The sequence below is a fragment of the Peromyscus eremicus genome, chromosome 8a (assembly GCF_949786415.1).
Source record: "Peromyscus eremicus chromosome 8a, PerEre_H2_v1, whole genome shotgun sequence".
Classification (NCBI taxonomy): Eukaryota; Metazoa; Chordata; class Mammalia; order Rodentia; family Cricetidae; genus Peromyscus; species Peromyscus eremicus.
The window spans coordinates 6,329,217-6,401,305 of NC_081423.1; the positions used below are offsets into that span (position 1 = coordinate 6,329,217).

Here is a 72,089-nt window from a genome sequence, read left to right on the forward strand (position 1 = left end):
AGCTGTTGATTAACATGTGTGTGCAGATCCTTTTTCATAGTATGGAATACAACCAGGTCTTTATAATGGAGAACTGAAAGGGGGGAAAAAAAAAAAGCCAGACAGTGGTGGCACTCACCTTTAATTCCAAGACTCAAGAAGCTGAGGCAGACAGATCTCTGTGAGTTTGAGGCCAGGCTGGTCTACAGAGTGAGTTTCAGGACAACCAGAGCTATTACACAGAGAAACTCTGTCTCGAAATCCAAAAAAATAAAGAGGAGAGAGAGAGAATATGAAAGTGTCCCTATCATAACCACAGCTATATCTGCATCAGGGCCCAGGGATAAGTTTCTCATCCCTACCCTGCCCAGTATACAAGGGCAAGAGTGCACTAGATGGAGGGAGATGGATAGACAGATCTTACCTGAATCTGGAGGAAGTCAGAGGAGCACTCATGTTTGCAGGCTGCCTGATCTACATGCCACTAATTAAGCACTATCTCCCACAGATCCTGCCCAGCCAGATGCCAGCACCTCCTTCATTTGCCAGTCCCAGCCAGTCCTTCTCATGAAGAGTACTGTGTGAGCTATGGAGGGTGAAGTAAGGAAAAGAGAGGAATGGTTCGTATCCCACCCCACCCCATCCCCCAAAAGGTAAATGGACAGGAAATACAAGTGTCCAGGGAAGAAAGGAATGCTTGGTTTGGACTTGACAGAGAAGGCAGGAAAGATGCGGGACCTGAGTGAGCATCAGGGAGCAGCCTGGATGGACCACCCACTGAAGGAAGATGAGGACTCTGCATGGACAGGTAGGGTGGAGAAGGGCAAGGGGACCCCTCTAAACTGAGGTGGCAGCTGGTGCAAAGACACCATGGTAAAAAATAAAATTGGGGGCGTACACTGCCCTCGTCTTTGGGTAACTGACACAGGGTTGAGCATGGGGAGTGCCCCACTCAGAGTCTGATTGCGTTTGTTACTTTTCAATGTTGTGATTGAATACCTGACAACACAAGGGAGGAAAAGGGGAGAGGATTTGTTCTGGCTCACAGTTTGAGTCCATCTCAGTGGGGAGGTCACAGCAGCAGGAGTGGGAGGCGGCTGGTCACATGCATCCAGTCAGGAAGCAGAGAGATGAGCACTGGATGGAGCTCCCTCCCTCCATTTTATCCACTCTGGGACTCTAACTCGTGGACTGGAACCACTCACCTTTAGGGTGGTTCTCCACCTCATTTAACCTAACCTAGATAATCCCTCATCTGCATACTCAGAAATCTGTTTCCAAGGTGATTCTAAATCCCATCAAGTTGACAGTCAGGATAAACCATCACAGTGAAACTGGCTTAGGATATTCAAGGCATTACTTTAGCTTGTATTTAAGTAACTTTGCTTACGACTTTTTTTTTTTTTCCAGGAAGTCTCAAGGAGCCCAGGCTTGCCTCAGATTCCATACATTCCCAAAATTGTCTTGAATTCCAGATCCTCTTGCCTCCACTTCTCAAGGTCAGCTCCAAACTTCATTTCAGTTCCCTGTCGGGCTGTACCCCGTCTTAGACCCAGGCCTCCTGCAAGGGTTGTTCCACCAGCTGTCTTCATTAACCCATAAACTTCACCTAGGTAGCAGCCACACCATCACCTCCATCCTGTGTCCCCAGGCACAGTGCCTAGACCACATAAGAGGTCAATTAGCACTTGACACTCCGTCTCTGAACCTGGAATTCAATCCGAGCAGACCTGGCTCAGTGAATACAGAATAAGCCTGACTCAAGTTAGCTCCTGAGATGTGTACATTTCCAGGGAAGCCTGTGCCATGACCATCACCATCAGATAGTGTTGGCTCACTGGCCTAGATCTGTGTGTGACTAACAAAGTTGGGTGACTCAAAATCACACAGGGAACATACTACTACTGGGACATTCAGAACCCTTTCTACCCAGCAAGTTCTGATTAGGGGGCTAAGGATGGCACCAGGCATCCTGTAAAATCATCTCCTACCTAACAGTTGCTTCAAAGAACCACATATTAAGAAAAACTGTTCCCAGCCGAGGAATGGTAGTGCACGCCTTTAATCCCAGCACTAGGGAGGCAGAGGCAGGTGAATCTCTGTGTGTTGGAAGCTAGCCTGATCTACAGAATGAGTTCTAGGTCAGGCTCCAAAGCTACAGAGAAATCTTGGGGGGGTGGGGGTAGAAAGAAAAAACACAAAACACTGTTCTCAAAGGCTTCCCTGACCCCCTAAAATCTTCATGGACACCGCACCCCAAAGGGTCTGTCTAGTGCTGACCTTCTCAGAGGCTTCTAGAAAACAAGCAACCCTACAAGAGGTCAGGTGTGTAATGCCAGGGGCCCCCTGGAGCCCAAGACCAATGATCAGGTGAGGACAGCAAGGTCGGATGCCCTGTGGTCCAGAAGCCTCTAGATGGCAGTGACCAGCCAGAAACAATCTGCAGTAGCACAGGGAACCCGGAAGAGGGAAGGACGCCGGAGAAGGGCTGCCAGAAGTCCAGGGCCGTTCAGAGATAAAAAGATGCCACCAGGGAACCAGCACCAGCCAGCGTCCACTAATGAGTCCAATGAAGGGAGAAGGAGGGTTTGAATTATCAACAAGATACTACAGAGCACTTAGTGAAGCCCTGCTCAGTCACTGCCAGACAGTAAACCCGCAGTTGACTTCTATCCTATTTTGAACACTTCCCCACATTGTGAGATTTCCCTTGGTGTTTAGGCTCTTGCCTTCCCTCTCCTACACCAAGTGATGTACACTTGATACTACTGCATAAGAATCATCTTCCAGGGGCTGGAGAGATGGCCCAGCAGCTAGAGAGAGCACTGGCTGTTCTTCCAGAGGACCTGGGTTCAATTCCCAGCACCCACAGGGCAACTCACAACTATAATTCTAGTTCCAGGGGATTTGATACCTTCACACCAATGCGTATAAAACAAAGTTTAAACAAATATTCTAAAAATATCAGCTTCCAGCATTATTTCTTTGGAATATAGGAGCAGAAACTATATGATAGCATCAAAGGCTAAGGCCCTTTTATATTCCTTTGGGTTTTTTAAGACAGGATATCACTAGCAAAAATGGCTTCAAACTGACAATGATTCTCCTGCCTCAGTCTTGCTAGTACTGACATGAACCACAACACCAGGCATGTTTGTTGGCTGGTTCACTGAAAGCAAAGTCTTGCTATGTAGGAAGTCAGTCTGGCCTCAGTTTCACAGCAACCTTCCCACCTCTACTTTCCAAAAGCTCTGTTTTTAAATTTCTACTTATCAACAAGATATCGCAGAAACTGTCTCATCTATGTATTGTCTATTTGAATTTCGAGCTCTAAAAGCCCATTTACATCCTTGTTTTTACTGTGTGGTATATCACTTTCTCACTGGTATACAAGAACTAGTGTCTGCTCGTGTGTCTGTGGACCAGGGGAGTAAATTTCTTTTTCATTTTGTGTGTGAGGGAGATGCATGTGTATGCTTGTTTTGCACAGAAGGCTAATAATATGCCCACTGGGCTTTCACATGGGTTCTGAGGATATGGCAAGTGCTATACTCACGAGGCCATTTCCTCAGCCCCAAAACTGGTCCCTATCATAACTCCATTCCCCTGAGTTTATAGTATGAACAAAACTTTACATTTATGCTGTGTTTTAGGGAAGTATTATTTATTTCCTGTATGCTTATAAATATTTACATACTGGTTCTGGAGAGATGGCTCAGCAGTTGGGAGCATTAGACGCTCTTTCAGAGGACGCAGAGGAGTCCAGTGATCTGATGCACTCTCCTCCACAAGCAGCACACACATGGTACACAGACGTATGCACAACATTTATACACATAAAACAATAATTTAAAAGGTTTTATACATATTTCCCTCATTGTCATTATTTTATTTGAGACATGGCCTCAAGTAGTCCAGGCTGGCCTCAAATTCACTGTTTCAGACACTGACCTTGAACTTCTGTATTTCCTAGGTGGGGATTACAACCATGTGACCCCATACCAGGCTCTATGCAGTGTTTCATATTACTACCAACTGAGCTACATTCCCAGCCCCATGAGTACTATTATGAATACTGAAGTTGTTAAATTCATGTAAGCCTCAAAACAATTTGAAATTTAAAACCATTATTACATTTTACAGACAAGGAAGCTGAGGTAAGCTAACTAGGTTTGTTCAAGGTCACGCAATCCATTAAATGCTGAAGTCAGATTCAAATCCTGCAGTTTACCTCCAGAGACTGAATCCTAGCATTTAGTCATACCCATTATTATTTTCCTGATATCCGTGCTTCTTAATAATGTGTGTGAAAGTACCCATCCACATGTATGCGAGGCTCAGAGAACAAACAGCCCTGAATGCCATGTCTTACCTTCCAAGGTATTTGAAACGGGAACTGGTTTTGTTTGTTCCTATTGCATACATACCAGGCTATCTCAAGCTTCCAGGTCCCTCTGGGATTCCGCCTGTAGTGGTTTGGATGACAATTGCCCTGATATGTAGGCTCATATTTGAATGTTCAGTCTCCAATTAGTTGGACTGTTTGGGAAAGTCTAGGAAATGTGGCCTTGTTGGAGATGTGTCACTGGGGCAGGGCTTTGAGGTTTCAAAAGCACATACCAGGCCCAGAATGTGTCTTGGTCTTTCTGCCTGTATGCCTGCAGATGTAAGCTTTCAGCCCCATGCCATGATGATCATGAACTAACCCTCTCAAAGTGTAAGCAACACTCCCAATTAAATGTTTTTTTGTTTCCTTGGTCATGGTGTCTCCTCACAGCAACCAAACAGTAACTAAGATAACTCCCTTTTCCCCGTAGGAACGCAGGGGTTACAGAAGCATATGCATATGTACCTGGGGTCTGGGGATTAGAACTCAGGTTCTCACATCTACCTAGCAAAGCTTTATCCACTGAGCCCTTATCCTTAGCCCTACATCAGCCATTCTAATATATGTGTACATATATCTAGATGATTGTGTGTACACACACACACACACACACACACACACACACACAAGCACACTAAGCTTAATTTAGAAAATCAATCTCCCACCATCTGCTCTGACTTAAGAGGGCATGACACACAATGCCAAGGACATCAAATAACCTCAGATGTTACTCTCCCATGGGATCTTAAGCACTGAAGCAGGAATAGAGATATCACACAAAGGGTCCAAGTTTGAGAAAGACCATTTTCAAGCAAGTTCCTCAGCCTTTGTGAGCTAAACACGTGCACAAACTTGCCTCCATATTACCAGATGGTACACATATTCAAAGCACCCAGGAGGGTTAGAGTAACCAGTCAGCAGGATGACGTGTCAACTGGGAACCCGCGTACCCCAGGGCTGCTGACATTCCTGCAAGACTAGCCTGCTTCCTGTTTGTTTCAGCCCCACCCTCAGAGCCCAGAAAAGCTGGAGCCTGCTTTGCTTGACCATTGAGTTTGTGTCCCGCCAATGGTTAACAGGTTTGTAACCTGAGCTAGATCCTCTGGAGGGACTTTGGAGGCAGAGCCCTGGAGAATGGCCTGAGGATCCCATCAGCTCCTTCAATCGAGAATGAGGACAAAAAGAGACCTGAGAATAAATACTTAAGAGAATAGCTCCTGACAACTAGCCCAAATTGGGGGGGGGGGGGGGGGGTGGTGAGCAGCTTCTGTAAAGTTCCAGCCTCATTCCACTCTCCAGGTGTCCTAAGCCGAGGGGTGTGTGTGTTTGTGTGTGTGTGTACATATGCATGCAGGTGTGTGTGCTTCACTCTGGTCAAATCACAGACACAGGAACAGGACAACTCCAATTCCTTCCAACCTTGTCTCAAAACAAGATTCACCTGACTGTCCTAAACAGAAGCCCACTCGGAAATCTACTATCCCCAAGGAGCCACCGACTTGTGCCACTTACCTGCTCGACCTCGCATACCCACCCCTCTTTAAGACTGCATGGATTTCGGGTCAGAGTATTGTGACCCAGTTTGAGACAAACTGCAATGCAGGCCAAGGTGAGGAGACCAGTGATGACCATTGGGAACGAATCCCTTGGTCCCTGGGGGCTGGAGAACAGTGTAGCTTCAGAGAATCAAGTCTTAGTGAGGGAACAGGAAGAGGTCCCTTGGGTTCAAATCATGCCTCGTTCCAGATTTCATTATTAGCCCCCGACACAGCGTGCCAGGAGGAACTACAGCTTTAAGAGTCTGGTGGGCCGGCCTTACCGTTTCCCTGGAAGCAACTTAAGAGACTTTTTTTCCTCTGCATGCCTCCACCCAAACAGGAAGTGAGTCACCAAAGAATGTAGGGTTCCTGGCTGTAGGGTCTTCAGGCTGACCTTGAATGTCCCCCATTGGGAAGCGGGCTTTGTAGGGCCCTGACTCCAGGATGAGAAAGACTTCAGCATCACTTGCCTCCCTGGATAGTATGCAGCTTTTGGAAGGTCTCAGTCATCCAGGTGCACCACACCCAAGCTGTACAGGGTCATGTACATTTTTTGTTCAGGTCCTGGCCAAGTTTTTTTTCTTTCTCACTTTACAGATGAAACACTGAGGCTCACCCACACACACACACACACTACCCACTCCTGTCCCAAATTTAGGCTGAACAGGAACCATCCACAAGTACTTTCTCGACAGACCAGACAGAGATTGGATAAATCTGGGTTCTGATGATTCAGCCATTCCCTTAACCCTTCAGTACCTCATATTTCTCATATGCAAAATGAGAATCCCATTAATAAATATTTACTCCATGAGTCAAGGCCAACCAGGCTTATGCAGACACATTAAAACAGTGAACTAGTAAGTAAAAACATCACAAGACATGATGAGAAAGCCAGGAATTTTGCACTACAACTTGCAACTGGGGTAAAGGAAGGCTCCAGTGGATCAGACCCAAAGATCTCTCTTAACCCACTGCAAACTCCAGCTCTGTTTCTTCTGTACCTAAGAAGGGCCAGTCAGGTTCCTGGGACCTAAAAAATAACCCACATCTCCCTTTTTAAGGGTCCTCCCCCAGAGACTGGTCCCCTCAGTACTCTGTGCAAGCATGTTAATCGAGTCCCCAGAGACATGGAGTTTCTCTGGCTTCCAAAGGTGCTGGAAACCCAATCCAAGGTGGAGGATGCAAGGGGTAGGTTTAAAAATATTAATGAGATGCGCTGGCTGTAGTACGTGTACCACTACATACGACACTTCTGCTAGCACTGTATTGAAGGTGAAGCAGGGCTAGTAACAGTCCACATGAGGACAGAGGCCTAGGCAACCTGTTCATGGTGATAGCACAAACACCTCTCAACAAGCCAGTCTTCTCATCTGGGGACAAGCTCCTCCTCAATTCTCTCAGAGAAAAAATGCCAGGGTCATTTTGAGGGTGGTACTCCACTAATTCAGCCCTCAGACAAGCCTCAGGCAGTAGCACATTCCATCCTCACCCCCAACATCCTTCTACACAGAAGGGCGAACTTCAGATGTCTGTAACTGTTTCTGTATCAGGATGCCTGGTGATGTTTAATGCGATGGCTGGTCTTCTCTGTTGCACCCATCAGGCTTGACCTTGGTCCAGCTTCCCTCATAGCTGCTGTGGCTCCAGGTGCACCTGCACTAGATGAATTGCTGGGCAAGAACTCACCTGCACCTGTTCATACACACCACCAACATAGTATCATTTAAAAACATTGACATAAATGGACAGGACTCAAAACTTCCTTTTACTTAATTCAGCTTTGGGAGGGTGGGGGCAGAAATAGCTCGTCCTTTGATCTATGCATGCTTACAGTCACAGGCAGTGAGTCCAGGAATCTGTTTTAAATCCCAGGGTGACAGAGAATTGCCAGGTCAGGTCAGGTGACTCATCACACCCTCTTATGCCAGTGCCAACTTCCTCCTGCTCAGCCCAGTGATGAAGCCTGCCCCAGAGGAACGCAATGGTCACACTGGCTTCCTCAAAGCCTAGGGCCTGAGTTGCCTAGTGTCACTGGTCACCTGCATAACCAACCTGGCAAGGGGCCAACCCAACGCTCCCTCTGCAGAATGTATCAGAAGTTCCTGATTAAGTATCTCGGTGGCTAAAGCCCCACCCTATCTAGTTTTTCTGGGGTACAGCTTGAGAAAAGCTGATTCTAATATATGCATTTAAAACCATTACATTGGAGGCAATAGAGTTCTTGAAGAGTTGGAGGCTGGGAACTGGCACAGAATCCCAGAGAGCCCCCTAGAATCCAAGGAAACTTCGAGAACCAAGAAGAGGACATGCACATCTATCAGATAGTGTCCAAGTATCTGTAGATATCTTCACAACAGGCTCCAGACAGGCTGAAGGGTAAAGCAGCTAGGGGCAAAACTGGATTCTCATCCACACCCCAACCCCAATCCATGCTTTTAACTACCCTTGTTCTTGTTTCTTGAAAATATAAAGGCCCAAGAAGAGGGAAAACAGTGGGGGGCAGGGGGGCAGGGGGAGTTTAAAAGGCCACACTTTTTAATCTACTTACTCACCCAAAAAATATCCATACCCTCCGCTGGGTGTTGTTGCTCATCCAGGACCCAGGTTCTCACGATGGTGGTGATGTTGCTAATGGTATCACACAGCATGTTCAGTAGAGTACCCAAAACTACAGAATCCATCATCCAGAAAGGTGAATGCTGATGTCTGAGGCTTGTTTATCAGAAGACATGTGTATAATGTGTATGTATTCTCAACTGTCTCGGCAGAGGAGCTATTTTTCATTGGAGATCATGATCCAAAATGTGAGAAACCAAGATGAGCCGGAGGCAAGCCTTATTACAGTGTAATGTGTAACACACACAATTCTGTGCAACCTTAAAACACTTGGCAGTTACAGAATTCTACTGCACCTTAAAATCCAATGTCCACTGTGACCCCAAGGCTCATCACAGCAAGAAGAGCAATCCTAGTGAAGAGCAATCCACTTACCTCTGCAATCTGAGACTTTGACAAGGAACCCCCCACCGCCACCCCCAGATTTCAGCCCTAGCACCTCCACCCCAAGAACAGGGCAATGGTCTGAGAATTCTCTCAAAGATGAACCACAGCAGCCCATTCCTGGGTGGATTTAGGGACATCTGTGTTCTAACTACACAAGTAAATACTGAGGCCACTGGGTCCCCAGAGGCTGAGACAGCCTAAGTATCTTTAAGACCTTCCTGGGCAGGGTACAGACCACCACTCTGGGCCTGCACAATCTCTTGATGCCTATGTTGGAACTCTCCAAGGCAGTTCCAGATGATCGGAGCCTGGGACGCCCTGCGCCCATGCACCAGACCTGGAACACAGGAACACCACAACACCCAACAGCTCCATCTGCGGTGCTGTGAACTGCCCGAATTCCCTGCAGTTTGAGGCAGACAGCACTCAGAAGACCCTACACCTAAGGCCAGAGGCACACCACACCTTCTACCTGAGGATGAGTACTAAAGTGAGGTAGCCTACACCTGTGCTCACCGTTGGCACCTTCCTACAATGGCACCCAGCCTTGAAAAATGCTTCACTTAACATATGGACAAGCCCTCGTTCTGAAAACTAACACTCCACAGCACACAGCATCTGTTGTTTGCTGCCCGGCCCTCCCCTTTCCGACTGCCCCTGGGACAAGTTGAAATCAACAATCAGCCAACTAGAATACTTTCTTCATAGCTACATCCAGGAATGACTTATAAATAAACCAGGAGTGGTAGCTCAAGCCTGTAAACCCATCACTCAAAGGGCTGAGGCATGAAGATCACCTTGGGTTCAAGGCCAGCCTACAGTGCAAGACTGTCTCAAAACTATAAAGATTTATAAATATACAGAGAATTGTTTGAAAAGTTACTCTTCAAAACTACTCATTTTACCTCTGGGAGGGTGAGAGAAAAGATAAGTCAAAAGGCCTTTATGCTGTCTGGAATTTAAATTTTCTTCACACAAAAAAAAACTACGTGTTTATTTTTCAATGATCAACAACACACTAGAAAAAAAATTAAAAACTATCAGTCACATTCCAGAATGTTCAAGAGCTCACCCAACCAATGGGAAGATAAACATGGACATAAATGTTTCCAACTTTCAAGGAACTTAAGAAAAATCACATTTTTCACCCAGACTTGTTTCAGAGATGATGAAACTGGACAAGGAAAAGAAAAAAGCTGTAGGTAAGCCAGGCGTTGAAGTCACACATCATTAAGTATATCAGCTTCCTTCACAGGAGAAGCCAAATTAAAATTCCAAGGTCTGCTGCAATGGAGCCTAGATTCCCAATGCTGGCCGAGAATCTTGCAACAGACACTGATCGTGTCGAGACAGGGTTAACCTGTGCCTCTGCAGAAAGCACACTGCCAGAACTCATCAGTATTTTAAACATGATTTCATTTGAATTAGTAACTTCCTTTTGGGGTTGTTTTTATTCTACAGGGCCACAGTCTCACTTTATAAACAGACTAAAACTCACTACCATAGACTAGGCTGGCCTCAAATGCATGGTGATCCCCAATGCTGGGGGAGCTAGCCTATCCCTGGGCTGAATGATTAACTTCACCTGTATAAAGTTCTTATAAAACTCAGACCAGAGGGGCTGGAGCAAAGGCTCAGGGGTTAAGAGCACTGGTGGTTCTTCCAGAGGTCCTGAGTTCAATTCCCAGCAACCACATGGTGGCTCACAACCATCTGTAACGAGATCTGGTGCCCTCTTCTGGCCTGCAGTCATACATGCTGTATACATAATAAATAAATCTTTTAAAAAAAAAAAAACCTTAGACCAGAATAGTAGATACTGTATTATGACTAATTATGAAAAGCTGGAACCTGCATAAAAAATATTCCAATTTCCACCACATTCTGATGGGAAACAATCTGCATAACAAACATGGGACAAGCTACACAGTCCATTTCTGTAGCTTCTCATCTCTACTGAAGCAAACAACGTGAGCAAAGCTACCAGGAAAACTGAAGAGCACCCACGAAGCTCAACACCCGTGCTGGAACCTCCACGCCCACCGAGCACATGCTGCTGTCTACGCACTGCACAGAGAGCAAGCAGATCCCATTATACAAAGTCAAGTTTCAACCTCGACACAAGCACGCCAACCACATGGCGTGTGACATACACATCAGTCTCAAACCTGTTCCTCTCAAATCATGTTCCCACATAAACTTCACACACCAACTAGACTGCAATCCAGAAGCTCCCTTTTCCAGGTAAGGATACCTGGACCAAAGTTGTAACAGCTTTTAGACAGGTCACAGGCACTATACACGTGTGACATGGATTTCCTTTGTTTCCAGACCCTCCTTTAACCAACAAGGAGGTGAACATTTCTTTTTAAACAGGATTCCTGTGACCTAAATCCAAGTAGTGTGCCTCATAGTGGCACAGGCCTGTCACCCCAGAACTCAGGAAGCAAAGTCAGGAAGATCAGGTTCAAGATCAGCACCAGGTCTCCCCCCCCCCCAAAAAAAAAAAAAAAAACCACCAGGCGGGGCACACCTTTAATCCCAGCACTCGGGAGGCAGAGTCAGACGGATCTCTGGGAGGAGTTCGAGGCCAGCCTGGTCTACAGAGTGAGTTCCAGGACAGGCTACACAGGGAAATTCTGTCTGGAAAAAAACAAAAAAATTAATAATAATAATAAAAGAGTATCACTAATAAATATCTCTCTGTGGACAGTCATCATACCTAGAACTCTGTCCATAGTACTTCCCTAGGACTACCTACATCTCCAAGTAGAGGGTTTTGAAACCTTGAGATCTTGCACCTTTGGTCCCTTTTCACATTCTAACTTTATGTGACTACAAAGTTACTGGAACATGATGACCAAGACAAACTGCAGACAAGCCCCTGTTGTCTTCCTGGTATTTTCAATGTTTTATTCATTTTATGATTTAAGGTGTATGTCACTACCTCAGTCAAGTAAACTACATTGATAGCCTTTAGATTAGTTTTGCTCTATAAAGCACTGACCACCCCCCCTCAACGATATCTGAAACGCTGCAGTGGAGGGATGAACCTGGCCTGTCCCTGCCAGATCTAAAGAATCAGATTCAGGCTCATGACAAAGACCGAGGTCCCCCACACTCATGTGCTTAGCCCCAAGAGCAGCCCCTTCTGTTCTTGATCAGCTGAAAAGGCCAGGCAAGCACCATGCCAGTAAACCACAGCACTCAGGCAACCAAAATAGGAGGATGGCATGCCTGAGGTCAGCCTGAACTACACAGGAAGACCTGTCCAAAAAATAGACAAAGAAAGTGAAAGCTGAAAAAGGCTGTCATTTTTAAAAAGTACTACACAAGTATGTGGTCGTCTTTGATATTTTGCATCTAACTGGTAAAAGGAAACTTCCAAAAGATTCTGAACTATGTCAGACTAACTTTTGCTAGGAAAACACTTGGCTTTGTGGGTCTCAGGGTTACTCTACTCTGGTAGAACCTGGAAACAAAGGGACAAAGGAGGGGGGATGTGCTAATGAGGGGAGGAAGATACTAGATACTGAATGCAATGGAAAAAAGTAACAAATGCTAAAGTTTTTAAAAAGTTTAATGGAGCCAATAATCGGCATATAAATTGTGTTCTGGCAGACATTAGACCTGCTTTCTCTTACCAAAGAAAATGGCACGTTTTATCAAAATTTGACAACTGAGAATAAAGGGCACTGAGATTCAGCTTCAGAGCACCAACTTAAACCAAACAACCAAGAACATCGTTATTCAACTTGGACAGAGGAAACAGAACCAAGGCAGGAAGAGATGAAACGTGTTCCTCGGTCTCAAGTCCCTTAGGAATAGGAGCTCTGGCTTCTTGTCAGCAGCCATCACACCATCAAACCCCAATTTCAGAATCTATATTCACAACCACAGGAAAGCAAAAGTGAACTCCGTGTTTTGGTTTATCCCAAGGGAAGCCTGGAAGTACGTGTGATGACAGGCTTGTCCGTTTAAGGTAAAACGCCAGATTGCTGTAATTCTTCCTGCTTTTTAAACAAACAAAAGAAAGCTCCATTTTTGCAAAAATTGAGAAATACCTTACTTTCATTCCTAGTTTGAATATGGATTTCAGTTTTAAATAAGGGCTATATCTATAATGAATACAGAACTTCAATTCACACAACATTCCTAACATTCCACTCACATCCCACTCAGTCAGTAATGGTTAACTTAGCAAGGTCTCTTCACAAAAAGGTATTACTAAATGGCTGACAAAATTGCAAACTTTCAACCAAGTGCTGTAATTATCAGAAAACCCCTTACACGATTTGCAATGGTTATTAAGGATAAAAACAGAAGTAACTGAACTGGACTACAAGTTTGCACGGAAACATTTTCACTGTCCTACTTGATATATAATATAACAGGATAGAATGGATCACAGTGCCTGGCAGGCTGACATCAGTCTTCTAAATAGACTACCATTCAGTTCAGGTAGTAAAAATGCAGATGAAGCATGCTCTAAAATGTTGTAGCTACAAGAGGTCTTATATTTACCCAAAGAGGACTCCAAGAGCTTTTCTTTGGGTCTACCTAACATCTAGAGAATCTCCATGCGATCTCATCTTTTCCAGAATGAAATTCCAAACTGCACTTCTGAGAGGAATGGAGGGACAGGAAAAGTTGGGCTTTGCTATTTAAATTATGTTCACATTAGTAGCAGATAAAACATATTTATCATCTTCCACCCACTATGACAACTACACACAGTAGGGCATCCATAAAAATGCAAAAGAAAAGAAAAAAAAAAAACCACTAAAGAATAAATACCTACTCCCACCATCCATTTCCTCTCACTACTACCAAACCAAAAAGGAAGCCCACTCTCCAAGATCATGACCTGTTTTTCAGGTCACTTTGAATGCAGTTTGTGTTTAACCATAAGTAAAGTACCCGGCGTAGGAAGTAGTACTTGTTTTAAAACTGAGTATCTGAAGCCCACAGGGTTATTCTGGGGACAGGTTAATAATATTGCTATTTTCAGAGCACTAACACACACAAAGTGAATCCAATAAAGTTCTGTGTATTGATTCAGTATTAAGTATTACTTGCATGACCATCATAGCACCTCTTTACATCTCACAATCACCAGAGTTAGAACTGTTTCGAAAACTGAAAACTGGGCATAATCTGATCATCAGAAATTGCACGCTATCACTAAGGAAACCAGGTGTGTGGTTCAATGTGGCTGCAAAAATGGAAGCCTGCAGATCTAGCTTACAAGCCAGATCAAGGTTTTAGACAATTGTAGGAACCTGGCAATACTGTTTAAGCAAAAATACTCAACACAGCAGGAAATGGACCAAAAAATAAAAATAAGAAAGCATTCTATAACCAAATAAACATCTGATATTTCCTTTCCCTTTGAGAATAAATACAGTTAAGGTCACTTTTAGCCTTGGAACGGATATATGTTTGCCTATGATGATCTTGCTAATGACTACACAATTATCTCATGTCCTCTGCTAGGATTATAGTTTGAGAAAGCCATAGTTACAGGAGGCATCTACTGTAAATACCTAAAACTTCCTTTTATGGCAACCAATAGAGAATTCACTTGTCTTAAACAGTGAACAAGGGAAGATGGCCTCATGTTTCCTTTGCAATAATAGTATATGTTGAGGATCGAGTGGCTTTCAAGCAGCATGGTGGGTGTGAAAATGTCTGCAGTTTAGAGCATTCTGTTGCGTTTATGAGTTGGTGAGTCTGTAATGACATCGCCACACTGGGCTGAGGTACGCTTTCTAGTTCCACCATTGTCCAAGTGGAGTGCCATTTCTTCTGTTATGAAAGTGTTCAAATCGACATCATGGAGTCCATTTCTCCTTCGACTAGCATTCGGTCCACTGCTTACATGTGTAGGAGAGCCTGGGGTACTCGAACGCACGCTTATACTAGCCATTGCACCACTAAGACCTAGGAAGAAGAAAAGAGGTTTTAGAGTTGCTCAATTAGTCGACCCTTTTGAAAGCAACCCACTCTACTTTCCATGTTGTCACAGTGTCAAAGGGTGCCGCCTGCTGGTTTTCTTTGTACGGGGTCAGCAGTGAATAATAGTTTATTCTGTAAGGAATCATCTGGCTTTGACCTACATTTTCTTGCCAATACAACCATTATTCATAATAATGGCAACTAGCAATGATGGAAAGCTAGATGTATCAAGCACAGCTAGGAATGAAAAAAAGATTTGAGATTCTCCCATCTATTCTATTAGGCAAGTACTATATACAATTTACAGACCAGGACAGGAGGTACTTGCTTGAAGCAGGACATTTTGTTTGGTCCAATGTTACCATTCTTACAATATCTCTGATGTGTATCTGTGTGTAATGTATGTAGAGAGAGCAAGAAAACATTTCCAGGTCTGAGTAGGCTTAGTCCAACAATCCTTTTAGATGAGGTGACTGTGTAATGTATCATCCATCCCAAACACTCTTATTAAGCCTAAAAAATCACTGTTAAAAATTATACTGGACAAACAAAACAGGGCTCTATCATCATCCAACGTCTGGACTGCATCTGAGAGACACCCTTAAGATAGCACAAGAGTCCAAGTCAATACCATCCCTAATTCTTCAGGGATGAAAGAGTAAGGAAGGGTGAGGTAAAGAATCCTGCTTCACATTCAGGTTCTTAAATCCAGACTATGTCCCAGCACTGACTCTGAACCTTCATTGCTTAGAACGGGAGCAGCTCAAGAATGAAACATACATTCTACTCTGAATGTTCAGGATAAGCCTGTAAAAAGGCACATGGCTGACCAGAACACATGAACTGTAACATTTAAGTTTAAATTCTAGTACGGATAGTCCATTTCCCATCTCATGAATTTCTCCCTCACTTATATTTTGGCACTGCCTGAATAAAGAGAATGATCTAGTATCACTGATGTTTCCAAGAGTAAGAATTCCACCTGATCCTTTAAAACAAACTTCTAAGTTTGATCTAGTAGGGCCATACTCCTTATTTTGAATTCTGTTTAAAAAAAAAAAAAAAGTTTGACGATTAAATAGAAAAGGAAGGACTGTGCACCTACCAAATCAAATCTACTAAATCCCAAAGTTGTTCTTATTGTTCAAAGACTTCCTGTAGACAACATTCTCCATCCACAACCACTTCCTAGTCTGCCAGCAGTCACCCCATCAGGATGCACTCTTTTTTACAATGGTGATCAGGGAAAATCAAAAGTATCCCTCTTTACCTCTCTACTTTTCAAAGGTCAGCATTTTTTTTTTGTTTTGTTTTGGTTTTCTTTGGGGTGGAGGGCACTGATCCTGGCATGGTTCCCAGATCAGGCATTGTCAGTCCTCAAATAAACCCACAGATGTACAGCTCTGACTCCATTCTGCAAGCCAAGACTACAGTACAAAAGTATCCCCACCCCACCCAAGGTAACAGGCAGTAAGCAACAGCTAAATCTCAAGCCAAATAGGGCCAGGGGAGTCTATACACTAACGAACTGTTACACTGCCTCCCCTTAATATAATAATAGTAAGAGGCTCAAACAGAAGAACAGCTCTATCTCAAAAATCTCTGTCACACATACACACACAATTTAAGTAGTTTTAGGGCTCAGAGTTAGCCTGCCTTTTAGGCTTGCCTTGACAGCTGCTCACCCCGCCCTTTTTATCCTACCATAGATTTATTGTATATCACCAGTATCAATGATTAGTGGTTCTTTTTAAAGTCAGGACTGTTTTTGTTTTGTTTTCTTTTCCAGACTTTGCTCAGCCAGAGTCCATAAGGCTCACAACTCTCCTGAGGTTACTAACTCTCCTTCTCCCTTCTGGCCTCATGATGTTGCTTTCCCTCCCACTAGCTGCTTCCTCAGCAGCCTGTGTGGGCTTTCCTTCTGCCCCAGGTGTGTCACATATTGGGAGCTTTCTCTCCTTAGACTGCACTCCCTATCTCGCTCTCAAAGGCCCACTCTTATTTCTAACTGCTTCCTGAACAGCTCAGACTTAATAGCTCCAATGAGGAACAACACTTCTTTGTCCTCAACACATAGGCTTAAACAAACAAATGCAAGAAAACCAAAATCTGGGGCTTATACAGCACAGTCAACCATCTCGTCCTATGGGCAGGCTTTCTATTATCTATCTGAAGGACTTAACACACTGCCTGGTTACATAATGTTCACAGAACTCTGATAAAGAACACTGCTTCAGAGTCCTGCCCCACATTTCAAAACTCATTGAAATTCAGGGCTTTATTTCAGGAAATAAACCCAGGTTGCTGCTGACTGGTCACTTAAATCAATGCCATCATTTTAAACTCAACTATCCCAAAGCTGCTGGGTTTTTTTATTATCCCTACACATAGACCATTAACAACTTGCTGAGAAAGCTGTGCTTTTCTTCCTAACCCTACAGTCAGTAACATCCTACTAGATGGTACCCAACAGTTAACATAGCTGTCTGTACCTGCCCTACCCTTTCTGTAAGTAAATCAGGCTGGCCTCACACACTACCTGCATCTTCCTCCTGAAAGCTGGAACTGAAGACATGCAAGGACCACTACACCCAGCCTTTTCTCCGGTGTGTGTTTCTTTTTTAAAACAGGGTCCTACTGTCTGTAGCTCAGTAAAACCTCAACCTCACAACAATCCTGCCTCAGCCTCCCAAATGCTGAATTAGAGTCAAGAGCCACAATGGCCAGTTAACATCATTTATACTTGCCCTAGGATGCAGAGGTTCTATAATAATTACACTGTAAAATCTAAGAGCTAGGTAATTAAACTGGGATACTTTAATAATTCAGGATCCCTTTTGCAAATGAAACTACAGGGGATTTCAATGAACCAACTATCTTTCATGAATGTTCATGGTGGTAATGAACTTAAGGCTCAAAGCACCCACCCCATCAAGGAGTGGACTAATCATTTCCAGTGAATATTTATTGATTCAACTCCATGAAAAAGAAAATACATCATGCAGCAATTTGGCCAATCTGAAAATCCTCATAACACCTGGAAATTCATCTTTCTCTACAGAGAACTGGTTTTAGCTCCAAGGTCAGGTCACCTATCCTCAGCTATGACAATCTTCTCAAAGTCTGAGTTACTAATCTTCCCCAAAGATTTTTCACAAGTGTCAAAAACAAAAATTAAGATTACAACCACGGGGAAAAAAGCATTTTAAACAGCCCAAATTTTATTTTGAAAACCAGTGACAGCTACTGAAGCTGCTTCAGAAAACCTTGCTAAGCCACATGAACACAATCAGCCCATACAAGCACAGAAAATCTAAACATGCTTCAGAACTAAAAAACTAAGTTGTACATCCTTAGGACATACAACTTAATTTCTACCAAAAACATTTTCAAAAGGACTATGGAAATACCATTTGAGAAAAACATAACAGGTAGCATTAGACAGAAAAAAGTCTCAATTGCTTAACATACACTCACGTTTTCATGTTTCTGCATCCATCTGAAATGAGTAATTTTTTTTTTTAAAGCTCAGGATGATTTAATCATTCATTGAAAACTACCAGTGGAGTGGAAACAAGTTTGCAGTCCAGATTATAGGAATCCAAGTTACATGAAAAATCATTAAAAATTGCTATTATTAATTATAAATTATTAATAATCACTATTATTTTCAAGCCATGTTCATCATTTCATGCTTACTTTAATACGGAAATGCTGTTTGCATAATGGATTACATAAAACTCCAGTTTCCCAGCATTAAGTCCTAGAGAGAAGAGGAACCAATTCCCACCCAGGAAACCTCACAGCCCAACTGAGGAGGAGGCTGCCATCTATGCTCTACTGGCTTTCAGCACCTCAGATCCCTTTGAAGAAAGTCAGCCCTAGGAGTGCACAAGGTGATCGTAAATCACAGATTCATTCAGGCCCCTCTGCAGACTGCTCAGCCAGCATTATCAGGGGTGGGGGTGGAGGTGGGTCTAAAATCCCTCAAACTTGAAGTGGTATCCACCTGCCTGGGAGCCCTAAAAAGTATTTTTCTTCCTTGGAAATGAATTGTACACTCAAGTGTGAGTGCTCCCTGTACAATGTGCTAAGTGAGGTACAAGCACTTGCAATGTCAATGTCATGTAGTGTTTTGGAGTTCAGTCATTTAAAAAAAATAGTAATAACTCTACCGGGAAGGTTCTGGTCATTTAAAGTAGATACCACTCCCCACCCCAATCTGTAAATTGTAATACTGAATTTTTATTGAAATAAAGCACACTAAATCAAGCCAATTACAAAGGTACATGTGTCACACCAAGAAAACATTTTCAGTTATACCGCCAGCCCAAAATGTTTTCCATGTATCAAAGACAGCCATTTTTCAAAGACAGTTTTTAATGCCACAGGAAAAAAGGTTCACGACGTTAAGTGAGAAAAGCAAGATACAGTACCATATATGCAGTATGATCAACTGTGAAATAATATTTATACATTGAAAAAAATGACTAGAAGAAAAATGCATCATTTGGCTCTATGTTTCTTTAGAGTGAAATCACAAGATACTGAACCTTTTAGCTTGGGGAAATTTTCCAAAATGAAACTCAGATAATTCAACTGTTTAAATAGCTACCAACAGATTACTGAATTAAGTACTAGAGTAAGTAAACTGGCTTTTGAGACCTACATAGCCTTTTAATTCTTCCACGACAATATCCAACAAAATGTTATTACAAGTTCAAGAAAATTCTGTCTTACTAATATTGGAAGTCTAATCTTTCTCCAAAACCTTCAGTTATTTAATATCTATCCTTAATGTACAGAAAATATCAACTTTTCATCTGAAATTAATGTGATTATAAGTGCCCTGCTGTAATTTTCTTGGTCTTGAAGGCTGGTTTGAAGGAAAAAACTATAATTCCTTCAGAGAGCTGGGCAGTGGTGGCACACGCCTTTAATCCCAGCACTCTGGAGGCAGAGACAGGTGGAGCTCTCTGTGTTTGAGGCCAACCTGAGCTACAGAGTGAGTTCAGGACAGCCAGGATTGTTACAGAGAAACCAGGTCTCAGAAGAAGAAAAAAAAAAAAAAATCACATGTAAATGATTAGGAGATTACTTTGGGGCTGAAATCTCTTACATCAAGTTCCAAGTATGTGTTTTAGACCTTTGAAAAGCTATCAACAGTTCAAGTACTCCAACAAGATGCACCTAGCTACAACATTCAATAAGCACTATAACATTACACACACCAGGAGTGTGTTTCCTCAGGAGAGAAAAAAAAACGGGGGGTGTGTGGGTGTGTGGGTGTGTGTGTGTGTGTGTGTGTGTGTGTGTGTGTGTGTGTGTACCTGCAGGCTGTGAAAGATGAAGAGACATCCGGGCGGTGGTGGCGCACGCCTTTAATCCCAGCACTCGGGAGGCAGAGCCGGCGGATCTCTGTGAGTTCGAGGCCAGCCTGGGCTACCAAGTGAGTTCCAGGAAAGGCGCAAAGCTACACAGAGAAACCCTGTCTTGAAAAACAACAACAACAACAAAAAAAAAAAAAAAAAAAAAAAAAAAAAAAAAAAAAAAAAAAAAAAAAAAAGAAGAGACATCAACAAACCCTCAAGTTGGTTCTAGCCAGTCCCGACAATTAAAAAAAAAAAAAAAAAAAAAAAAAAAAAAAAAAAAAAAAAAAAAATGCAGTTTCTTCTATACTATCTCAGCACTTTAAGAACTTTTAAGCATCTGTGTTAGCTCTCAAAATATAGCTCTTTGCTGGGTGGTGGTGGTGCACGCCTTCAATCCCAGCACTCTGGAGGCAAAGGCAGGCAGATATCTGTGAGTTCGAGGCCAGCCTGGTCTACAGAGTAAGATCCAGGACAGGCACCAAAACTACACAGAGAAACCTTGTCTCAAAAAAAAAAAAAAAAAAAAAAAAAGAGCAAAAAGATACAGTTCTCATGGTTTTGCTAAAGCATCAGAAGGCATGATAGAATGAAAGCAAGAAAGGAAAAAAACAAACAAAATATTAAAGTTCTTCCAGGTACTGTTCAAGGTTCATTGGTCTCCTAAATGGAGTTATTTCTCTCTTTAAAAATCACTGTGCCACATATAAGCCAAAGAATGTTTCAAAAGAATCACTGGAAATCTGTGCTGAGAAGAAAATCTAATTGGCTCATGCTGCCTAAAGTCACACCTTTCCTTCTGGGGTTCTTAAAGAAGGTAGCTGTTTAATGCTGTGTGTGAGGAATTAGGAAATCTAGCTAAGAATTCTTGTCATATTTTATACCACTAAATCAAAATTCCAAAGACTGCTTTTTCTTACATGCTTCACCAGATTCTCTAGACCCAAGGAGCTGCCAAGTAACTTAACTGACTTAGGCTAAGGATGTGGCTAGGGATGGAGCTCAGTGCCAGAGTGCTTGTCTAGCACATGCAAGGAAAATAAAGTAAATATCACAAGACTCAGACTTTTACCCCCCACCAAGCAAATGAAAACACACACACACACACACACACACACACACACACACACACACACACACACACACGACACTGCCTCAGACTGAGTCCTAAGGCTTACATGCTTCAGGATGATGTTAATTTTACCAGGCCAGACATTTCTTAAGATTAATCATTTTTATAGTTACCTGTTCCTGTGTCTGCAAAATAGCACCTGGTAAACTTACTCGAAGTAAATGTTATCTATAGAAGTGCTAAACTACAGAAAGGCAACATAACATTTGTCTTTATACATATATGCATTTTAAACTGCAGAAATCAAAACCCATAACAAATCCACAAACAAAACAAAGGATTTTCAAACCGAAAGGACTTCAACCTTCAAAGCTGAAAAGACTTTGTTATGATTTATTATGTGGGGATTCCTGAGTGTATCCCGCGCATGCAGGGAAACATGCTAGTATGCTGGGCAAATGCAGTGGTGGGCTGGTGGGTGACCCAATCCATGTAGGCATGGCAGCGGGGTGGTGGGGGGACATTCACAACCCAGAAGCTACATCCGCACAGAAATGGTTTATTATAAAAGAGAGAAGATAGGAGAGAAGAGAAAAACGGAGAGGAGTTGAGGGGTACACACCTCGTAGGAGTGGAGGGAGAGAAAAAGGGGCGGAATTTTTCCTTAAGAAAAGGCTTCTACGTCAGGACGCAGCATGGCCCTAAGGGGCAGGATCAGAATATTAACAAACTTGTCCTAACTTACCAAGTAATCCTTTTTAAAGATACCTTTCCAAAGACTGGGGTATCTATTACTCAAGAGTAGAGCTCAAAACCCCTGAGTTTGATCATCAGCATGCATATACACACGCAAAAATATTATGTGCCTGTAGTCTCAGCAATTGGGAAGGCTAAGGCAGGAGACTCCCTGAAGTCCGAAGTTCAAGACCATTCTTGTCTACACAACAAATTCCAGGCCAGCCAAGTATGTACAGTGAGACCCTGTCTCCCGAAAAGAAACAAAAACAGTAATAATTACAACAAAAGATATTGTTTCTCTCTTTTAATTTTACAATGTATCATAAAGGCTCCCCTGTCTGAGTTTGCCCAAGTCCTTCTCCCAAAGCTGCCTTTTTCGACATAAAAGTAACTTAAAATCAAGACCATGGTATCTTAAACCTAAATACCAAGTAAGAGCAGTAATTCCCACCAGTGCCAAAGGGATGTCCCAGCATGTATAGGCCTGAATCAGAAATAGTATACTTCTAAGAACAACCTACAACCTAAGCCCAATGGGTTTAATTGTTTTACAAAAGTAAAGAATGTCATGAAAGTTGTTTTTGGAATGAAAATAGTTATCTTTGATTTTTAAGAGTCAGTGTGGACCAGAGTTAGTAACCTACAAAGACCACCTGTGTCACAAGATGACAAAGAGTGAAGCCTTAATAACTATCAGATGAGTAAAGTTTGTTATGGTAACATGCCTTGCCTCTATAATCTATGTATATGCCTTCCTATTCTGCACCTTTGCACCTATCTCCATGGTAACAACTCTAGAAGAGAGTTTAGCCTAAGGTTCCCCAAACAGCACTAGCTTGAACAGGGCAACTCGGAACCAATTTCTCTAGCTTGTCCATAGAAATCAAGCTCAAAATTTAGCAATAAGCAGGCAAAAAACAAAACAAGAACAGTAAGACAGGGGCTGGAGAGATAGCTCAGCGATTAAGAGCACTGGCTGCTCTTCCAAAAAGACCCAAGTCTGACTACTAGCACCGGCATGGTAGCTAACAACCATCTGTAAATCCAGTTCCATGGGATCCAATGTCGTCTTCTGGCCTCCACAGGCAATGCACACGAATAGAACACAGATATACATGCAGACAAAATACCCGTGTGTGTGTGTGTGTGTGTGTGTGTGTGTGTGTGTGTGTGTGTGTTTTATTTACAAAAAAATAAAAAAAATAAAGCTTCAAAATAACTCTGTGGAATGAAATTCCACTACAGGCAAGGCAAGACGTGGCTGTCAGAAACAAGAACATTTACACAGAATCAAGGAGGGATAGAAAGGTAAGCAATCTGGTTTGGTTCTCATAGAGAGATCATTTTAAAAGATGAGATTAGAGATTTTAAGCACATTGTCCAAGGTTGCATAGGACGTGTGGTCTACACATAAAAACTATGTACTTACTACTCATCCTACCACAGTAAGCCAAGGATACCTAAAGCTGGCCACCAAGCATCCATCTTCAAAAACACTTATCCAGATTCATTCAAAGGAGAAACCCAGACAAATAAAATTTTAATTTTTTCTGAAATTTTTCTGAAATTACCAAGATCTTTCCCACCCACTTAAGCCCAGGGGAAAGGGGAGGGGTGGGTATTAGAAAAAGACACCCTAAAGCTGTAAGAGAGGTAAGTGAGCAGGAGAACAAATTTTAGAGCCAGATGGATCCCAAATAACCTATTCTATCATTAACCTACTCTACCCTAACAAAATTAGCCTTTCTCCATCAATGAACAGAGTAGGTGAATATTAAATGAGGAACCTTTGGGCTTGATGTTGATACACAGTATACTAAAAAGCCCAGGTCTGCAATCCCAGCCCTTGGGAGGCAGAAGCAAGAGGACTACTAGCTAAAAATTCAAAGCTAGCCTACCTACACAGCAAGCTCCAGACCAACCCAGGCTCCAGTGAAACCAAGCCTCAAAAGATAAGCATCTTTTAATAATTATAGACAAAATAAAAAATCTTTTTTTAAAGTATACACCAAAGGCTAATAAGCAGAGTCAGTAAGTCAGTAAGACCTGCACACCACCACCACCAGATGATACTCCAAGGTAGAGGAGGGAAATCTCACAAGGACAAACACTAAATGAGAGCTCCAAGTGGTCAACTGCTGCCAAGAGAACCAAGTCTTCAATCTCAAGCCATCAGTCTTAAACACACAGAATGTGTTATAAACAGGTTACAGTTATGTATACATGTACATAAAACAGTAACTAAAGAAGTCAAATTTGAGAGGGAGGACATGGAGGAGTTGGAGGGAGGAGAATGGAGTGGAAATGATGTAAAAAATACAGTACTCATGTATGAAACTGTCAAAAACAATTAATGTTTTGTTTTTTAAAAAAAGGACTACCTCTCATGGTTTCATTCTCAGGTCTAGCAAGTTCCAGTTGTTCTAATGTGAGATTCCTTCTCAGGAATTAATTAAACAGGTAACACGGATTACTCCCTCTTTCCAAAGATTCTCGGTCCCCAAGTGGAGTTTGCAGTCACTTCTCAGACCTCTGTATTTATCCTTACGGCAAATTCAGAAGCACAATTACACCATGTTTTGTGCTAGGTTCTATGAAAGCCAAAAGGAATGACACAATATGGTCTCAATCATCAGAAAAGTACAGCATCTGAACACAGTGAGACCCTGTTCAAGGGAAGCTTTAAGAACAGAAAGCCAGGTGTAATGAGACACATTTCCAATCTCAGTACTACAGAGGTAGAAAGAAGACCACCCAGCTCAAGGCCCTTTCCGCATATTGAGTTGCAGACCAACCAATATATTGTAGCATATTACTACAATAATTACATTTAAAAACAAATGTGAAAGGTTGGGTTCTATGTCAGCCTGGACAACAGGAGACCCTGTCTTACAGTTTAAAAGAAATAGGAATGAGTCAGGAAGGTCATAAATTCAAATCTAACCTGTGTTAAAAATGATGATGAAAATGGAGAGAAATGGAGAAAAGCTGTGTCACAAGTCACATGATCAGCCTTACAGTGTAAACAGGTGGATAAGGAGATTTGTGAGAGAACAAGAGATTCAAGACCTTAACAGTAGGGCTGGACTACTGATCCCAAATCAAAACCAGACTACAGTGGGTTTCTACTTGCCCTTGCAGAGCCACAGGAAAATCTTAGGCAGGGCAATGACAAGGCTGGGAGGGTGGGGAGGGGGAGGAGAAAGATCATTCCAATGGTTTTATAAAAGACAGCCTGGCAAAATCATGTCAGAAATAACAGCAATCAATAGTAGATCACTCCAAGCCCAAACACACCTTCTCCAGAGACCCTTCCACAAGCCTGCCCATAGCCAAGCTAAACTATGAGATAGCCCTTTCTGCCCCCTAAAAATTTTACACCACATCCAAGATATTAATATAAATCATCCAACTGTTTGTCTCAACAGGAAATGGAAGAACTCTTCACATATCTATTTCTAGGGACTACACAAACTGCTGAATAACTACATAGAGGAGATGGTATAAATATATTTGCTGAGTGTGAAATGTCATCTGATGTACAGCTCAGTGGTACAACACTTGCCTAGCATGCACAAGCCCCTAGGTTCAAGCCCTAGTACTGGGGAAGGAAAAAAAGGCAATGTCATCTGTAACAAATGCTCACAGGACACCCTGAGAGATGTGCATCAGAAGACAAAAACATATACGATGGGTAGCCTAGAGAGTTCTAAACGAGAAGTAGAATCTGGAAGCTAAAAGAGCTCCTCCCAACCCCCAAAAGAGCCTGTAGAAAGTGGCAGCCAGGGTTAGAGATCCTGTAAAATCTACTTTAGGTCAGTCAAGGAACACGAGAAAAAGGTCAGAAACCAAAGTAGCAAAAAAGAATGAAACACCCTAGAAGAGAAAGGATATCATCAGAAAGGTAAGCAGAAAATAAAGCAAAGGACTCTGGGTATTTTTGGTCTACATGAATGAATTATTATTTACATAAAAAGGAGAATGGGGGGCAGCGCTAGAGAGATAGCTCAGTAGTAAAGAACACTAACTACTCTTCCAGAGATCCTGAGTTCAATTCCCAGCCACCACATGGTGGCTCACAACCGTCTATAATGGGATCTGATGCCCTCTTCTGGCATGCAGGTATACGTGCAGAGAACTCATACATAAAATATAAATAAATAAAATTTAAAAAAAAAAAAAGACAATGTGGGAGAATCTCTCAGTAGATTTTCAATGTTATTTTAAGATGAGAATTAACCAAGACAAAAAAAAAACTCATTTAGCATGAGCCTATATTTTTTATTTTCTATGAATGTAACATCTAATAACTAAGTTCTACAGTGCACAGAAAATAAGCAACATGCTACAGAAAAGTGATCAAATGAAGCACAGGTGAGTCTTACAAGTCTTACACATTGCTAACCACCATCACTTAAAAGTTTTGACTGAAACTGTTTGATGAGCATTAACTGGAGTGTTTTTCTGAAATGAGACCTTCCATTTAAGAAAAGCAGTAAGTGGTGCTTTTAATTCCTTTAATCCCAGCACTCTCGAGGCAGAGGCAAGTGGATCTCTATGAATTTTAAGGCCAGCATGGCTGTGTACAGATCTATCCCAAAACAAAACAAAACAAAAAAAGAATCCCATAGCAGTCGTTCTCATCCTTCCCAAATACTGTGACCCTTTAATACAGTTACTCATGCTGTGGTGACCCCCCAACCATAGAATTATTTTGTTGCTACTTCATAACTTTAATTTTGCTGCTGTTATGAATCATAATGTAAATATGGTTATTTTTCGATGGTCTTAGGCAACCCCGTGAAAGGGTCCTCTAAAGGGGCTGTGGCCCACAGGTTGAGAACCACTGTCACCTAAGGAACCACACACTTCACCTACTTGTACCTGGGTCAAGTGGCCATTCTTCTGTTCAAATCTGGTTAAAAGCATGGACTCTGACAAATACCTAGTGATTCATCCATTAACAAGGACTGTACCCTAAAGCTCCCAATACATGAGACTGGAATCTTCAGCCTCATGTTTCATACAGGGCATTGTCCTCTGTACTAGTTTGTTTTTATAAAACAATTAGCAAGTTTGTTTTTATAAAACAATTAGCAAAACAGCTGGTGTCTATTTATTTTCTTGTGCACCAGAATCTTAGTCCATTCCTTAAAAAAAAAAAGTTTGTTGGAAATGTTGAAATAGAACCCAATTCTGATTGAAACTAGCCAAATCTCACACTAAGCTGGTTCCCAGCTGATGAGGTTATCCGTCAGGGGGGGTCTTCTTTGGAACTCTCTGTCTACATGAAACATTCTGCAATCACTTCAATAGTCCCTGCTATTTTTCTTCCAATAACGACAGGCTTTATGTGTTGATAGCTCTTTTTGGTGGAGGTACTGGTGGTGGAAGGGTTCCAGGAACTAATGAATACACTTAAAAGGAAGTTGTCCCTTTCATAAAATGATTAAGGACATGATGTTTGCTTCCACTGCAAACACAAATCTGCCTCGCCATATTCTTTTTCCATTCATTCCTCCTTGCTCTAAAATTTCATGAATTTAGACTCACCCTCCAATGTAGTACTCTAATTTGAACTTTATATTTCAAAATTGACTATACAAATGCACAAAAAACCCTGGTATCTCTACCCTAATTAAAATGTTTCCAAATTAATCACCTTAAGAATTTATTACAAATCAGATAATACTATATAGACATTTGTCTATCTTGCCATTTAATTAACAATGCCCTCTTACTAACCCAAATACCCTTGTTTAAACCTCCAAATCAGACTAGCAGTCTCCCGTAAACTGACAGTGATTATTAGAACACAACATTCAATTTTAAATGTTTCTAAAAATTCTGTGAAGAGGCCCTAAAACTTTAACCCAAAACTGTTTAACTACGTGACTTTAAAGGTACAAACCTGTCAAATAAGAGTACACTCTGCTTAAATATGTATTGAACTTTACTGTACTTTACTGTAAGTTCACCACAGGCAAAAATTATTTTTACTGATTTTATAGTTACACTTATTAATGCCCTCATAACTTAAGCATAAGTAATAGTCCTTTCTACAACTATATCTTACAAAACTCTCAAAGTTCAAAAAATAATAAATCACAGGTTCAACAAATTCAATCTGAAAAAATGCACTGGCCCTTAGGAGCAGAGTTTCCTCATGGAATCTGGGCTGCCCTTTTACTGTATATACCCTGGCACGGTTATCTAGCAAGCATGGCTTCGGTTTTGTGAAACTGTCTCTGCAGGATACTAGTATGTAGGAAAAATATTTTAAGTATGAATTCAACCATAAACCACACACTTGAAGAAAATGACAATATTTAGGAAATTATTATCTCATGCTGCCATTCACTAAATCAATCTGACATATTACACACACCTCTTGTAATTATTTTTCCAAATTTAAGAAGAAATATGCGACACACTAATCCAGTGTGGTTGGGGGGGGGCCTACCTAAATAGTGTGAATATCAGAAATAGTATGCCATCATAGGAACTGCATTCATACAAATTTCTTCTTGAAATAAGTGCTTTAACTTATAAGTAAATCTGAAACAGGGTGGAGGGAGGTAACATTTTTCCAGCTCCCCTCTTTTCATTAGGGATATTAGAAAGTAAATTAGGAATGGTTGCCAAATAAATGGCTGTCTCTCTGCACACATTAAAATTTCCATGATATAGAAGCCATTTATACATATCCCACTGTTTATTAGCAGGTTAGCCTTATTTTAGATGACCTATGACCATTTCTATATCCCAAAAAATGTTAGCTGTTAATAGGATGCATGACCTAACTCACTTCTACCTGGCTAGTCACCTGTTTGACCATGTGTCCATCTTGGTTTCAACCAAGACTTACTTGGCTGCTGGTTTTTTGTTTTTGTTTTTGTTTTTTTCACAGCAGTCTTAACATGTCACACAGTAAGTAACCCTCTCTCATATGGAAGTCTGTAGCAGACAACAATTAACAGATTTATCACTGAGGACATTTCCCTGTCTCTCCAAGAATACTAGATCCTCTGAGCATGACAGATCTGGCCTGGCAAATAGTGATGACTCGGTCATTGGCTATACCTCTCACAATCCCAGCACCTGAGGGACAGCATCCAGGGAATATGACTCTTCCAACCTCTTTCCCCTGGGCTATCAATTCACTCTCTATACTAGACAACCAAAGGTGTTAAAGGTAGTCCCTGGTTCCCGTGATAACCAACTCAACAATTACCTGTCTTACTTGACTACCATGGACCAAGCACTCCAAGCAACTGTAACAATAACTTCTGAAGACACTAAGATTTCCCCTTTGACTCAAGAAGACTAAAAAAACATGTACAACATGTGAGTGCAAAACAATGAATTCTAATCCAGTGGTGCAGAAATAATTACTGTAATACTAATAAGCTCAAACTAACCTTTCAGATGGGCTGCCAATGTAAGCTCGTAGCTTGCATTCTATTTCAACACTTCTAGAACCAGTATTTGCTATATAGACAAAAACAGACAATATAACTGGACCTAACCCTAAACATGAAAATGGGTCCACAGGCACACTCTTAACCATTTTCCAAAGAAATATGTTTAAACGGCTTTACCATGCAGAGCTATGGCTTCCCGGAAGGGTTGCAAATCAGTCTCTACAGATGAGCTAGTTTCCGTTGAAGTAGCTCGGTTAGGGGACACTACAGTCAGTCTTGGGGGAGCTCTAGAGTTTCGTGGTGGAGGAACCTTTCCACACAGGAAGCTGATCAAATCTTCTCTACGAATAGTTCTTCTGCGCTTTTTAACCCAGGCTAGCACATCCTTATTGCGTCGCTGATAGCCAATCTGAATTCCAATATCAAAACTTCGCTGATGGGTATCCACGCTTTCTATTAGGAAAAAAAAGCAAAGGAAAATACAGTGATCATTACAGCTGTACATTTGCTCCTAAAGAAAACCACTTTGTACATTAACCAAAATGAGTAAGCTATGAGCATTCTAAAGCTACAAGTAGTATTTTTTTTTGAAGATAAGTTTGTAATTATATTTATGTACAGAAAACTTAGCAGTGTACATTTAACCCAATTTAGTGGTGAGCTTTTTGGCCTTTGCCTTTTCCAGCTTGGCAATTCGAGCCACAGATTTAGGACCCAGGATCTCATCTTATCTGTCGTTATAATTGGTCCACCAGCTTAGCCACAGCACCCTTGTCTTCCGACTTAACCTGTGTGAAGGCAACAGTGGTACATGTCTTCCTGTGTGGACCAGCCGCACAGCCTGGCCTTCCCCTTGATGATGCAGTAGGAGACCCCCACCTTGGACACAGAGCAGACGGGAAGACCACCAGCTCAATGGTGTCTACATCGAGCCACAAGTAATCTTATAATCCAAAATATACCTTAGTCATGTTCATAACGTTAAACATTTAATTTTCTAAGTCTAAATTCAGAGTTCAAGCCATAATTCTAAAACTATTTCCAATCCCTACCAAAAAGATAAACACTGCATACACAGAGAGGCTGCTTTTCTTTAGTCAAAGTAACTTGGCAAACTTTAGCCTATCTTAAGAGTATCAGGTGTTACTTGAGAAATGAAGAAATCTACCTATCATTGAATGAGTACTACAACAAGTAAACCAAAAGTCCCCACTCACTGCCCTCAATGTATTTGCAGTCTGCTTCCAACCAGCAGCTTTTCGTAAGTCGTAACTCTTCCCTTGCCTTAAATTTCCCCAGAGTAGCCTCCCAATATATACTGAAATTCAGTTCAGCAAAATATTCCCTGCCATTCAGTTGTTCTATTTAGTTGGAAACAATATCTCAAAGTTTAAAAGTCACTCAATTTTCTTCTGAAATTAGCTGAGCTAGCAGAACACATGGAATATATTTTATTTTATTTTATTTTATTTTATTTTATTTTATTTTATTTTATTTTATTTCAGGAAGACAAGATCTCACTATGTAGCCCTGGCTGGCCTCAAATTGTAGAGTAGCCTCTTAAAAAAAAAAAAAAAAAAAAGGTGGGGGGAGATCAATATAGTAAATGCAAAGGTCTGTCCCACTAAGACAAATCATCCAGACAGAGATCCCAAAGTGAATAAATCTGTTCTTAAAAAAAAAAGTAGTACTAGCAGTTAAATAGGGCACAGACTAGTTTAGCATGCAAAGTCTTGGCCTCAATCCCCAGTGCTCGTCCCTAAAAGCAGGGTGAGCAGAGTGAAGCTGTAGAAGCAGGACCCTGCAACAAGACTTTCTCCTTAGCAGTTGGCAAATCTTGTGCACTCTTTAATCATAGCATTCTGGAGGCAGAAGCAGATGGTATATATGATTTTGAGGTCAGCCTGGTCTACAAAATGAGTTCCAGGGCCACCAAAGCTACAGAGCTCCTGTCTAAAAAAAAAAGGTCAAAAAAGTGGGATGATCACTGGAGTAGGTCTAGTCTCTTAAAAAGTAAGTTCAAACAGGCTAAAGAGATACCTCAGTAGGTAACTGACTGCCCTTGTAGAGGACCTCTGCTCCATTCCAGGTACCCACATGGTGATCCAAAACCCTCATCTCAGCACTTAGAGGCAGAGACAACAGGATCTCTGTGAGTTCAAGGCCATCTTGGTCTACAGAACAAGCTCCAGTACAGTCAGGACTACACACGGAGACCTCGTTTTAAAAACCAAAAAATCCAAACCATTGTAACTTTGAGAAAGCAGAGTCTAATTTCAGATATAAAAAGGCAAGAGTGAGATCATCTCTCCAACTAGAATCCAAATCACCATGAAATCAGTATCTGCTGCTTTCTCATTTCCTCAAATATATGAGCAGACATGAACTCCAATTTAAAAGAAACCAGTATTCGTGAAGGTCACACACACAGCACTTTCCAACTCTTAGAAGATGAGAAAGCCATTCTTAAAAAGTAGATAAACCTCGGGTGATCTCAAAAAGCTCTATCAGTAATTCTGAAAGAGCTGAGCAGTCTGTCAAGAAAAATCAATCAAGCACAAAAACCCTATCCCTTGGAACCAAAGAAAAATATAAAATCCAAGCAATCAAGATTTTAGAAACCGGCCCTCTATCTCAAAAAAAGGAAAAAAAAAAAAAAATTGCTAGGGCTGGAGAGATGGCTCGGCTGCTGCTCTTCCAGAGGTCCTGAGTTCAATTCTCAGCAACCACATGATGGCTCACAACCGTCTATGTAATAGGATTGGATGCCCTCTTCTGGGATGCAGGTATCCATGCAGAGCACTACACATAAAATATAAATAAATAAAATTAAAAGAAAGAAACAAACAAACCCACCCTACCTAAAGAAATGCTTTTCTTCAAGCTCCTAACTGGAGAGGTTTGTGCTGAAGAGAATGGGGAAGATTTATCTTTCAAGATTAAGTTAAATTTGGTAACAAAACATAAACACTGTTTTGATGATGAACACATCTAAACCTGTGGGTTTCAGATACCTGGCTCAAAATCCCAGGGCACAGAAACTGTGAGATAGTCTTGTGTCCAGAACTATTGTATCAAAATCAAAGCCATTACTGGAAAATGACCGCAAACCTCAAGGTAAGAGGAAGCCTCAGAGTATCAAACTGCCAACCCTTTAAACCACAACACATGTCCTTATTACAAGAGTCACAGTAAATGGTCTATGTTTCATTTGAAAAATAAATGTTTTCCAAAATAGATTTGAAAGTCTGGTTTTCCCAGAACAACAGTGGCATGCCATTCTATGCAGTACTTTCGTACATAATTCACAGAGCCAAAACTCATCAGGGTTTTGTTTTTGGTATTAGAGTTCAAACCTTGTACATGCTATATTCATATTCTGCCACTGAGTATATTCATATTCTGCCACTGAGTACATCCTAAGGCCTTTTATGTTTTTTATAACAAAACTTTGTGAGTCAGCAAAGCCGGTAACCCAATTGAGGAACTGAGACTGAGACTCGAAGAGCCTTATCCAAAGCTAGGTTAAGAGGCAGTTTTGCGACTGAGATACCACCTTACACCTGTCAGAATGGCTGTGACCAAAAACTCTAATGACAGTCAATGTTGAAGAGGATGAGGAGCAAAGGGAACACTCCTCCACTGTTGGTGGGAGTGCGAACTTGTACAACCACTGTGGAAATCAGTATGGTGGTTTCTCAGAAAATTGAGAATCGATCTACCTCAAGACCCAGCCATACCACTCTTGGGCATATATCCAATGAATGCCCAATCATACCACAAAGATACATGCTCAACTATGTTCATAGCAGCACTATTTGTAATAGCCAGAACCTGGAAACAACCTAGATGCCCATCAACTGAAGAATGGATTAGGAAAATGTGGTACATATACACAATGGAGTACCTCAGCAGAGAAAAACAATGACATCATGAAATTTGCAGGAAAATAGATGGAACTAGTGGTAAATATCATCCTGAGTGAGGTAACCCAGACTTAGAAGGACAAAGGACAATCAGACTGCAATCCACAGAACCAGGGAGGCTACCTAGCAGGGAGGACCCTAGGATGACTGTGGCTTATGGTAGGTTTTGGTTTTGCCCAATCACTGGGCAACCTTTATCGAAACATTTCACCATTAGGATAAGAATTTGTACCATATGTTTTCCCACAGTGTTTAGAAAGTAAAGATGCTGAGGTGACTTTGAGCTAACTTTGATTAATTAAACTTATATAATTATATCATTAAAAAAAGAATTTATACCGTATCAAGCTGAGGAAAGAATATGCTGGCTGTACTTTCAGGAGGGGAGGCTAAAATGTTTGTAGATTATGAATTAGCTTATAGAAAAATGTCTGCCGTAAATCAAACAGTGAAGGGGAAGATGAACAGGAATCTCACTTACACAAGTTAAGTAAAACATAGCTCTCTGAACAGATAAAGATAGGTTTCTTCTGTATCCCAGAATCTAATCAATATTTACATGTATAATTCAGCTATTATTTGGCTTAAAAGGGCTTATTGGGAAATGTTATCATTTTTACTATTTTCTACAGAGAAAATATTTTCCAGTTTCAAATAACCCTGGACTTTTGAATTATAACCTGTTTTTATGTTCAAGCTATCTGTGTATTATTTCTCCTGCAGTTGTACATAAAATGCTTTTACATTTTTTTTAAAAAAGGGACAAATACTATAGAATTGTATTAACATGAAATATATAGAATATACAAATTCATACAGACAGAAATTATTCGTTATCTCAAGATGGAGAAGAAAGGAATATAGAGCAATGATTTCCTATGTATGGAGTTTCTGTTTTGTGTGATGGAAAAGCCCCACAAATGGACTTAGTAGTATCAGGACATAATATCATGAATGTAATAAATCAATACAATTAATGTAATTAATATCATAAATATAGTTACTGAATGAATACTGTGAATATAATTAATGAATACCACAAATGTAATTAATATCATGAGTGTAATTAATGAATATCATAAGTGTAATTAATATTTTGAATTTAATTCATGCCACTGAATTGTGAACTTAAAAATGGTTACAACTGCAAATATTATGTTCATTTAGAAGAATAAGGTGGAATGTAATCACCACCTTATACATGTGTATGAAATTGAAGACAGCAATGTTCTAAAATAGAAAGTGGTGATGGTGTCATGGGCCTATAAGGATACTGGACTAAAGTCTATCAAATTGTGCAAACAGGCGAATTGTACACTGTGAATTATTTGTCAATAAAGATTTTATAAAATGTAAAAAAAAAAAGAAAAAATATAATAGAGAGCGATGAATTCATTCATTTATGCTATTAAAAAAAAGAGAGAGGCGGTTCTTTCACCAAAAAACTCAATTCTTCAATTAAAAAAAAAATTAAATCTTCTTTACAAGCCTAAGACACAATACTAGATCAAAGCAACACTTCTAAAGAAAATTACTAACCACAAAACACTGGAATTTAAAATTAAATTTACACTGACCATCGACAATCTAACAAATAAGGAAAAACAGATATTTGGGTTTTGTTTTTTAGACAGGATCTCAGTAGCCCAGGCTGACCTGCGATTCATTTATAATGAGAATGGCCTTGAACTTCTGATCCTTTTGCCTCCACCTCCTGAGAGCTGGGTTTACTGCCATATGTTCACCATGCCTAGTTTATGGGGTGCTATTTGATCCAGGACCATTGAGCATGCTAGACAAGCATTATTCAGCCAGTAACTGAGCTACATCACCAACCCCAGAGTAATGTCTTTATTTTATTACAACATAAGGATCTGAGTTAAAGTCAAAATGAAACTTTTTCCCAATTATTTAAGGAATATAACTCTCCTATAGTCCTTAAGAAATTAGTACCTAAAACTAAGAACTTCTTTTTCACTTATGATGTTTTCCTAATCTTCACCCAGAACAAAAGATGGGAACCAGGAGAGAATCACAGCAGCTACTTACTGGTGATAAGCATCCCTGGCCTCTAATCCCTGTCCTCCCCTTCCTCAACTTTTTGCTGGATAACTAACCATGTGTTAGGCAAAGTTTTCTCCACATTTGATGTAGGAACAGAACATGTAACTTAGTCCTGAACAGCTAACCTGCATAATCCCACACCTAGCTATGGTACTAATTCTCAGTAACTAAGCCATTCAACTCTGGACAAGAATTCTGTAACAAGTTAGTATGGACTCTTCTAAGTTGCAGAGTAGCACTAACATAAAACCAAACGACACAAACTGGACATGTAAGAACACACAAGCAACGAGGAGAGAAATGCAAAGGTCACCAAATCAAGTTACTCAGCCTACAACTTAGAAGGAGACCAATGGGTCCACACCAATAAAGCCAACTTAAAATTTAGTTAGTTAGTTTGGATGTGTGTGGACACATGCTCAGAGATCAGGACAACTTATAAACTTATTCCACCCTGTGGATCCCAGAGATCAAACTCAAGTCCTCAGACTTGGGAACAAGCACCTTTACCAAATGAATCATCTCACTGGCCTGAAAATGCTTACATCCTATGAAATTTACAGACAGAATGACTAGGCATGGTGGCAAATGCCTGCAATCCTAGCACTTGGGAAGCTGAGGCAGGACAACAGCAAGTTCAAGGCCAACCTGAGCTGCATGGTGAGTTCCAAGAAAGCCTAAGTTATTTGTTATATAGCAAGACCTTGTCTTGAAAAGAAAAGATCACAAAATAAAAGCTTCAAAGCTTGCTACAATTTACAATAAAGAGTCACAAACCCTTACCATCTATCTCTAGGCAAAACACACTTTCTCCAACTATTATTATAGGCACTCTCAACTTGTACCAGATTTTCATTATGTTCCATTCATCTTTGGAGTACAGATAACAAGTTAAGTCCAAACTGGCCACACTGAATTGAAATGATTGTTAGAAACAGGATGTGAACTGGGCAGTGGTGGAGCATACCTTTAATCCCAGCACTTGGGAAGCAGAGACAGGTGGATCTCTGTGAGTTCCAGGACAGCCAGGGCTACACACAGAGAAACTATGTCTTGAAAAAAGAAAAAAAAAAAAAAAAAGAATAAAAGAAAGAGCCGGGCGGTGGTGGCGCATGCCTTTAATCCCAGCACTCGGGAGGCAGAGCCAGGCGGATCTCTGTGAGTTCGAGGCCAGCCTGGGCTACCAAGTGAGTTCCAGGAGAGGCGCAAAGCTACACAGAGAAACCCTGTCTCGAAAAACCAAAAAAGAAAAAAAAAAAAGAAAGAAAGAAACATAACACTGTCTCACCTATCCATTCTACTTAACTTGCTCATTAAAAAAGGAATGTACATTGCACCAAGTTTATTTACATATACAATTTTAGAAGACAAAAAAAAAAAAAACTAGACTTCCTTTCACATTAAGCACTTCCCACTGCGCAAAATAACTTAAACAGTTAAAACCTGATCACCAGCACTATAAAAATTAAATACCCCTAAATGCCAGGCACAAAACTAAAAGCTTATGTGGTATTCGTAGCCTTGTTTTTGTTAAAGGGAATGAAGAGATCAGCAGACTCTGAAGCATGAAGCTCATCTATTCTTCAGTACTACTAAAGCAGATACACAAAAACAACTCAAATTCGCAGTATCGAGAGAAAGCTCTCAATGTGTGACAGACTTCTAACCAATCCTTGCTTCAAAGACACTTATAGAAAGTAGTGCTAGAGGCCTAAGTGGTGGCTCAGTGTTTAAAAGCACTTGTTGCTCTTACAAAGGACCCAGATTTTGTTCCTAGAACACACATGCTGACTCAAAATCATTCATACCTCCAGTCCAGTAGTCCTGACACCCTCTTCTGACCTCCACAGGCACACATGGTACCCATATATGCTAGCGAAACACTCATACATATGAAAATTTTAAATCTTTCTTTAAACCATAAATAGAAGGAAAGAAAACAATTGGCTCTGGGCTTTAATCTCAGCACTGGGAAGGCAGAGGCAGGTAGACATGAGTTCAAGGCCAACCTGGTCTACAAATCAAGTTCCAGTACAGCCAAGGTACACAGAGAAACTATCTCAAAAAAAAAAAAAAAAAAAAAAAAAAAAAGAAACAAAGAAGAAAGCAATTAACCAAGAATGTTGGCACACAACACTTATAATCAATCCCAGCACTTTGGAGGCTGAGACAGGAGGAGTGCCATAATTTTGAAGACAGTCCAGGGCCACATAGCACATACAAGGTGTAACAAAACAGAATTCAAGAGAAAACAAACAAAAACAAGCCAGATGTAGTGGTCCACACCTTCAATCTTAGCACTCTAGAGGTAGAGGCAGGAGGATCCAAGTTTGAGAGTGGCCTGATCTAACATAGTGAGCTCCATGCCAGGCAGAATTACATGGTGAGATATGTCTCAAAAACAAATAAAAAATAAAATTAAAAAAAAAAACTAATAAACACAACTGAGGCTGGGAAATGTAGCTAGCTGGGGGACTAGGCAGACTGTAGGTTTGAGCCCTAGCATAAAATAAACCGGCTTTGATAACACAAGTCTGTTGTCCCAGGTAAAAGGTAAAATTCAAGGTCATCAACCAACACAAAGCAAGCAGGAGGCCAGACGAGGCTAGAAACAATGGAGGGAGGAGGGAGCATTTGAGAAGTAGCTCTCTGTGGTTCCAAAAGGCTACTAAAACAGCTAGGGCACCAGCTCCCACCCCAGCCTAAGTGTCCTATAAGACTACCAAGGCTAACCTTGTCCTGAATGACAACCACCAGTCCAATCTTAAGGAATTGCACATCCCCAAGCAAAAGAAGGAATTTAGAGAGACATGGTAGCATACCGATTATAATTCTAGTAGTCGGGAAGCTGAGGCAGGATCATTGCATATTGAATACCAGTCTAAGCCAAACAGCAAGAACGTTGTCTCAAAAAAATTCAACTATATACAATACCTTCCTAATGAGGAACCAAGAAACCAAAATAGAAACAAGTCACCCAAGGAAATGAGGTAGAGGTGCAGCTCTGTGGCAGACCATTTACTTACCTAGCATGCTGGGTTTCCGTCCCCAGCACCATTACCCCCCAAAAATTAAAGCAAAGTTTAGCAGGTATCCACCAAACCTACCTAGAATCAAACAACCTCTTCACTCCTTTAGTTGAAGATACAAAATTCATACTATGCCAAGGGATGCTGTTCTCTTTGGAATGATCACATAAATGAAGAACCAGCTACCAGAATTTTCTTGCCCTGCCCCACTAAAAGCAGCAGGCAGTTTGACAGATTTGGCATAAAAGGTCCAGGGTCTCTCAGCTACAAGCCATATTCCCAAGCCCTCTTTTTGAGACAGGGCCTCACTGTGTAGCCCAGGCTGACATGAAACTTGCCACCTTCCTTCCTCAAAATCCCCAAGTAACTAGGATTTACAAGCCTGTATCACCAGGGCCTGCCCAATCACTCCATTTTACTGAACTGTGTCTTCAACAAGGAGACAAAACACAACTTGTTTTCTCTTCCAAATCCTTCTGGCCACATCCCAACTAAACCACAAGTGCATGCTCAATTTTTCAAAAGCTTATTGGCAATTAAAAGATCCCTAAGGGTCAGTGAATTGGGTTCAGAGGGTAAATGTCCTTGCCACCAAGACTGATGACCTGAGTTTGATGCATGTTTGAAAGAACCAACTCCCCCCAAGTTGTGTCCTTTGATTTCCACACACACATGACACACATACTAAGTAAATAAATGTAACTTGAAAATGTATTTTTTGCTTCTCTTTTCCTCCACCATGGTGTCCCATACCCAACTCTGCTTCTCACCCTGTCTTCTCACCAGACTTTCAGAATCAAAGGATTCCTGGCCAAGAAACAAAAGCATAATTGTCCTATTCCTCAATGGATTCAGATGAAAACTGGTAATAAAAATCAGGTACAACTCCAAGAGAAGACACTGGAAAAGGAAGCTGTGTCTCGAAGGATTCATATAATGGTAAGACTGAGGGTTTAGTCTGAATCATGGTCATCCACCAACCCTACCAAATGCAGTTCAACATTTTTATACTGGAGACTTGGTCATGTTTAAATCGGGGGTGTGGTTCATTCAGTGAGAAGATATAGAGTCTTTCAGTAAGAGGACCTCTTTTTTTAAAAGAGGACTCAGGCCAGGCACAGTTGTAAATCTGTAATTCCAACACTCAAATTCAAGGCCATCTTGGGCTACATATGGAGACATTCATAAATAAATAAGCAAGCGAACATATAAGCATGTCCCCAAAGACCCCTTTGCTCAGAGTTCTACCTCAACTCTGACCTTCCTGTGTGCTCACTTCGAAGAATCACCAAGGAGCACCATTCTTTCCTGGCTGCACATCGAGCCATTTTCTAGTTTATCATGTGACTGATTTATGTTAAATCCATGAGCACTGCCCACTTAAGAGGATCCCTCCAAAGTCTTTCTGTCAGTTAACACTTAAGTAGTTCATCAGAACTGTGAACAATCTGACTTAAATTTTTAGTGTTGAATTCACGTGTGATATTACTTTACTAATTTTACCAGTTCTATTTAAGACAGCCAAATATTCTTAAAGCTGTATGCCTGTTCTATGGCCACACACCCTCATTACAACAAAAAAGGAGTTGGAACTACTTAATTCCATACAAAATTTATCCATTCCTATGAGGTAATAAACATGTTTTATAGTCTGGAAAGATGATGGTTCAACGGGTAAGAGCACTGGCTACTCTTCCAGAGGTCCTGAGTTCAATTCCCAGTACCCACATGGCAGCTCACAACCATCTATAATGGGATTTGGTGTGCAGATGTATATGAAGACAATACACACATAAATAAAAAGCATGTTTTATTTAACAGGACACTTAGTAGAATCAATTCACACTGACAACCCAGGAACTACATGTCCTATTCAAATAAAAGCAGTGTTCCTCCTCATGAAGTTTCCTAAACAAAGAAAACCTATCTATCTGTTTGGAAACTCACTACAGAGCCCAGGCTGGACTTGAACTCATTGATCCTCCTACCTCAACCTCCCAAGTACTGGGATTACAGGCATTTGCCACAATGTCCAGCAGTAAGCATTTCAAATATAGTAATCAAACTAAGCATTATTTTAGCCTGGTGGTGGCACACACCTTTAATCCTAGCACTCGGGAGGCAGAGGCAAGCAGATCTCTGAGTTTGAGGCCAGCCTGGTGTACAAAGGGAGTTAGTTCCAGGACAGCCAGGACAAAAAAAAAACCCTGTCTCGAAAAAAAATTTCCTAAGTTTTGTTTGGTTTGGTTTTTTGTTTGTTTTTGTTTTTACTTTGTTTTTTGATTTTTCAAGACAAGGTTTCTCTATGTAGCCCTGGTTATCCCGGGACTCACTCTGTAAACCAGTTTGGCCTTGAACTCAGAGATCTGCCTGCCTCTGCCTCACCAATTTTGAGGTTAAAGGTGTGAACCACCACACCTGGCTCAACCCATCTTTTAAGAAACAATTCTAGCTTTAACCCTGGAGGGACAACTTATTAGTGTATGCACCAGCACCAAAACACATTCATAGCAGTAAGTAATATGGCTTAGGCTAGGGACCCAACAACCAGAAAAAAATGTTCAAATTTTGCTGTCTTCCCTTTCACACAAAAATTATAAAAGCAAAAAAGGATAAGCCTCCGTTACCAAGATAACAATTATTATTCGACAACATAGAAGTACTAAGTTTTGGCAGAACCTAATGGCAGGGGCATGCCTTTTATCCCAGCACTCAGGAGGCAAAGGGGCAGATCTCTTGAGTTCCAGACCAGCCTAGAGAGACTGTCTCAAAAATAGTAAAGCAAAGCATTGAGCTATTAATACCTACAATGTGAATTCGATGGGGCCATTCATAAGTATATAGCAATCAGGTTACCAGGGACTGGAGTGGAAGATATATTCTATTTGTTAATAGTATGTGTGGCAAAATGAAACTGCATATTTTTAAAAGGTGATTTTATTGTATGCAAATTATACACTACAGAATTTAATTTTGTTAAAATTTTAATTTAAGTATTATTTCTAATTATCCTTCTATATAAATCGAAGAGCTACCCAAAGAGAATGCTCAAGACCCCCAAGCACCAATAGATGCTAAAAAAATCAATTTATTCAAGTAGTCAAAACTTATGAAACTTGGGCTAGGGTTGTGACTCAGCAGCTATCTAACTGCCTAGCATTTTTGAGGCCCCTGGATTCGAACACCAACACCCTCCCCTAAAACTTAAGAAACCCAGCTACATAAAATCAAAGCTGAACAGTAATCATGGAAACTGTGTTTCTAGCAGGGCATGGTGGTACACACCTATAATCTGAGCACTGGAGAAACTGGCAAAGAACCACAAGTTTGATACCAGCCTAAGCTACAGAATGAGACCCTGGCTTACAACAGCAAAAAAAGGCAATAAATAAGATGTATCTCTTTCTTCAGTAAGACTGGACTATGAGTTTCTCATTCCTTAAATTAACATTTAACAGTTCTCAAAATTACTGTCCCTTCAAACTGCCAAGTGTATTCTAAAAAACTTTCAAAAAATGCTGACACGAGAATCTGACACTCAAGAAGGCGCTCCATAATGTTTTAATCAAAGTTGTTATTTGCTGAACTGCACAAATTTCTATTATCATTACTGGACTTCTAACGTTTGAAAGCCTGTGTCCTAACAATCAAATCCAAATTAATCTTATCACAAGAAAATTCCCGAAGCTGTAACAATGCACTAAGTCAAATTTATTGTTACCAAGATCCAACGGCCAAGACCTTATACCTATACACCTTCAGTCATCAGATCTGAAAATGAACTCCAAAACAGCACCAAACACAAAGCCATCCATTCAAAAACTATTACAGACGCCAACAATTCACAGTCAATTACAAAGTAATTTTTAAAACTATACGTAATTTTGAATTTGCCATAGACAGGATAACACGCACAATCCCAATCTAATCAGCTAGAGTTCAAAGCATTTTAATACTATCAAACTACCATGCTCCAAGGGGCCAGATTCAAGAATCTTCCAAGGTGATCCCCTCTGTGGTACATAAGAGGGGGAAAAAAAAACCACTTTTCTTCCCTCGAAGACTTTTCCAAACAGAAACAAGGCCCACCAGTCTTCCACTGTAAAGCTTCTCAATCAATCTCAGCACTTTGGAGACAGGGTAAGTTAAGTCCTTGCTAAAAGGGTAGGAGCTGGGGTGTCTCAGGCACTGCAAAATAACCAGCACCCTCTACCCACCACATGTCAACAGCAGATCCCTCTCAGGGATGACAATCAAATGTCCCTCAGGCACTGTCACATATCCCCAAGGGAGGAGGTGGAGGAGTGTCAAAAACTTGCCTCTAGATATCTAGCTAGAACACCAATGAGATCCTCAGGTTGCAAGGCATTCAAGGTTAGCAGAAGCTGGACTTGAGAGCACAACACACACCCAGGACATCAGCCGTCAACCCTAAACGGCCTGCCCTTCCTCCCTTCCCCCTTAACCTGGCAATGCAGCAAGGTTATCTTTACCTTTGTAGAGGTTGGTGACGGCGGTGGCTGCGTTTTGGAAGGGGACCCAGAGAGACAGTCCTGGCTGCTGACACACTCGGTCTGGAAACAAATCGGAGCAAAAAAAAAAGGGGGGGGGGGATAAAAAGACACACACAAGGACACAGAGAAAGAAGAGAATGTTATTTGGGCGTCAGTCACACCGGAACGGCCATATTAGGTTTCGCCATTTTGTTCAGGGTTTGGGGATCCCAAAGGGAGCGTGAGACCGGAGTTACTGGGTCGAGGAGGGGGAACCTGACATCAGCGAAGCCGGAGCTGCAAACGGGGCCTGGCAGGCGCAGGGAGGCGCCCCTCGCAGTCTCCGCCCCGAGGCCGGCTCGGGGCACAATAGGGCCGCCCCACCGCCTCCTTCGCCATTTTGTGACAGGGACTCCTCCCCTACCCCCTCGATCCGGCCGGGGACACCCGGGCCGGTATGTGGGGACCCTCCAGGGGTACTCCAAGTCGGGGGTCTCCCCGTCCTCCATCGCGGCTCCCCCTCCCAGCGCCGCTCCTCCGTCGGCGTCGTGCGAGTCGGATGACAAGGGGTCCGCGGTGCGGCCGTCCCCTCCCCGCCGCCGAGCTGTCCCCGCAGGGTGCGGGCAGCGACCGGGCCCCGGGGAGCGAGCCGGGAGCCGGACGGAAGGGCAGCTCCGGAGGCCGGGGCGGCGCCAAGATGGCGGCGCGGCCTCACCTTTGTAGAGCTGAGCCACGGCAGTGGCCGAGTTCTGGAAGAGATGCCACAGCTTCTGCTGCTTGTGCTCGGGCTGCGCGGCGGCCGCCGCCTCCTCCTGCAGCTCGGGGGACAGCTGCTCGTCCTGCTCGGCCTCGGCCAGGCACTGCCGCTCCCACTTGGAGAACCAGTGCTCGGGCCCGTGCTCCTGAATCTCCGCCTCGCCCTCCTCCTTCCGCTCCTCCATCCCCCGCGGCCTCCCGCGGCCCGGCCGCCGCCGCCGCGTCCTCCTCAGGCGGGGCCCCCGCGGGAGCGTCGTCGTCAACAGGCCCGGCGACAAGGGGCCCGGCGGCCGGCCCAGGCCTCCGCTGCAAGCCCGCGGAGCCGGCGCCCGCCCCGCACAGCCCGGGGCCTCTGCCCGCCTGACCTCGCTCAAATGCTCCGCACCCTGCCCCGGCCTCGCCCGCACCCCTCTACCGCCCGCCCACGGCGCCCCGACCTCGCTCCGACCCCCGCCGCTCTCCGCCCGGCCTTCCCTGGCCGGCCTGCGCCGCCGAGCCCACCCCGAAGACTGAGGAACGTCGTCGACGGCGGCGGCGTCGACGCCTCTGCGGCGGTCGGGCCCCGCCCTCCCCCGCCCACATGCTGACTGGCAAGCGCCGCCCACTGGGCCAGCGGCGCCCCCGGGAGGAGGCGGTTGGGGCGCGCCCCGCCGTCAGCCCTCCCCATTGGCCCGCTGCGACGGGTTCCGCGTGCCGGCCCCTGAACACAGCGTTTTGATTGGCTCGCCCGCCTGTCGCCCTGATGTCATCAATGGGCGGGGGTGGGGAAGGAGTAAATGTCAGGGAACACGAAGACCGTAGAGCAGGGCGGAGTTGACAGTGTTTGCGTGCAGCCAACCAAAGCAGAAAAAAAAAAAAAAAAAAATAGATGGACGCCGTCGCCGAGGGGCTGCGCGTGCGCAGTGCTTGCTGTCCCTTGTTGTCCAGCTAGGGTCACGTGACTCGGCCCGGTGACCGCACCCGGCGGGGGCCTTTCTGGGGCTTGCAAGCCCATGGTCACAGGAGTGTTTATGTGCTGATTCGGGGTTCCTGAGAAGTGCAGTCTATGTCTGTTTCCAAAGCGCTTTCCACGTTCTTACGCCAGAGTTCCTAATCTTAGTGGGGCACATAAATCGTGCGAGTCCAAAGGAAAATTCTCCCGAGGTGCGAGCGCCCCAGGGACGCCCACCGCGGCTTCCAGGAGAACGGGACCGGCCCGTGCTGGACGACGGTCCTGCCTTGGGCTAGTAGCGGCTCCGCACCTGTCCTGTGCACGCTCCCGGGACACGTGCAACCGCCGCGTCCCTCCCCCGCCCCTCATGTGCAATTGCTGGCACCCCCGCGCCTGCGCAGCGCCTGACGGGTGGGCTGTCCGGGGAACCGCGGCTGGGACGAGGAGGGCAGCAGCGATGACCGACCTCTCAGCTTCCTAGCTGACAGCCCGGGCAGAGGTCCCCCTATGCCGTCTGCACAGCCTGAAAGTCCCAGCAGGATCTGACCCTGCCTGCTCTGGCTTCTCCCGAAATCACCCTCTGTTCTGTCCAATTACTCTGATCTCTGATCCTTCGCATTCCCCCAACTCCTAGTTTCTGGTCTGTCTGAAAGTTCATACTCCTTTTTCCTCGAAACTGGACTCGAAGGCGGGCGTGGTGTCGCTTTAAAAAAAAAAAAAAAAAAGAGAGAGAGAGAGACTTTTTTTTGTAGTCCTGGGGTTCGCTAGGTATAGCGGGATAGCCTAGAACTCAGAGATCCTCTTGACTCTGCCTCCCACGCGCTGGGGTTAAAGGTGTGCACCGCCACACCTGCAGAGTTTTTGTTTCGTTTTGTTGTTTTAAATCCTAAATTGGCTTCAATGAAGCCTAAGCAACATTATCGCAAGTCAACACCTGGACCCTTCAGATGCCCACAACTAGCCTGTAAAAAGCAACCTATGCTTCAGCGAGACCTGGTGGAACACACCTGCAAGCAATCCTTGCACTCAAGAGGATCGTCACAAATTGAGTTCCGTGTAAGCCAGAACGTCAGAGGAAAAACCTTGTCTCAAAAAATTAAATTTAATTTAAAAAGTAGCCTGTGCAAGAGCCACAGGGCGTTAAGTCAAATATGGGAGATAGACAAAAAGTCCCAGCGTGGGATTAGAGGACATTCAAAAGTCCGGAGTTTCTCTGCATTGGGAGTGAGGCACAGATAAATTCCCAGCAGACTGGAGAAGATATAATGAAAATTGTAAGTCATTCATTCTCCCTATCTCAGTTAGATCTTCCACAGCGGTCCTGTTCCCGAGAAATAATCTTAGAGAACTGAGTCATTTGAGTGTGTCGTGTGTGTGTGTGTGTGTGTGTGTGTGTGTGCTAGAAGTGGAGGTCCTCAAGGGGAGAGGGGGTTGGGGGAGCTGAAATGCCAGCACTCAGGAGCCTGAGGTTCCAGGATCACGATAATTTTAGGCCAGACCTAGGCTACAGAGTGATTTCCAAGCCAGCTTAGGGAGTCAGTCCCTGACTTAGCTGAACCCAGCCTAAAGGTTCAGCTAGCTGGTGATCTGAGTTCAGACCCCCAAACCCATATAGGGGTGGAAGGAGACAACCAACCCCACAAAGTTTCCCTCTGACCTCCACACACACTGTGGCACACATATACCATACACGGGATAATAATAAATGAAATACAATGGGAGGTGTCCTGTTTTTGTTTGATTTAGGCTTTGAGACAGGACCTCACTCCAGACTGACCTAGAAATCACTATTTGCCCAGGCTGGGCTTGAACTACTGGCAATCCCATTTCTCTCAAGTGCTGAGATAACAGTGATTATTTTACATGCTAATATATATATTTGGTTTTTTTGAGACAGGGTTTCTCTGTGTAGTTTTGGTGCCTGTCCTGGATCTCACGCTGTAGACCAGGCTGGCCTCGAACTCACAGCCAGTGCTGGAATTAAAGGCATGCACCACCACCGCCCGGCTCCATGTTACTATTCTTCAAACCTTTTCCTCACAACAATTTGGATATCATGCATGTTGGGAAGCAAAGGACTCTTAGGATGCTGCAGAGCAGCCCTGCAGAGCATGCCTTTCTCCAGAATGCTGGGATTGCAAGCCTGCCTCCCTGCAGTGCTGCCCCACGTTTGACCAAATTATGCGGTGCTGGGAATAGAACCCAAGGCCTTGTGCAGGTGAGGCAAGCACTGTACCATGAATGCCCAGCCCTCCCCCTTTTCAGTTTTTATTATCTACATTTGTGCATGATGTGGATAGGCACACATGCCAGGTCACACATGGAGAGATCAGAAGCCTTTTTTGTTTTGTTTTGTTTTATTTTGTTTTTCGAGACAGGATTTCTCTGTGAAACAGCCCTGGCTGTCCTGGAACTTGCTCTGTAGACCAGGCTGGACTAGAACTCACAGAAATCCACCTGCCTCTGTCTCCCAAGTACTGGGATTAAAGATGTGAGCCACCACCGCCTGGCAGAGATCAGAAACCTTTTATCATGTCAACTTGACATGCATTCTGGGACTCAAACAAACCAGCAAGCTTGCATAGCAAATGCCTTTTCCCACTGGGCCAGCTCCATAGACCCACCCACCCCATCCCCCTCTTTTGATAAAAGGTCTTGCCAAGGTTGTGTCTAACTGGAGCTCCTAAAGCGTGGGTCTCCCCAGTCACCACAATGAGCCAAGGGAAGGCAGAGGTAGAGGGTGTCTTTTTAATAACCTGGAAATCAACAAGAACTTGGGGGGGGAGAGTGTTAATTAGGTTGGGTTTTGGTTTTCTGAAACACATTGTGTCATTTAGGCTGATCTGGAATGTGTAGCAATTGTCCTGCCTCAGTCTCCTGGGTTACCCCACACCCAGTTTGCAAACATTTGGATAAAAGAGGTGCCATCTTAATGAGGGTTACTGTTGCTATAACAAAACACCAAGACCAAAAGCAGCTTGGGGAAGAATGGGTTTATTTGGCTTATGCTTCCACATCACTGTTCATAATTGAAGAGCAGGAACCTGGAGGCAGAAGCTGATGCAGAAGCCGTGGAGGGTGCTGCTTACTGGCTTGCTCCCCATGGCTTGCTCAGCCTGCTTTCTTATAGAAGCCGGAACCACCAGCCCTATATAGGCTACATTTGTACTACCTACACTGGACTGAGCCCTCCCACATCATTTACAAATTAAGAAAATGCCCCACAGGTTTGCCTAAAGCCTGATTTTATGAAGGCATTTTCTCAACTGAGGCTCCCTCCGCTCTGAGGACTCCAGCTTGTGTCAAGTTGACATCCAACTAGCCAGGACAGGTGCTTTGCTTCCTTGAATGCAGTAGCTGCTCAAGTTCAATGTTGCCAAACAAAATCCCAAGAGTCCTACACTTCACTCCTGTTGTAGTGGACTGTGAGACATGCAGCTCTCGGTCTTCTCACAGAGGAAAGAACATGACCGGCCCATTTTGCTGAATCAAAAGTCATAGGCAAGCAGGGCGTGGTAGCACATGCCTTTATCCCAACGTCAGGAGCAGAAGCAGATAGACCCCTAGTTCCAAGCCAACCAAGGCTACTTAGACCCTGTCTCAAAACAAACAACAAAATGTTTTTAAGTTAAAGCCAATGTCTGAGGTTCTGTGTAAGATAATCCTATACCACCTCATCTTTGAAGAATCAAGTTTGGAGTTTGTTTATTTTGGTTTTCATTGTTATTTCTTTTTGAGATGGGGCTTACTATGTAGTCTCAGCTGGCCGCCTCCTCACTGTGTAGCCCAGGCTGACCTCAAACCCTTGCCTCGAGCTCCTCAGTGCCAGACTGCCAGGCATTCACCAGGATCATGTTGGAAGTTGTTTTTGTTTGTTGAGTCAGGGTTTAACTATGCAGCCATAGCTGGCCTGGAACTCAATATTAAACTCGCTGGCCTTGAACTCATAGAGATCTGCCCAAATGCTGGAAATAAAAGTATGCACCACCCCATCTGGTTCATGTTGATGTTTTAAGGAATTAAGCCATATTTATTTTCCTTGTAATTCAGACTCAATGAGCAGCTTTGACCCTGACCTTTCCTTGTAAAGACACCTATTTTTGGTCATAGATCCAAGAAAGAATGTGATTATATCACACAAATACTAGATCTCTAATAAACATGGGAAGACATCTGCTTTATTACCAGAACATTCAGCCAGCAGGAGCAAGCCTTTATTTTCACCTCAAAACAGTTTATTGGTTTGTTTGATCAAGAAATGCACCTTGACATCCTATTTCAGTTTCTTTCTCCCTACTCCCAGGGTTTCTCTGTGTAGCCCTGGCTATTCTGGAACTCTAGACCAGGCTGATCTCAAATGCAGGGATCCACCTGCCTCTGTCTCCCAAGTGCTGGGGTTAAAGGTGTACATCACTACACTTGGCTCTTTCCCTTTTTGAATTGCATTTACTTGTGTTTGTGTGCATACCCACAAATGTGCCTCAGGCATCAAACTCAGACTATCAGCAAGCACCTTTATGAGACCAGAGTTTCTGAATTCTGATACTAATTGTCATAGTTGAGATAATATTCGTTGTGGTTTACAAATGTAATTAATATCATGAGTATAATTAATATCTTGAATGTAATTCATGCCACTGAATTGTGAACTTAAAAATAGTTACAATTGCAAATGTTATGTTCATTTAAAAAAAGGTGGAGCCAGGTGGTGGTGGCGCATGCCTTTAATCCCAGTGCTTGGGAGGCAGAGGCAGGTGGATCTCTGTGAGTTCAAGGCCAGCCTGGGCTACAGAGTGAGTTCCAGGACAGGCTCCAAAGCTACACAGAGAAACCCTGTCTCGAAAAACCAAATAAATAAATAAATAAGGTGGAATGTAATCACTATACATTGTATGTGTGTGTGAAATTGAAGACAGCAATGTTCTAAAATAGAAAGTGGTGATGGTATCATGGGCCTATGAGGATGCTGGACTAAAGTCTATCAAATTTTGCAAACAGGCAAATTGTATGCTATGTGAATTATTTGTCAATAAAAATAAAAAATATTCTTTGTGGTTTTTGTTTGTTTTGAGACAGTTTCTCTGTGTAGTCCTGGCTGTCTCAGAACTTGCTCAGTAGACCAGGCTGGCCTCAAACTCAGAGATCCACCTGCCTCTGTCTCCTGAGTGCTCAGATTAAAGGACTGTGCCACTATACCCAGCTCTTTTCTTTTCTTTTTTTTTAATGTGTATTGATGTTTTGCCTGCATAAATGTCTGTGTACGAGTGTCAGATCCCCTGAACTGGAGTTACAGACAGTTGTGAGCTGCCATGTGGGTGCTGGGAATTGAAGCTAGGTCTTCTGGAAGAGCAGCCAGTGTTCTTAACTACTGAGCCATCTCTCCAGCCCCCACCCCCAGAGTCAAGCTAATATTCTATAGCTTATTACCTGGGTCTCCACACCTGTCTTATTATCAATGACACATGGAACAGAGGAATGTGAAAGTAACAATGAAAGACCTTAGTGAGGGGCTGGAGGGATACCTCAGCGGTTAAGAACAATTGTTCTTGCAAAGGAGGCATGGCTGCTTATAATAGTCCATAACTCCAGCTCCAGTGGATCCAGAGCCCTCTTCTGACTTAGACAGGCACTAGGCATGTTCATGGTATGCATACATATGTGCAAGCAACACATTCATACATATAAAAATAAAGTAAGCCCAAAAACAAATTTTAAAATACTAAAAAAAGATTTTTGGGAAATGTGAACTGTAGTGCACATCTGTGATCCCAGCACATTAATAAGTTTTCTGCCTCTCCTATAATAAGTTTCTCCAGTGACCCAGTAAGCCAGATCAAGCCTAACTGAAAAAGTATAAGGACAGATTTATTTGAACAAAGCAGCTTCCCAGTGAGTTCTCCAGTCCCAGAGATCAAGGCCAGAGAAGCTGCACATGAACTAAAGCAGGGAGCTTATATAGGTTGTAGGCGAGGAGGTGATGATGGGTCTGCCTCAAGCTGGGTTTGTGCCCAAGTGTGGTCAAAAGCTGACCACTTTACGCAGGGACTTGGGTGGCTGGCAACTTCAGGGGAGGAGCTGCCACAGCCGCCTGGAGTACACAACTGGGCTTTTTGGTGCCTTCCCTTTGTTCAGATTCTCTGAGTGGGCAGGGTTTGGAGAGGCAGGAATGGGGCTTCTCAGACCTTGCAGGAGTGAGCTGTAGGTTCCAACTGAACACACAAGGGTGTGTGTGTGTGTGTGTGTGTGTGTGTGTGTGTGTAAAACCACAAACAAACATCTAACCTCATGGACCAGATATAATAATGCACATTTATAATCCCACTACACAAGACTAAGGCAGGAGAATTGGTAGTTTGAAGCTACATAAATAAGAAACTAGCAAAAGCCAGATACTCAAGAATGCTAACAATATTTCCTACAACTAAGCTGAAACCCCAACTTTAGGAGATGAAACTCTGGCCCATAATCTTCAAAGAATCAAAGGTCTTTTTTCTTTTTTTTTCTTTTGTGAGACAGGGTCTCTCTATGTAGCCCTGGCTGTCCTGGAACTTGCCATGTAGACCAGACTGGCCTTTAACTCAGAGATCTGCCTGCCTCTGCCTCCCAAGTGCTGAGATTAAAAGCCTGCACCACTACACCACACACACACACAAACACACCCCACATCCCACATACCCTGCTCCCAAGAGAGACAGAATTTCTGACCTTAAGCAGGAAATGGCGGTTGTTCCTCAAGAATGTCTCAAAACTTCAATGTAATGTCCAGCTCCCACAAATGTCCATTCTGCCATGATTCTTTGATACTAGTACCTAAGTTTTTATTTAAGTATGCCTTGTCACCAATTCCAGAAGAATGTGGTCTCACCCCACAAGCTTTTCTTTTCCTGGTTCCCACTCCTAATTAACTACTCAGCTAATTGCTGCAGGATCACCATAGAGCTGGAGTCCGAAGACCATCAAGTATACCCAGATAGTAAGAAACAGTAACAGTTGAAAGGTATTTATACCCCCAGACCAAAAAAGGGTCTGGATTCTGCAAAAACAGGCCTTAATATAACAATCCATTACTGTTAGATGCTCTCAACAATTGATCACCTGTGTCTCCTGTATGCTAAACTATTAAAGGAAACAGGTGCCTTAAAATAATCTGTCTCTGATAAAACTTATCTCAGGTAAAAATTAAAAACATGGCCGGGCGGTGGTGGCGCACGCCTTTAATCCCAGCACTTGGGAGACAGAGCCAGGCGGATCTCTGTGAGTTTGAGGCCAGCCTGGTCTCCAAAGCGAGTTCCAGGAAAGGCACAAAGCTACACAGAGAAACCCTGTCTCGAAAAACCAAAAAAAAAAAAAAAAAAAATTAAAAACATGTTCCAATCTCTCTCTGTCTCTGTCTCTGTCTCTGTCTCTGTCTCTGTCTCTCTCTCTCTCTCTCTTTTTCTCTCTCTCACATTAACCAATGTAAGCAGAGTACTAACACAGCACTACAATGTCATGGTCACCAGCCCAAGACTTTAATTTTTATCATGGCTGCTTAATATGTTTAAAATTTTTTCTAAGCTCCAGAAACCAGCTTAAATCCATCTGGACAGGTTGGATCTACTTCAGATAAGTGCTAAACCCAAACTTTCCTGGTTTCGGGACCCACTCTATCACCCTGGGAACCCCCAAAGGAAAAAATAAAAATAATAATTCTTTCTTCTAAGTTTTTCTCCATCTCACCAGCATCCTGTCAGACACAAGCAGCCAGAGTCCCAAGCCAAGAAAGATGAACAACTCCAAGGCAGCAGATGATAGCAACAGCCCACCATCCCAGGACGCCTGTCTACCTAAGATGCCCCCTTCCCTACTCCCCCCAAGAGTCAACCAACATCTACCAAGTCAACTGGAAGCAGTTTTCCAGGAGAAACAACGCCTCTATTCCTGTTCACCCACTTTTTTTATAATAAGCAAAAAGTCTGGAATGCTAGGATTCTGCCACTACAGCTGTATGACCGCACATGCGCAGTTCAGTAGCTAAGTAAGGGGTCTTACAGCAGCATGCTTTGTGACCATGCAAATACGCACAGTGTAGTCACACAATCAGCACACACGTGGAGTAGCTACATAAGCCCACCTGCTCATGTGCACAGGAATCCTTAAAAAGCCAGACATAGACTCCTCCTCTCTCCCCTCTGTTCTCCTCTCATTCTCTCTCTCTCTCATTCTATCTCTCTCTCTCTCTCTCTCTCTCTCTCTCTCTCTCTCTCTCTCTTTCTCCACTCATGTCTCCCCTAAGACCTGGTTACTCTCTTCTATTCCCCTCCAATAAAGCTCTAATACTGGGTTTTGTCATGTCTCATGACCTTTTCGCCCGGTAACAATGCAGCTTATATTTTTAAAACAGCAAATGTGAGACCAGCACTTGGGAGGCAGAGGCAAGTGGATTCTGAATAGCCAGGGCTGTTATACAGAGAACTGTGTCTCAAAAAAAAAAAAAATGTGGGCAATGTTTTTGATTTCAAGATTACATTTCCTAGGCAAAACAGATAATCAGATGAGAGCACTTACTGTTCTTGTAGAGGACCTGGGTTTGGTTCCTAGCATCCACTTGGTAGCTCACATCTACCCTTAACTCCAGTTCCAGGAGATCTAACTTCCTTTTCTGCTTCCATGGGCACCAGGCACACATGTGATATACACACATGCATACAGGAAAAACATAAAATAAAAATTATATTTTTAAAAGACTACATTTCCCAGCCTCCCTTGCAGCTAATGGAGGATGATGAAATAATAGGAGGAAGTGCTTGGGTGGGGCTTCCAGGAAAACTATTTAAAAGGAACTGTCTTAGCCTGCCCTTTTGCCCCAGCCATTTCCTCCTTCCTTCTTCTTAGAACACAAACAAGATATTCTGGGTTGCAACAGCCATCTTAGATCATGAGGTAATGCTTAGGATTGAAATATGGACAAAAATGATGCAGTAGGAAGAAGAAATCTCTGAGAGTGAATCTGTGGGTGTCATAGAGTACCTACCTCAAGACTTTTAGAGGAAAATAAACCTCAGTGTAATATAGAAATACAAGTAAATATGGACAGATTGTAACTAAAGAATTCATTACTCTCTCTTCCTTTTTTTCTGGGACAGAGTTTCACTGTGTAGCTAGCCCTGGCTGACCTGGAACTTGCTTTATAGGCCAGTCTAGCCTTGAACTCACAGAGATCTGCCAGCCTCACCTAGCCCATTAATCTTTTTGAAAAGATTTTTTTTAAATAATTCATTTTTTTTTTCATTTTGTTTGCATCAGTGTTTTGTCTGAATGTATATCTTGTGTGATGTCAGACCCTGGAGTTACATACAGTTGTGAGCTGCCACATGGGTGCTGGGAATTGAACCTGGGTCCTCTGGAAGAGCAAGCAGTGCTCTTAACCACTGAGCCATCTCTCCAGCCCCTGAAAAGATGTTTTTAAAAATAAGCCAAATTATAACGCAGTAACCAGACTTCATGGGAGAATCCGTGCCACCCAGCCAGACCTCCTCCAAGAATATAGAAAGCATTCCACGTTGTGTAAAACCCTGTAACAATGCAGGATTTTTTTCCTTTGTTCTTTCTCTGTTGTAGAATATTATTTTAAGGTGTGTTACTTTTGTTTATGTTGCATTTGTTTAACTCTGTGAAGCTGTGATACTGTGTCAGTCTAAAACACCTGATGGTCTAATAAAGAACTGAATGGCCAAAAAAAAAAAAAAGTAAGTTTTTTTTTGTTGTGTTTTGTTTCGATGTTTGTAGGAGGGAGGCATTGTGCACATGAATGCAGTGCCTGCAGAGGCCAGAAGAGGCCACCAGAACCTCTGGAGCTGGATTTGAGTTGTAAGTTAGTTATATGTTGCTGGTACTGGGAACCAAACTCCAGAGCTGTAGGAACTCTTACAGCTGAGCCATCACTCCATTTCCCACATAAGGTCAGAGGTTCTTCAAAATTCTGGGTTAAGGTTTCCTGTCTCAGGGTTGGGGTTACAGCTGAGGTAGAGGACATTATTAGCATGCTTGAGGCTCTGGAGTTTGCTCGTTTTGCTATGAGTCTGAAAAAATATATTTTATTTAGTTAGTTGTTTGTTTGTTTGAAGACAGGGTTTCTCTGTGTAGTTTTGGAGCCTGTCCTGGAAGATCCTACAGATCTCGCTCTGTAGACCAGGCTGTCCTGGAATTCACAGAGATCTACCTGCCTCTGCCTCCCGAGTGCTGGGATTAAAGGTGTCCACCACCACCACCTGGCCATTTTTTTTTTTAAAGACAGATTTTATTATGTAACCCAGTCTGGTCTCAAACTTCATTACTCTTACATTGTTATAGAAATAATCTGCCTTCCCAGTGAGAAATCTCCACACACTTAGTGAAAAAGTAAAGCTTTTTACTGAAGTCCTTGGCCAACTGTGGCTAATGACCAATAAAAGTCATTGTCAAGTATAAGATTTTATTAATGTATATACAATTTAGACTTCTGCATTCCACAAACATTACCATCCTTAGATCTCTTTCAGGTCCCAGCCCCAGATTATACTTCCTATGTTTTAAACAGACAAGAGATTGCAAGTCTGGCCACTTAGGCAAATGGGAGATTGACACGGTAAAGATGTTGCATAGTATCAGAATTATTTTAAATACACCAGTGTTGCTCTTTTCAAATAGTGGCTACTCACGTTCTTCTTGCCCACCTGGCAGAAATACGCTTTTCTTGATACCAGCACAGGGGAATTAATGGCAGGCTAGGACTCAATGATGGTTGTGGCCCCCTGAGCTCCCATTAGAGGTATGTCTTTGTGGGAAAGGGGCTCCTGGCTGGTTGTAAATCAGTGCTGTCTCCTTTGCTATGGGATGGAGTCTGGCCTAGTCGCTGTTCTATTGCTGCCAAGAGACACCGTGACCAAGGCAACTCTTATACAGGAAAGCATTTAACTAGGGGCTGGCTTACAGTTTCCAAGGCTTATCATGGCAGGGAGCATGGCAGCACATATGGCATTGAAGCAGTAGCTGAGAGCCACATCCTGATCCACAAACAGAGACAGACAGACAGACAGATACTCTAGGCTTGGGATGAAACCTCAAAGCCAACCCCAAGGGACATACTTCCTCCAACAAGGCCACACCTCCTAATCCTTCTAATCTTTTCAAATAGTGTCACTCTCTGGTGACTAAAGCATTGAAATATATGAGCCTATGGAGCCATTCTTTTCTTTTTTTTTTTTTTTTTTTTTTTGGTTTTTCGAGACAGGGTTTCTCTGTATAGTTTTGATGCCTGTCCTGGATCTCGCTCTGTGGCCCAGGCTGGCCTCGAACTCACAGAGATCCACCTGGCTCTGCCTCCCGAGTGCTGGGATTAAAGGTGTGTGTGGCGGCGGCTTTGGAGCCATCCTTATTCAAATTACCAGAATGTAAGGGCTGGTCGATCCTGTGAATAAACCTTTACATCCTAGCATTCTATCCTAGCATCCTAAATTCTGTTATCTCTAACAGACCTGGTTAGCTTACTACTTATCTTTGGGGTAATTTGGAAGTAGAGCTCTTTTAGCTAAAATTCACTTGTGTAATTTAATGTCTCCTAAGCAAATCTATTAGTAGGTCCCTTATACAAGTGCATGAGTACAAGGTCCAGTGGAGGTCAGAGGCATCAAACCTGGAGCTGGAACTACAGGCAGCTGTGAGTTACATGTGCGTGCTGGGAATGGTCCTCTGCAAGAGCAGTGCACTATCTTGGCCACTGGGCCATCTCTCCAGCCTCTAAAACACGTTAAAAGCACAAAAACAGGGGTCTGGAGAGATGGCTCAGAGGTTAAGAGCACTGACTACTCTTCCAGAGGTCCTGAGTTCAATTCCTAGCAACCACATGGTGGCTCACAACCATCTATAATGAGATCTGGTGCCCTCTTCTGACCTGAAGTCATACATGCTGTATACTAAATAAATAAATCTTTAATAAAAAAACACACACACACAAACAAGGTCTTGTGTAGCTCAAGCTGGCCTCCTTATTACGTAGCCAAGGATAACTTGGAACCCCCATCCTCTTGCCTCTGCTTCCTGAGTACAAAGATTATCACCCTAAACTAAATACTTACTTTGGGGGCTTTGTTTGTTTATTTTTGTCTTTGTCTTACAGTACAATGCTGGGGATAAAACCCAGGTCCTTGAACTGGGCAAGTATGTTGCTAGTGAGCTACCTCCCAGCATCATTTCTTCCTGCTACATAAAGCTCATGGCTGTTTGAGGACTACTCCATAAATGTGCTGTTTCTTTCTTTGGAGAGATGAGGGTTGCGGCTTGTTTTTGTTTGTGTTTTACCCCTGTGTTCCTGTAACTTCCCTGTTATGGCACTTTGGTCATTCCTGTAGTTGAGAGCTGCAGCTGGCTCTGAGACTATACAATCTGATCAGCCCTTCTGACTGTTAAGGACTGAATCACAGGCAATTAAGTACATTTCCTGAAAGACTGCCTGTGGCCTCCCTGACAGGCAGACTCTTTGTGTGTGGCCCCTGTACACCTAGGAGGGGTTAGAGGTACAATTCTACACACTTAGTTGGGTATGATGGTGCACACCTGTAATCCTAGTAATCTTAGCATTTGGAGATGGAGGCAGGAGGGTTAAATGTATTATTTTATAACTGGGCAGTGGTGGCACACACCTCTTATCCCAGCACTCAAGAGGCAGAGGTAAGAAGATCTCTGTGAGTTCCAGGCCAGCCTAGTATAGAGAGCAAGTTTCAGGACAGCCAGAGTTACACAGAGAAACCATGTCTTGAAAAACAAATAAACAAACACAACAAAACAAAGTTGTATTATTTTATGTGTGTGCACAATGTCTATGGTTGATACCCCAGATTCCAAAAGAGGGTGTTAGGTCCACTGGAACTGGAGTTACAGATGCTTGTGAGCCACCATGTGGGTGCTGGGAACCGAACACAGTTCTCTGCAAGAACAAGTATGCTTAAGCACTGAGCCAACTCTCCAGCCCCAAAGATCCCCTCCCCCCCACCCCCCCACCCCCCCACCCCCCCACCCCCCCACCCCCCCACCCCCCATCCCCACCCCCGGAGCTGAAGACCACCGAACCCAGGGCCTTGAGCTTGCTAGGCAAGTGCTCTACCACTGAGCTAAATCCCCAACCCCCCAAGGATTGTTTTTAATCAACATTTTTATGTGTACTTTTTTTTTCTTTTTGGTTTTTCAAGACAGGGTTTCTCTGTGTAGCTTTGCGCCTTCCCTGGATCTCGCTCTGTAGACCAGGCTGGCCTTGAACTCACAAAGATCCGCCTGCCTCTGCCTCCCGAGTACTAGGATTAAAGGTGTGAGCCACCACCGCCCGGCTTGTGTATACTTTTTAAAGACATTCAAAATATTTAACTATATTTATTCGTGATGTGTGTGTGTGTGTGTGTGTGTGTGTGTGTGTGTGTGTGTGTGTGTGTGTAAAGGTCAGAAGACAATCCCAGGGATTGATCCTTGACTTCCACTTTGTTTGAGATAGACTCACATGTTCACCACTTGGTACCCCAGGCTACACCTGCATTGCAAGCTTCTGAGAATTGTGTCTCCTCTCACTGTAGAGCACTGGGATTACAGACATGCTATTATGTCAGGATTTGTGTGGATGCTGGGGATCAGCACTCAGGTCCTCACGCTTGTGTAGGTCTGCTCTCCAGCCCAAAATGTTAACTTTCTAATGAGGGAAAATACTATTTCTATGTTTTGCTTTGTTTTTTGAAACTGTGTTTCTTGTTACCCAAGATCTTTTTTTTTTCTTTTAAATTTATTTTGTGTGCATTAGTGTGAAGGTGTCAAATCCATTGGAACTGGAGTTACAAACAGTTGTGAGCTACCATGTGGGTTGCTGGGAATTGAATCTGGGTCCTCTGGAAGAGCAGTCAGTGCAACCACTGAGCCATCTCTCCAACACCCCCAAGATCTTTTGGAATTTCTGATCCTTCTGCCTCCACCTTGCCAGTGCTGGGATTACAGACATATGACAACTGTGCTCTTCTATTCCAAATGACCACTGACTGACTATTTTGAACAAGAGCTCACTCTAGCGCCGACTAGCCTAGAACTCACGATGTAGACTAGGCTAGCCTCAAAATTGTAGCCATTCTGCATCTGCCTCCCAAGTGCTGGGATGACAGGCATGTGTCATGCTCTGATCCCAAATGGTCTTAAATCTCTTACGTTGGTACATTCCAATAGCCAGAGAGGCAACAGCCTTAGCTAAGGGCTCTGATGCAGAGACTGTACTCCATTTAAAGTTGTATCTGACTTTCATGGCTCCTTTAGTAGGGACATCCTCCCAAGGGGAAGAAACATGCTGGCCCCAGAATTGCAAACAGTGAAAGTAGTACAGAACTCATGCTCAGAGAAACCAGGAGTCAGCAGATGGCCAATGACATGTGTGTACATGTATGTGTGCTGACTATGTGTGTATAAAGGGAAGAATCTCCCTGTTTCCTCAGAACCCCGGGGGTACAGACCCCCGCAACCTCTGAGGCCTCCTGCAATCCACTCATTTAGTCTCAAATCTGTCTGTGGTGTGGGTGGCTCCTTCTTCCCACAGTGCACACGGCCTGAACAGCTCTCACCCACGGCTTCATCCAAGAATGTTTATGCTCGTGGCTTCTCCTACTCCTGTTGTGATTACAGGAACTCCTGCAGCCGACTCTCCCCATCTGGAACTGGAAATTTCAATGGACATTGGAATAGGGAGCTTCATTAGGCTAATGACCAGGTTATTCTATTCCTCTTTTTTCTTTCTGTTCAGCACATTGTTTTTTGAAATAGGGTCTTACTATGTAACCCTGGCTAGCCTGCAACTCACTATGTAGACAAGCTGACCTTGAACTTAGAGATCTACCTGCCTCTGCTGGCCAAGTGCTGAGATTAATGGGGGAAAAAAGGTATGTGCCATCCCACCTGGCTATAGAACAATTTAAAAAGCATTTGTCTTGGGTTGACAATATGTCTCAGCAGGTAAAAGATCTTACAGTGAAAGATTGTGAACCTGGGGCTGGAGAGATAGCTCAGAGGTTAAGAGCACTGGCTGCTCTTACAGAGGTCCTGAGTTCAATTCCCAGCAACCACATGGTGCCTCACAGCCATCTGTAATGAGAGCTGGTGCCCTTTTCCGGCCTGCAGGATACATGCAGACAGAACACTGTATATATGATAAATAAATAAATCTTTAAAAAAAAAAAAAAAAGATTGTGAACCTGAGTCAAATCCTGGAGTCCAAAGAGAAAGAGAATGACACACACCTAGTGGTATGGGGAGGCTTGAACTCACACACATATCATATACATAATAATAATAATATTAACAATTTAAGTACTCATTTTACAAGTTATTCTGCAGTCTAAATATACAACAGCTTGGAAAACAACATTTAGCAAACAAAAGCAGTGTAAAGAAGGACAAATGAAAACAGGAACACTACCTGGGCTTCACAACACTAAGATTTAATGGTTGTCTTAGTGCTAGTTACTTTGTTATATTGTATTAGTTACTTTGCAATTATATGAAATAACTGAGAAAATCAGTTAAATAAAGAAGGGTTTATTCTGGCTCACAGTTTGAGGTTGCAGTCGACTGGGCAGGAAAGCCATGGCAGCAGGTGAGGCAGCTGGTCACATTGTGTCCACAGTCAGGATAGAGACATTTCGTCCACAGTCAGGATAGAGACATTGCGTCCACAGTCAGGATAGAGACATTGCGTCTACAGTCAGGATAGAGAGGATGAATGCTGCCCAGCAGCTTTTTCCTTTTTATGCAGTCTAGTCCCCCTAGCCCATGGAATGTTACCATTTTTTTTAAGCCAAATGCCATTTATTGAAGGAGGGAGGAGGTATTAAATACAGGCTTACAGCACAATGGGAGAACCCCGGAGGGCAGAAGTTCGCTACCATGTTTTACAATCTTGCATCTAAGCTGTTAACGCCCTTTATGCAGGATATACAGACAAGGAACTTCCCTTAAGCATTCAGGAGGGTGGAACCTAGCATAGGCAGGATATCAAGGTCAAGGTCAGCAAGCAAGGCAACAGTTACCCAAAACGGGGGGCCAGGACCCTATAGGTCCCCCTGTTACTAGAAAATGAGCTTCTGACTTAGGTTGCATGGGATGTTAGCAGGTCACCTTACCCGTCATGGACACGCCTGCCCAGGCCACATAGGCACTCTGTGTTAGGTTGGTGAGCGCCCCCCAGGCATTACCCGTCTCTGAATACTCATTATCACACAGACTCAATCGTGTGTGAGCTGCAGAATTAACTGCTGCCAAAGATCTCAAAGTGGCACTGGGCTTACAATCTGTGTGTTCAACACAGAAAAGACCAACAGAAGTCCTAACCCACCCATAGCCAATAGGCTAAAGGAATGTTATCACTTTTATTAGGATGAGTCTTTTCATTTCTATTAAACCAATCTGGACACTTATACACACACCACACCACACCACACCACACACACACACACACACACACACACACACACACACATACACACACAAGAAAGAGAGAGAGAGATGTTACCATGGTGATTCTACATCCAATCATTAGTGTCAGAAACCTGTCCCTTCAGCAGGCTCCATTGCTTAAGATGAAAAGAAACACATCTACTTCCTGGTTTCATTTCACCTGACATTCTGTCCAATATTCTCTAGTATCAGAGCTTTCCCTTTTAAGCCCCAAACACTAACATTTTCCCAGTCAGAAATATATCAGCTCTGTTCTGCTCTGTTTGGAAGATGCCAAAGCTCTCAGTCTCATCAGTTTTTTTTATTTTTAAACCTGGGGTCACATGCCACTTGTTAGATGGGTAAGGTGATCTAAACCCTGGTCTCCATGATTGTGAGACCACTGACTACTGAGTCACATCTCCTGCCTTCCCTCCATCCCACCCCCAAATCTTTTCAAAATTTGAGACAGAGTCTCATATATCCCAGGCTGGCCCCATACTGTATAGCCAAGGAGAGGCTCAAATTTCTGATCCTCCTGCCTCCTCTTCAGGAGTGTTGACGTTGCAGACATGCAGCACCACACCTGGTTTATGTAGTGCTAGGAATTGAACCTGGGACGCCTCGCATACTAGGCAGACACTCTACAGACTGAGCCTAGGTCCTTTGTTTCCATACATGGTTTGTTGCTGTAACTTGCCTTTTGCTCTTTTAACTTTTTTTTTTCTTTTTTTTGGTTTTTCGAGACAGGGTTTCTTTGTGTAGCTTTGCACCTTTCCTGGAACTGTCCTCAGGCTGTCCTCAAACTCACAGAGATCCCCCTGCCTCTGCCTCCCAAGTGCTGGGATTAAAGGCGTGCGCCACCACCACCCGGCTCTTTTTTTTTTTTCCTGGAGCTGAGGACCGAACCCAGGGCCTTGCACTTGCTAGGCAAGCGCTCTACCACTGAGCTAACTCCCCAAACTCCCCCTGCCCCCCCCCCCCGCCCGGCTCTTTTAACTTTTTTATTTTATTTTATTTTTAGCTTCCTGATCAGGATCTCTGCCCTGCCCAGAGAGCTGGAAGAGACTTTAATTGCTCCACCCTTACTTACTCACTACCCACTCAAGTGAGTAAGAATTCTTCAGAGAATGCAAACAGGTTGAGCAGTTATCTTCTCCAAGTCATCCCTCACTAAACTGCAACTCAGTAGTTTCTTTTTTATTATTACTTTCAGTTTTTAGTATGTAGCCTAGCCTGGCCTCACACTTAACAACTTCTGCTTCAGCATCCTAAATGCTGAGATTACAGGCCTGCGCCCAACACCAGTCTGAGTGGTCCCATGCCACCTCACCTGTCTGAGTGGTCCCATGCCACCTCACCTGTCTGAGTGATCCCATGCTACTGAACCTGTCTGAGTGGTCTCATGCTACCTCACCTGTCTAAATGGTCCCATGCCACTTCGCCTGTCTGAGTGGCATCCGGCAAAAGCACCACCCCCATTCAACTTTTAGCCTTTCATTACTTCTTCCAGTCTTTTATATGAACACAGGGTGTTCAGTAGTATTTGAGACCTACACAGCCTTTGAGTATTTGAGTCTCAATAGCCACTTACATACCTCTACCTTGCTACCTCTCTAGGCACATACTGAGCATCCTCAACCACCACGTAAATATTTACAGCATGGAAATAAACACATACTCCAAATCCTAGCACTCACCAGAGCTAGAACAAATGCCAGGAGTTCAAGGCCAACCTGAGCCACATATCAAGTACCAAGCAACTAAGGGTAACCATCACAAGATTCTCTCTTTTTTTTTCCCAGAGCTGAGGACCAAACCCAGGGCCTTGTGCTTGCTAGGCAAGCACTCTACCACTGAGCTAAATCCCCAACCCCACAAGATTCTCTTTTTTAAAAAAAATTACCAGCAGCCTGAGGAGACATTGAGTTTCCCATCTACCTGCATGCCAGCAACTTATACTTCCCTCCAACATATTGGGAGCTTCTTCCTGTAAATGCAGACATGTTATATGTAAATGTATAAACACAATGATTACAAGTGATGAAACAGGAAGGAAATTCTATAAAACAGGTGTTTTCTGGAATGCAGTTTTGAAAAAAAAAGATTTATTATTTATTTGTGTGTGTATTTGTGTGTGTATTTGTGCGTGTGTGTTCGTGCACACACATGTATCTCAGTACCTTCATAGGCCAAAAGAGGGTGTTGGGTTTCTGGAGCTGGATTACAGACAGCTTCAGGCCTCCCGACCTGGTACTGAAAACTGAACTCCAGCCCTCTGAGAGAGTGTACCTAACTGCTGAACCATCTCTCCAGCCCCTAGAATGGGCTTTCTTTGCCACATTATATCATGAACATTTCCCAAGGTTTAGTTTTTGGTTTTAGTGATGGTAATTGTTTTGTCTATTGGTTGCTTGGTTGGTTTTGGTGTTTTAAGACAAAGTTGAATGCCACCCAGTCGACCTTGAGTTCACCAGACAGCTGAGATTGGCTCTGAATTCCTCGACCCCCTTATTCCACCTTCCAAATCCTGGGGTTACAGACCTGAGCCACCATTCCTGACGATTCTGCCAGTTTTGGCACAGGTTTTCACTATATAGTCCAAGCTGTCTTTGAACTGGACATCCCCCTGTCTCAGCCTTCCAAATGCCAGGACTGTAGGTTTTCACCCCCATGTCCAGCTTCTTCCAGGTTTTTGTTTTGTTTCAATTTGCCTTTTTGTCTTGATTTCATTTAGTTTGTATTTATTTATTTATTTATTTATTTATTTATTTATTTATTCGTTTGTTTGTTCTGAGACAGGGTTTCTCTCTGTCACCCTGGCTGTCCTGGAACTCACTCTGTATACCAGGCTGGCCTCAAACTCAGAGATCTCTGCCTGTCTCTATCTCCTGAATGCTGGGATCAAAGGTGTGCACAACCACCACCTGACCTTTCATTTATTTATTTATTTGTTTGGAGAGGGGCACTTTGTCCAATTTCTTTCTTTTTGTTTTTTTAATTGTGTGAGTCACACGTTCATACCCCATCCCCCACTCCTGGGCTTCCATTTTCTTTATTTTTACAAAACAATTGATTTTTATAAAGAAAAAAATAAAAGGAAATTTTCAATATATAGGCTTAGAAATAATTCAGGAAAAATAGTGAATTAGGTTAAACTTCATCAAAATATTTATTCTTCCTTTTGGTCTTTTTTAAAATTAGAATATATTAATTATACATAATGAGTTTCTGTAGTGCTGAGTAGAACCCAGGGCCTGGCATATGCTAGTCAACTTCTCTACTACTGAGTCACATTTCCACCGTGAGTTTCATTCATTTTTACAACATTTTCATACATGCATAGAATATATTTCAACTGTATTCCCTAACCCCTCACTTTTTTTTTTTTTTGAAACACATTCTCTCCACATAGCCCTGTTATCCTGGGACTCATTATGTAGACCAGACTGTCTTTGAATTCACAGAAATCCACCTGTCTCTGCCTCAAGGCATTTACCACCATGAGGAGCAAACCCCTCACTATTTCGGTTTCTTTTGTCTCTTTCCCACTTCTTCCCAACTAGAGTAGTGGTTCCCAACCTGCGGGTTGTGACTCCTTTGGATATGACCAACCCTGGGCTGTTACACAGAAACACTGTCTTGAAAAACAAAACAAAAAAGCAAGCTGGGTGTGGCCACCACGAGCACCTGTAGAGCTTTCTGACTGGCGGGCTCGCATGGGTTCAGTGAGAAACCCTTTCTCAAGACAATGAGGTAGAGGGTGAAAGAGCAGGACACCTGATGTCCTCCTGGGCATGATTCTCCACACACATGTGCATACATCACACACACACACACGCACGCACGCACGCACGCACGCACACACACACACACACACACACGCACGCACGCACGCACGCACGCACGCACGCATAAAATGAAAACTCATCCAGGCCTGATGGTGCAGGACTGTAATCCCAGCTAATTGGGAGGCTAAGAAAGGGAGCATTACAAGTTCAAAGCTAGCCTAGGCTACAGAGTGAGTTCAAGGTCAGCCTGGGCAGTTTAGAGTGACCCTGTCTCAAAATGAAAGACAACAAGAGAGCGTGGGCTCAGAGACAGAGCATTCTGTGGAATCCAGGAAAGAAGAAAGGAAAATTCGAGTACCTGTAGGTTCATGGAGCCAGACTCTCCAGGGAAGACACCGGCAACCTGCTTTTTAATAAGCCCCCCGGGAACCCTGATGCAGGCTTTGGGTTTGAGCCCACAGCACTGGAGGCTTGAAAAGAAGACAGAAACCAAAGTCCTGAGGTATGGGGCTGTGGCTTCACAGTGAGGCTTTTCCCACTGGCTATTCTGTGGTCCAGGTGATTATGGCAAATTAGCTGGGTTCAGGTGCTCTTTCTCCTTAAGTAGCACCTATCTGCTCCAGATCACCAAACTCTGCTTATTTTTATCCCAGAGAGAGGCTCTGGGCCAGAGAAAGTTAAGAATAGGTCACCTGACTGCACTGTAACCACCACCTTGTGGCTCACTGCTACATGGAAACCCTGCTTCCTTAAATTAAAAAAAAAAAGGAAGGAGTTGGTCTTTTCATAAATTGATGAGCTACAAGATGCCAGGCCAAGGCAAGAGCTACCATTGACACCTGAGCTAATATGAATTCCGTTCAGAATATAGACTCACGCCAGTCACGGTGGCACATACCTTCAATCCAAGCAGAGGTTGGCAGAGGAAGATGTATCTCTGTGAGTTCAAGGCCAATCCATTTACCTATGGAGCTCCAGCGTCAGCCAAGGCTACATAGTGAGACCGTGCCCCCCCCCCAAAAAATAGGGTTCACAATTTTTACTCCACCCTGCCCCAAAAATATGGCTTCTTGTCGTCTGAGAGGATGGTAGAAGCAAAGAGGTCACTTTTCCCTTCTTTAATGGTTTGCATAGGAAGTGGGCTCCCACAAAGTTTGGTCCCCTCTGGTGGTGCTACTAAGTGTTCTCTGAGCAGCAGAAGGGCTTGAGCTTCCTGGGTGGATGAATCCATTTAATACATTCATCTGTGAATGGGCTATTGAGAGGAAGTGGGTTAGCGGGGCATACCTTTAAAGACCCTTCCTTTTGCTGTGCCGTCACCACGTACACCTCACCATGACAGCTCAGCCTTGCTTCGCCAACCACAGCCTGAACCCCTGGACCTAAGCAAGAACAAGCCTTCTTTCAATCGCTTCTTGCAGCTCTTGTCTCAGCAGTGACAGTCTAACACAGCTTCTCCTTGCCCTTTCCTCCAGAGCAGTGGTTCTCAGCCTTCCTAATGCTGTGACCCTTTACTACAGTTCCTCATGCTGTATTCCTCACTCCTCGCCCCCAGCCATAACATTATTTTCATTGCTGTTTCAAAACTGTAATTTTGCTACTGTTATGAATCCTAATGTAGATATCTGATCACCTCACTCAGCCTCCCTAGGAACCAGATCCACAGCCCTAGGCCCACAAAACTTCACTTCTAGTTCAAGCAAAGCCTCTCCTGGGCCCAGGCAATGCTGCGGGATTTTCTCCTCTGTGATGACACGGTTTGACTCAGTGTCCCAGGCAGCTCCTGTGTTCTGTCTGTGAAATGCCCTTCCCACACAAGGCCTCCTGGGAAGAACACTGCCTGGACACTCCTGTGTGGTGATATTTTATTTGTGCTGAAATGTGGTATTTTATTTGTATGTTAATAAATAAAGTTTGCCTGGAGATCAGAGGTCATAGTGAGCCATAAAACAGAAGTCAGGTGGTGGTAGCACATGCCCTTAATCTGATCACATGGCAGGCAGAGTCTCTGTGTGGTCAAGGACACAGCCAAGTGTGGTGAGACATGCCTTTAATCCCAGTACCAACCATAGAGACATGTCGCTCTGGAGGTCTATATAGACAGGCAGCGACGAGGAAATGATGTGGCTGGGCTTAGAGCCAATGAGAAGACAGAACAGGAAGACAATAAAAGCGCAGGTTAGACAGGAAGAAGCTCTCTCTCTCTCTGGGGAAGCCACCTCTAGTTGTGGCTATTGGCGGCTATTCGCTATTTCTCTGATCTCTTCAGTTACCACCCCTGTATTTGGCTCTGTGTTTCTGTGTGTGTGTGTGTGTGTGTGTGTGTGTGTGTGTGTGTGTGTGTGTGTTTCTTATTTAATAAGACTGTTTAGAAATTTGTCTACACTTCTGCCTAGCTTTTCAGGACCTGAGAAAGGAAGTGACACTGTCCCATTGGTCACGATGAGTCACATGGCCTTACCCAACTCAATGGGTCGGGAACCAGAATTTCTATACACATTAATTTTAGGGCTGAAAGGTAAGGAAAACTGGACGTTGGAGAGAGTGTAACTCTCAGTTACATATGATAAAAGGAACTTTAGGAGCTGGAGAATTGGCTCAGTGGCAAGAGCTTGTACTGTTCTTGCTTAAGACTCAAAATTCAGTTCCCTGCACCCAAGTCCAGCAGCTCACAACCTCGCTTAACTCCAGCTCCAGGATCCAGGGCCCTCTTCTGTCCTCTGAAGGCACCGGGCACAAATCTGGTGCACAGATACACACGCAGGCAAAACATCCGTACACACAAAAGAAGATAAACGCATCTAAACGTTTTGATAAAAGTCTTATAGCCAGGTGGTGATGGTGCACACCTTTAATCCCAGCACAGGTGGCAGAGACAGGTGGATTCCTGAGTTTGAGGCCAGCCTGGTCTACAGTCTACAGAGTTCCAGGACAGCCAGGCCACACAGAGAAATCTTGCCCAGGGGGTAAGTCTTAAAATGTGGAAAGAAGCTTTAGTGCAGGCTGTATGTTAGGAGGGGCCCGTCCTAGCCAATGTGTTAAAGCCGGGAGAAGGCTGCTCAAAGGGGACATTTCCTTTCCCTCGCCTTCTCCCTCTCTGACAAAGAAATTTTTAAAAAATCATTTGTTTTATTTGGGGGGATGTAGGTGCATGCCATATCTGTCCATACGTGAGATCAAAGGAGTGCTTTGGATCCCTCTGAGCTGAAGTTATAGGCGTTTTCAGACACAAGACAGAGGTCCTGAGGGTTTAGCTACAAGCTCTCCATTCTGAACAATGACGTTTCAGCAAAATGTCCTCATGGAGCCACAGATACAATTAATTCCACAGGTAACATTATGGTGGGTCTCACTTGATACTTAATCTTTCTAGTGAGCTCAATTTTTTGTTTTGTTATATTGATTTCTTGAATATGTGTGTGTACATATTCATGTGTGTACGGGTACATGTACATATGTAGGTGTGCATGTGTATGGAGGCCGAAGAACACCTGGGATGTCATTCCTCAGGTCCCATCCACCATTTTCTTTTCTTTCTTTCTCTCTTTTTTTTCTGTCTTTTTTATTTTTTCAGAGTTGAGGACCAAACCCAGGGCCTTGCACTTGTTAGGCAAGCGCTCTACCACTGAGCTAAATCCCCAACCCCAACATTTCTTCTTTTGTTTTTGTTTTTTGTTTTTGTTTTTCGAGACAGGGTTTCTCTGTGTAGCTTTGTGCCTTTCCTGGAACTCGCTTTGTAGACCAGGCTGGCCTCGAACTCACAAAGATCTGCCTGCCTCTGCCTCCCGAGTGCTGGGATTAAAGGCGTGCGCCACCACCGCCCAGCTTTTTTTTTGATCAGTGTCTCTTATTGGCTGGAGCTCACAGGAGGCTGTGCTAGCTGGCCACCTGTTTCCACCTCCATAGTGTGAAGATTACAAAACACATGCCCCCACACTTGCTTTTTTCCTTTTTAAATGTGTGTGTGTGTGTGTGTGTGTGTGTGTGTGTGTTGCCTGCATGTATGTGCAGCATGTGTGTGCCTGGTGCCTGCGGAGACCAGAAGAGGGCATCGGATTCCCCAGAACTGAAGCTACTTACGGCTGTGAGCCACACGTGGCTGCTGAGAATCAAATCCTGACCACCTGAAGCATTATGATATGAGCAGCCAGTGCTCACAATGGCTGAGCTGTCTGTCACTCCGCTTGACTTTTATAGGGGTTCTAGGGATCAGCTCAGGCCCTCGTGTTTTTACAAGTACTTTACTGACTAGCCACCTCCCGGCCCAATACTTCACTTTCCTCTGTATGTATTAGCTCAGTCGGTAGAGCATGAGACTCTTAATCTCACAGTTGTGAGTTTGTGCCCCATGTAGGCGGAGTTTTTCTGTCCCACAGCCACTCTCAAATAAACACACTGAGGATTACATAAATTATAAATGCTTGACCAATAGCTCAGGCTTATTACTAACTAGCTCTTACATTTTAAGTTAACCCATATTCCTTATTTGTGCTGTCATGTGGCAGCACCTTTATTAGCATGGCTGGCAGCTCCAGACTCGCCCTTCCTCCCTCTAGCGGTCTCAGTTTGGCTCTCCTGCCTAACCTTATTCTGTCAGCTTCTTTATTAAACCAATCCCAGTGACACATATTCACACAGTGTAAAGAAATATTCCACAGCATTTATTTTTATTTTTAATTTTTTAGTGTTTTTATTTTATTAATAATGTATGTGTGTGTGTTGTGTGCTGTGTGTCTGGGTGAGGATAGAAAACAAAAGAGGAAGTGGATCCCCAACTCCAGCTGGAGCTACAGGAGGTTGTGAGCCAACTGATGTGGGTGCTGGGGACAGAACTCTGGTCCTCTTAGCCACCGAGTTGTCTCTCCAGCCCTGTGTGTTTATTTATTTATTTTAATTAATTAATTTGTTTTTTTGTTTGGTTTGGTTTTTTGAGACAGGTTTTTTTCTGTGTAGCCCTGGCTGTCCCGGAACTCGCTCTGTAGACCAGACTGTTGTGTTTTGTTTTTTGAGACAAGGTCTTGCTATGTTTCCCAAGCTGGCACCAGTCTTCACAGTCCTCTTACCTAGGTCTCACTGGGGCTGGGGTTACAAGCATGTGCCTCCAAGATCAACTGGGCTAATGGTTTTCAGATTAACATATTTGTTACCATTTGTTACCTGATGCTGTGTGCCACAAAGATGCGTAATGTCTGTTCCTATCCACAGAACCCTTCTGTGTAAGATACCAAATGTGTAAGATTTTTGCTACACTGGCAAAGAATTCTCTGTGGCTTAGGACACTACAGGGGTGTGTCATCTATCAGTTCTTACACCATCTACCTAGAGTCAAAATTGAAAACAACCTCCAAATAAATAATTTAGATATTAAACGATCAGTTATTGGAAGCATTTTTGCAGGATTTTTATTATTTCTAACAATGTCCCAACAATAAATACTCTACCAATGACTATACCTTGACACCTAAACTTACCTTCTTTTTTTTTTTTTTTTCTTCCAGGACAGGGTTTTTCTGTGTAGTGCTGGCTGTCCTGGAGCTAGCTCTGTAGACCAAGCTGGCATCAAACTCACAGAGATCCTCCTGCCTCTGCCTCCTGAGTGCTGGATTTAAAGGTATGCACCACCACCTGGCCTAACTTACCTTCTTTTTTTGTTTTGTTTTGTTTTGTTTTGTTTTTTTGTTTTTGTTTTGTTTTGCTAACTTACCTTCTTTTTTTTTTTTTTTGGTTTTTCGAGACAGGGTTTCTCTGTGTAGCTTTGCGCCTTTCCTGGAACTCACTTGGTTGCCCAGGCTGGCCTCGAACTCACAGAGATCCACCTGGCTCTGCCTCCCGAGTGCTGGGATTAAAGGCGTGCGCCACCACCGCCTGGCTAACTTACCTTCTTATAACTACTGTTCTAGGGCCTTTTTTTTTCTTCTTTGGTTTGGTTTGTTTTTTTTCCAGACAGGGTTTTTCTGCATAGCCCTGGCTGTCCTGGAACTTGATCTATAACTAGTTTGGTCTTGACCTCACAGAGATCCACCTGCCTCTGCCTCTGCCTCTGCCTCCCAAGTGCTGGGACTAAAGGCATGTGCCACCACCGCTGGCTTGTCCTAAGGTTTTCTGTTGCAATACAATTAAATAATATACTTCTATTTTTTCCTCTAAACTCTGTCCCCAACTCACAACTTCACAACACTACCAGGATTTTACCCAACATTTATTCACTGCTTATTCCCTGTAAGAAAAGCCAAAGCATAGCATGAAAACTCCTTTACTGAGGGCTGAGTCCCACCCCTCTACCCACACTTTAGATCTACTTGTAAAGCAAAGCCACCTGTGTTCCTGATTGACCCTGAGTAAATTGGAGATTCCCACAATCCCCTCCACAGGGTTGAGAACAGATTTTCTAGAACATCCAGAGAACTAAGGAACTCATTTGACTTATAATTACTGGTTTATTATAAAGGCTTCAAGTCAGGCCCTTGGGCTCAGGTTTATTATCCCAACGGGTTAGGTTGAAGCAGGAAGAATAATCATTCAAGGCCAATCTCGGCCATTCAGTGAGACTGAAAAACAGGGAGGGAGATTGAGAGATGTCTCCAAAGTTAGGAGCACTTGCTGCTCTTCCAAAAGACCTGGATTCAATTCCCAGAGCCCACACCACAGCTAACAACCATCTACAGTTCTAGGAGACCCACTACCCTCTGCTGGCCTCTGAGAGCACTGCAGGCATGTAGTGCATGGACAGCATGCAGGCGAAACACTCCACACATAAAATAAAAATAATCTTTAAAAAAGTCCAGCACGGGCGGTGGTGGCACACGACTTTAATCCCAGCACTCGGGAGGCAGAGCCAGGCGGATCTCTGTGAGTTCGAGGCCAGCCTGGGCTACCAAGTGAGTTCCAGGAAAGGCGCAAAGCTACACAGAGAAACCCTGTCTCGAAAAACCAAAAAAAAAAAAAAAAAAAAAAAAGTCCAGCACAACTAACATTTGCTGTGAAGTTGTCCATATAGAGACTATCTTCTTTTTATACAGAGTTATTTTCAATAGCAATAAGTCGTGCTTGAGGCCTAAGCCTGTCTCAATTTCAAGTGTGACTTTTCTTCTTTCTCACATCTTTTCTTTTCTGTAAAAACATCTATTCCACTATTACCCCTGTGGCCTCCACTTACCT

At 43.2% G+C, this 72,089-nt stretch overlaps 1 protein-coding gene and 1 pseudogene across 1 annotated transcript; one reads left to right on the forward strand and one right to left on the reverse strand.

The window, feature by feature from the left end:
• Positions 1 to 13,944: 13,944 nt before the first annotated feature.
• Positions 13,945 to 44,043, reverse strand: Hapstr1 (HUWE1 associated protein modifying stress responses). The gene is made up of 4 exons (XM_059270022.1): positions 43,699 to 44,043; positions 42,984 to 43,064; positions 29,649 to 29,924; positions 13,945 to 14,853 (listed from the first exon to the last, which is right to left on the reverse strand). Exons 1-4 carry the CDS (start codon positions 43,922 to 43,924, stop codon positions 14,609 to 14,611), a joined length of 828 nt encoding a protein of 275 aa, XP_059126005.1. The 5' UTR covers positions 43,925 to 44,043; the 3' UTR covers positions 13,945 to 14,608.
• Positions 39,253 to 39,427, forward strand: LOC131916062 (large ribosomal subunit protein eL39-like; annotated as a pseudogene).
• Positions 44,044 to 72,089: the final 28,046 nt, after the last annotated feature.

Coding starts and splice junctions, on each gene's coding strand:
- Hapstr1 (XM_059270022.1), bottom strand. CDS start 43,924: ATGGAGGAGCGGAAGGAGGAGGGCGAGGCGGAGATTCAGGAGCACGGG. Junction 43,065..43,698: donor CGTGGCTCAGCTCTACAAAG/GTGAGGCCGCGC, acceptor ATTTGTTTCCAG/ACCGAGTGTGTCAGCAGCCA. Junction 29,925..42,983: donor CGTCACCAACCTCTACAAAG/GTAAAGATAACC, acceptor TTTTCCTAATAG/AAAGCGTGGATACCCATCAG.